General features: G+C 37.6%; 1 pseudogene across 1 annotated transcript; it reads left to right on the plus strand.

Annotated features, from left to right (window-relative positions):
* The first annotated feature begins 11,290 nt into the window (after positions 1–11,290).
* Positions 11,291–25,955, plus strand: LOC147503218 (isoleucine--tRNA ligase, cytoplasmic-like; annotated as a pseudogene). Its single transcript, XR_015221927.1, has 4 exons — positions 11,291–12,414; positions 14,603–14,668; positions 14,760–15,870; positions 24,097–25,955. The product of XR_015221927.1 is annotated as an isoleucine--tRNA ligase, cytoplasmic-like (transcript).
* Positions 25,956–72,089: the final 46,134 nt, after the last annotated feature.

Here is a 72,089-nt window from a genome sequence, read left to right on the forward strand (position 1 = left end):
ACTTTCGTCCCCAGTTCTTTGCATATTAGACTTACGTCCCCAATTTCACAGCTGACTCAACTCATTCCGTTTTATGCATATGTAAAGACACATTTACCCCTGAGCAGGCAAAATTACGAATATGCCCATTGACTCTATCAAGACCAAAAACTTGCAAATTGACACGTGGCATCATCCCTCTCATTTAATCCAACGAACCAAAATATTTTTCCTAAATGACACCCAATACCCTTGCTAACTTGAATTGACCAAACTACCCTCGATCATTTTCCCTCATATGCCACGTGTCAGCATCCTATGAAGTGAAATCAACGATTCATAATTTGGTTCAATAAGTTGGTTCATGCAGAATCAGACCGTTAGATTTTAACGTTGGGCTCTTCCCTCTATAAGTAGGAGAAGTTTTTCTTAAATGGAAATGGATGCAATTGACTCGTCCAAAGCACAAATGGGAGGTTGTGGTGAACTTGTTTCGTCCAAAGCACAAATGGAGAAGGTATTTCCTCGACTTTGTACCTTAATTCAGGTCATTCAGGTGGCAATGGAGAACTAATTAAAGTAGGAAAACTAATTGTTGAAATTTCAGGCTCGTGCTTGCTTCTCATGTGGAAAGCTTCATCATTGGTATGATAGATGCCCTTGGATTGGCTCTCCTTGCAAGAGATGCAATACAGGTCGTTTTGTGAAAACTTCACAACAACCTCATTCATGGGGTCAAAAGTTTTTAAGTTGCGCAAAATGCCAAAGTTTTCAATGGCTGAAGGATGCTCTGAAGGAGTCAATGCCCGAGTAAAAGCCTAGTCAGTTGTCTTCTCAAGTTGGGGGGAGCTCGTCTGTAGGGAGTTCTAATGGGAAGTCCAAAGTTTGTGTTCAAATTGAAGTGGATAATTTGTGTGAAGGATTTGAAGCACAAGTGACTGTGAAAAGGAAAGGGGTGGTTTGAAATGTGTGTATTTGGTTTAGTTTAATCATCAGTAGTGTAGTTTGAAGTTTGAAGTTTGAAGTTGTAAGTTTCATGTTTGAAGTTGTAAGTTTCATGTTTGAAGTCTAATTGAAAGAGTTGCAGTACTGTTGTTATTGTTGTTGTTGTTGTTCAAAACACTCTAAACAAAGAACACTTGAATCATTGAAGCAACATAGAACACATACTCTAACATATAACACATACTCTAAACAGAGACTTTAACATTCAAACTAGTTCAAACTACTTCAAACTAACACAAACATCAAACTTGGACACATAAAACAGACAATACACTAGACCATGAAATATTACACATTAGGTCCTCTTGTTCTTGTTCTTCTTATTGCTCATGCACACTCCAGCTGCTGCTAATGTTAATACAATTTTTTTAGCTTCACGTGCTGGTGATTGTGATTGACCAAGTTGTGATGGTCCTGGAAGTGGAGTGTGTAATCTTGCTGATTTCCTCAGTGAAAGAGAGGTTAATGCTGGTTGTGGTGGTGGTGGAGGGACTTGTTGTGGTTGTGGTGGTTGTGGTTGTGGTGGTGGTGGTGGAGGGACTTGATAGGGTTATATACTAAAAGCATTACTTTTGTATTAACTCTAATTCTTTATATTTTGAATGAGAATCATGTGGGCAAATGTTATGCATATTATATATGTTATTAGTTATATATATGTGTCTAATACTTTATGTTGTAGATGATATGGTGTGAACACACAGAAGATCATATCATTAGTACCTTATAAAGTATAAGTAATCGTTCACAACCTAGATGGACTTGGACAAACCATTGGTACGGTTGTAATATAATCTGGTATTAGTCTATCTTGACTATAGGATTACACTAGTACACTTTGTGTATATTGAACAGGACCAAGTGAGGTTGTTTCTCTTTATACTGACTATATAAGAGAACAAACACCTCTGTTATTATGGATGTTTGTCCTCCTAATCCGGATATAATAACAGGCACTTACGTGTATTATACATTACTTTAAATCATCAATGAGTGAGATTCATTGGTGAATCAACAAACTCGATGGATTGGGTAATGACATTGTATGTAAGGTGTGCTATTGATTATAAAAGGAATCTGTGTCCTGCAAGAAGTCGGGTTGATGATGTCCCCTTGAGGAGCTCAAAAAGATTGTCATGTAAAGCTTGTAGATGGATTTATTCCGACATGACAATGAGGTTGAGTGGTACTACTCAAGGACATAAGAAGTTGATTAATGTAGTTGTTAGTAACTTAACTTAATCAACGGACATTCGATATCTTAAACACGGGGAGATCAACGAGCATATAATATGGAGCCCATAAACGCTGACACATAATTTGGGATTAGGGCGGTAGTGCAACAATGGCTTTTAGTGGAATAAGCCATTTGTTGACGGGCTTGGGCCGTGTGTTCGGGGCGAACATGGGAAGCCCAAGCCCGTCAGGAGACCCAACCTTAATTTCTCTTCATGGTCCCTGTTGTAGCCTATAAATAGAATACTCTTTCTCTCTGGCCAAAATTCTTTTTTTTTTATTGTTCTGAAAAAGAGGCAAGAAAAGTAGATCTGAATTCGTTTTTGATCTTGAGAGAAATAAGGGGGTTGGTAGATCGTTGTCCACACAACGTCTAATCTATTCTAAAGGAATACAACAGAAGATCAAGAGGTTGATTTCGGATTTCATAAAGCTTGGATTCTCAAAGTTATCTAAACCGATTCTAAAAGGTATGTTTTCCAATCACAAATCGTGGACACCCATTAATTCTGCTGCGCGTGGTGTTCGCGGTTTGTAGAAATAGTCATTCTGAAATAACGATTCCTACAGGACTGCTGGTGGTTGTGGTGCTGGTGGAGGGACTGGTGTTGGTTGTGGTTCAGCTTTTGGAGCAAATTTCATACCGAATCCTTTTGCTGGTGGTGGAGGAGCAAAGCCTAGCTTAGGAGCAAAACCTGGTGGAGGATATGGTGATGCTGCTTCTTCTGCTGGACATTGCCCTATGGTATCAGTCAACTCTAAATAACACATATTGTTGCAGACCTTGAAAGTCATTTGGCCCTCATTTTCCATGAACTCTAAAAACATTCGCTTATCTTTCTTTTCTTTTAACAATGCTTTGATCTGCTCAAAAGAATCATCAACTTTCTTTTTATCAAGCTGAATTTTTGCTATTCTTCCTACAGCCATGACTTCCAATTGTTGCAACTTGAGATGAGAATAAAGTTGAGAGATGATAATAGAGTTAAGAGATGAGAAAAGATTGATGTGAGATATGTTCGGGGGTGTAGTCTGATTTTATAGAAAGTGAATAGGGTGTTTGGATGATTCACGAGGCATTGACTGAAATGAATCTGCCAATACAAGCCAGCCTAGTAAAATTAATCTGTCACCCTATGCATAGTCTAAAAGCTGCAAGTAAATATCTCACACTTGAATCACCAAAACTACAGACATTTTCTGATTTTCTGCCACCCTATGCATAGTCTAAAAACAGGACATAAACTGCAAGTAAATATCTTATACTTGAATCCTCAAAACTGCAAACATTTTCTTAATCAAATTTAACATAATATTTAATGCAATTTAAATATAAAATACGCCATATAAATACTGCAAAAGAAATCACTGAAAAGAAATAGAACATTCTATATACACATTGCAAAAGAAATAGTCCAACTCTGTACACATATATTCCAAAAGAAACCTTTCCAAAAGAAATCTTTCCAAATTAAACCAGTTGTATATGAATATCAAAAGCAAATTTTTTGGTGCTTTGAAAGGAGTTGTAACATATATTCATCCAAGTCTTTTTTTACTGGCTTCACAAATGTTGGTGCTTTGACAGACAGGAGCTGTAACACTTGCTTGTGCTTTATTTCTTGGTGTTCAATTCCCTTCACAACTGCTGGTGCTTTGAAAAGAGCTGTAACACTTGCAAAAGTTGCTCCTGCTCCCTTCACAACTTGTCTTGTAGCAACTAACACACTTGCACTATTCTTTTTTTCCTCTCCTTGCTTTCTAATCAAGTCACCCATAGTATGTCTGTGCTCTGGTGCTTTGAATAATGTTGGTCCATAGTTTTGGCTCTTTTTAGGGTGTTCATGTCTCACTGGTGCCACTCTTACTGGTGCATTGCTTAGTGGTTCTGATATGGACTCACTTGGAGGAGCATTGCTTGGTGGTTCTGCTATGGACTCACTTGGAGGAGCATCACTTCCACTTTGCAAACCACTCTATTTTTTGCCTTCCTAATGCCACCCTGTGTCTTTCTTACAATCTTTCTACCAAGGTTTACAAAGTATAAACTAACTAGTAAAAACATTTTAGTATAAACAAAGTAGCTGAACAAATATTAATAAACTTAACTTACTTTGCCCTATCCATGCAAGTGGACTCTCCTGTGACAGTTTTAGACCTTGTCCAAGGTTTAGGTTTCAATCTTGGTGCTTTATATTATTTGCATTGCTTGCTATTTCTGATGCAGAAAGACCCTTACATGACCTTGCATTATGCCTTTCTCCTTTACATTTGCTACAAGTCATTTTCCTCTTTTTTTGCACATGACCATTCTCATTTTCATCCTCAGCACGCATTCTCTGCTTTTTAGGCCTTCCAATACCCCTCACCAAAGGAGGTGGTTTGCCAAGTTTGGTTGGATCCTAAGAAAATTTAAGATTAATAGAAGATTAGATACTACAATTTAGTGTAAATAACATAAGCATATTAAACCAGACAAATATATAAACACTTACATGTTTAGGTCAGTCTTTGACATCTTTCATGGGCATCACATTACTCATGTAAGCTAGGTTATATTCTGAGACCCAAAAGTAAGAGCTGCAGTACCCAACCCACTCAACTCTTCTTGGTAAAAGCACTCTCACAACATGAACACACACAATTCCAATCATCTGCCATGCCCTACATTCACAAGTGTGGTCCACAATATTGACCCTCCACCTATCACTATGGTAATTTTTCACAACAAAAAGATCATCATTTGAACCTTCAACGATGTAGGATGGACATATTTCTATCATATTGGCTATGTGCTTATTCACTCTAGGGACCAATCCATTTTGATCCCATCCTTAACAAGCCTGTTTCCTCTTGTACCTCAAACTCATTAACATAAGGTGATATTGGTCTAGTAAACTGACAATTGGAAGGTCTCTGAGCTCTAAGATCCAACTATTGAAAGACTCTGAGAAATTATTGCATACCTGTTCAGCTTTAAGTTCCTCAGAAAAGTGAGATCTAGCCCATGTTTCATATCCCTCTTTTTGCAACCACTTCCATGTATCAATATTTTCTTACTTTATCACTTCCATCCACCTTTCAAAATCTTCTATTTTATATGCCTTTGATGTAGACCAAGTAAGTTGTTCCATATAGTCACTCTTGAAAAGCTTTTTGAAGTTCTTATACATGTGCCTAAAACAAAACCTATGTTGTGCTCTAGGGAATAGAGCCTTAACAGCTTGAATCAAACCCTTTTGCCTGTCAGAAATGAAGGTAACAGGCCAAGGGTGCAGTTCTAGCTTTTCAGCCATGATACTCAAAAATTTACACCATGATTGCTTACACTCAGATCTACAAATGTATATAGCCAAAGGAAATAGACCATTATTTCCATCTAAAGCAACCATGCTAAGCACCTGCCCTCCACATTTCCCTTTAAGAAAACAACCATCGAACCCCACTAATGGCCTACAACCAATTATAAAATCCTGAATACAAGCATCAAATGCAATACAGACTCCTTCAAACTGAAGTGTGTTAGCATCTTTTGAGACTTTTGCAATTGTAGAAAGACCATTACTCTCATGAATCTACAAATAACCATCAAACATGAAATCAATTTGATAGTTGAAATCACACAAAAAGATATGTAAATTATGAAAACAATTCAAAAGTGTATACCATGTTACATAGCACTGGAATCATGTTGTAGCTTTCCCCCTAATCCCCATAAATTTGTTGCAGACACTTGAATATTGCATTCCAAACTGTCCAATAACTTATATTGACATGAAAAACCCTCATGACTTATCCCTTTATGAAAACAGGAGTCCTGGTTTTGAAATGAACCTTGGACAAAACAATATAAAATTTACTACATTAGTACTATTTAAACTCTTATAGTGATACTATAAAAAAAAAAAAAAAAAACTCATTTGATCTTCAATTTTTCTAACAACCCAATTTGCATTGGCCATTCTATTGAACATATCACAATCAGTCTTACAAGTATGTACTGTCTTCAGTGTATTCAGCCTCATTATGAATCCATCATTGTCTCCTGAAATAAGCTACCCATGGACATTGTACATTCTTTTTGTCTTCCCCCAAACGTTTTAATCTAATTCTTAATAGGTCATTCTTTATTAAGTCACCAGAAAACCTATTTGTTACACAAAAATCAATTATATCTTGTCTTAACACATCAATGTTTGGCCACTTCATTCCTACCTCCCAAACTGTTGGTTTGTTTACAGACTGTTCACTTCCCTCATCTCCATATTCCATATTATCAGTGACTACAATGAAGTCAACAAAGTCCACTCTTTTTGCAATTACATGGTCCTCCTCATCCTTGGAAGAATGTGTACTCCTATACCCCTCATCATCCTCAATATCATCTATGGGTCTTGGTGCTGGTGGTTGTGGTGGAGGTGAAAACTGTGTTAGTGGAGCTGACTTGTTTGGTGATGTGGACTTTGAAATGTGTGGAGGAGATGCATTGGCTATAGGTGGTGCTGGAGGTAAAGTCTCAGGATCAGGACATGTTGCTGAAATGATAGGTGCTATTGGTGGTGGATTTGAAATATCAACTGGAGCTGAACTATTAGGTGCTATTGGTGGTAAATCATCATTCCAGTCTTCCTCTTCCTCATAATCATCTAGTGTACCAAGACACTTATTTGTATAAAAATCATCAATATCTTTGATGATTAAATTATTCTTCTTCATACTTCTTCTTATTTTATTCTTCTTCTTCTTCACATTCTTCCTAGGCTTTGGAGTTGAAACTTGTGGAGTTGGTACAATCATAGTTTCCACCAACTCAATAAGTTCCCCTTCAAATTCAACAAATACATGACTCCACCCACTTATATCTTCCTCCATGTTAGCCCACATTTGCATCAAATCACTATCATTCTTAACATATACCTTCCCACTATTACAAAAGTACAATACTTCAAACCTTGCACTAATATCAAACAAATAGTTTTCTTTAAGATCATCTACAAAGTCCATATAATTTATCATATCCCCGTCCACATTCCTCATCTTCTCTATAACACCACCTCTATAATTATTATGGGCATATAGTGAACCATCAGGTGCTTCTTGAAATGCCCCATGATAATGGAGCATTAAGTTTCTCTTAGCCAAACAATCCCTTTTCATCTGTGTTTGATACAGGTTAATTACAGTTAATTAGTTAGAACAAAACAAACAAAATGCTAAAGTTGCTCCTGGAATACAAAATGCTAAATATTTTACATTTCTTACTTAACATACTTGAAACCACCTAAAAACATATTCAAACATTAAAGGTTTGAAATTTAAGTAACTTACCTTGAGCTCAAATTTGGATCACGTGTAAGTAACTACCACCAAGCTATCTACTTGAGCTTAAAGGTATCTTCTTTGCGTTTTTCTTTTGTTAGATAGTGTAGTGTTTGTCAGCTAAACCAAAATGCAGAACATTTTGGCTACCACCAAGCTAGATAGTGTAGTGAAGAAGATAGCAAATTTGAGTAATTTTTTGGTTAAGAAAATGTGCTCTTACAGAGCTGATGAGACGTGTTCTGCATGAACCATTATGAACCGTTGATTTCACTTCATAGGATGTTGACACGTGGCACATGAGGAAAAATGATTGAGAGTAGTTTGGTCAATTCAAGTTAGCAAGGGTACGGTATTGGGTGTCATTTAGGGAAAATATTTTGGTTCGTTGGATTAAATGAGAGGGATGATGCCACGTGTCAATTTACAAGTTTTTGGTTTTGATAGAGTCAATGGGCATATTCGTAATTTTGCCTACTCAGGGGTAAATGTGTTTTTATACATGCACAAAACGGAATGAGTTGAGTCCGCTGTGAAATTGGGAACGTAAGTCTAATATGCAAAGAACTGGAACAGAAGTCTAATTCAATAAGTTGGTGGAGAAGTAAGTCTAAAAAACTGATTTTTTCATCAGTAGGTAATACACACATGTCATGCCGTATCATGGATTCATGGCGCACTGATTCAACTATTCCAAGTGTTGCTTTCACGGTACATTTTGACTTACATTTTTCGTGAATTTTCACTTAATATGGACATAAACACATAAATTTAGCCAAAAAGAAAAGGGGAAAGATGATATTTCAGGAGGCGCTATCAGTTACAGCTTACAAGTGATGGGAATCCAATTCCTTGTCGGCTTGAAACTTTGAGAGGCTTCTAAGCTCTAACCTAACACTTAAGTATGTTTTTTTTTGGTAACTTAACACTTAAGTATGTTGATGTGAACCCAGATAATTAGGTGGAATGATGTGAAAATGTGAACCAACTATACATGCTCCCTGGACTCCCTTCTGACTTATACATGTGAACATGTCTTCATTGTAGCTGAGTTACCAAAGCTGGATGTTTACATGAACGAATTGTGTAACCAAATGTGACAAAAAGAAGATTATGTAATCCATAAGAGCCAAATGCTCATGAAAATTTTTATTTTGGCCATAAGCAAATAGAGCAACTAATATTGGTCATTTGGTCCCACACTCTTCTTCATTCTTTGCTTCATTTTATTCTGCGATTTTATTTATGTAATACTGGGAATGTACAAATAGCAGCTAAGTCATGAAAGAGTAAACTATTAAGTATTAATACACGGCGGACGCTTGATACGCCATATAGAAGTGATACCATGGCCAATTCCACTAAGCTAGAAGCTAGATTTTCTCTTGCGGGTATCGGGTATGCCCCTATGTAGAATCACTAGCCTGGTCAGACCCAAGTTTGGCAAAATCATCAGCAACAAAGTGAACTTCTCTTCGTTGTACGTCCAATGAAAGTTAAACTGTGATTTCGACAAGAACATGTTATAATTTTCCAAGGCAAGAATTGTGAATTGTTCTTGATGCAACTATAAAGGTGGTGTGAAACAGTTTTAAAGATTACATAATCCAGCTATAATTGGGTAACATTCGCAAGCTAGTTTCCAATCCCAATGTCTTGGCATAGAGTGAAGAACCCCTTCAAATAGTAGTAGTAAATCCCAAAAAAAAAATTCCAAACACATCATGCAAAACGAGGGCTGAAAATGGTACTAGTTTTAACCAAATCCGACTATATCTGAATCCATTTTACCGGTATGGTTTCTACATTTTTTAGAATCGAACCCGAATATCCGGAAACCCGAACCATTTAACAAGATTCATATTTTGAAGCTCAAAAATTAATTTATATCTTATATTTATATATGAAAATCATTAAAATAGTGTATTTTTTTATGTCTTTTAATGGATATGGATAACCGAGATCCGACCCGAATCCAGATGGATCCAGATACGGTAAAGAGTTTTGAGTGAGAATCCAACCCAAACCCGTACCATTTCCTACCCTACGCAAAACACCACTACACCTTCAGAGACCTAGATCGCCGTACGAAGAACCACCCACATTAAATTTCTTAAATTTCATATAATTGAGGCAACCAAAATATGGCAATGGATGAGCAGGTACGATCGAGGATTCTTCAATTCTTCTAAAACCAGTAAACTATAAGTATGCAAGCTCTATGCTATATATGCACCGATTCTTGTAAGATTTTGCATAAAGTGGTACCTTGTACGGTCCACAATGATGGACCCCCAAAAATTTCTCTGGGACAATCTACATATTGATCTAAAGACCGATTTGAATATTGAAAAATATGAGCTAATTAATAGCGTTTTGGAACGATGTTTTTTTTTTAAAAATATTAAAACCGTTGTTGTTTAAATTAAAGTATATGAAGTTTCTAGTTTATCGATGAGGTGGTAACTCAAATGATGTAAAATTGCAGGTGCCAACTAACAAAGTTAATAAAATATTTCGGTGATGATACAAGAGGTCTGGGATTCGAACCCTTCGACATCAATGAGTTACTGATCTCGTTTAAAAACAGGCTTGCTAATAAATAAAAAAATATAAAATAATAATAAAAATAAAAATAATAATGATGTAAAATTGGCATAGGCTTATACAATTTATTATAAGCGACCTCTTTCGTATTTCATTATTTTGTGATACCTCCCCGCACTATTATAAGCCACCTCGATCATTCCTATATATATATATTCTTCACACTTTATTTTGCAAAAAAATAAAATAATAAAAATTGTCCACTTAATTTATGATGTGGAAAGAGTTTCGATAATTTAAGATTGTAAAAATTCACATGATTAGGGTTTTTCAACTCTCTCATGGTTTTTTTCAAGCAATTTCGCAGAATTAATATAATTTTTTGCAAAACCTTACAAGAACCGCTAACTGCTACGTAGTACGTACGGTCACATACTAGTATATATAGCCCACACCACCCTATCTCACCGCTTTAATGATTCCTTAACTTCCATGCGATTCATGTTTCTCCCATGTTCATTCACAATTATAATTTTCCCTATCTTTGTTTTATTTATACACGGGGGAAGTGTGGAACGCATGCAGTATATCGTCAGTTTTCTTGCTTCATTTTCTATTTGCAATGTGGTATATATATATTTCACGCATATATCCCATGATATTTATTCAAATGTGGTATGGTAAACAACTAATAAAACAAAAGAAAGTGTCAAAGGCCTAACATTATAGCCATCTTGTATGGATATATTCTACATGGTAGTTTTCTAGATTTTAGTTGCAATGGTATTAATGGTGTAGTACGTCTTCAGTTATGACTCTTTAGCGAGAGACAAATAAAAAATAAAAAATGGTTATGACTAGTCATGTTATAAAATTCAATATCCCGGCTAATATTATTGTAAGATTTTTTTTTCACAATTTGCATATAACAACCTCACTCGCTCCGGCTATCCCACACTCTCATAAATTACATAGAGAAAATCTCATTTTCAGAATAACATGTTTGGTATACGTTATCAGTCATTGACCTCGATCAAGAGCCACTTGTCACCTCTGCAAGTGTTTGAATGAGATTTTGAACGTGGGCAAGTTAGCCGAATAATTAAGCTGTCTTCGATTCTATCGATTATGCCTCTTCTTAATTTTGCCGTTATTTTTATTGAGCCAGTTTTTTTTTTTTTTTTTTTTTTTTTGTTTTTTTTTTTTTTTTTTTGTGGCTTGTGTTTTGTTGGCCCACTACAAAAAAATATGAGAGAGACCATAAAAAATGTATGAGATGAGAGAGAGAGGCACATGGTTTTATTTATTTTTGGCTTTTGTTATGTTGGCCCACCACAAACAAATATGAGAGAAATAGCATAAAAAAAATATGAGATGAGAGAGAGAAGCACGTGGTTCTATTTTTTTTTGCTTATATTATATTGGCCCACCACAAACAAATATGAGAGAGACCGCAAAAAAAGTATGAGATGATATAGAGAGAGGGGACGGGAGTTTCTACATATCTCATCAATCATCTCACTTTTCTTGTATATATCTCTTCATCATTTGGTTAACATTATTAACAATGAGATATGAAATCAAAATTCATAAATAAAATAAAACAAGCAAACATTCGAAAAAACAAACAAAAACCCAATGATTAATAATATAATTCATCTTGTTGAATTTTTTTATCTTACTCTCTTTCCTAGTATTTTTTTCAGTGTCCCCCTTTGCGGTTTTCTAGTTACTAATTTACCTAGCTACAACGGTACATTTCCATGGAACAAATTTGGGTGCAGATCCAATTGGTTGGGCCTCAAAATCATGTCCAGTCCAGTCCAGCCCAATCCCACCGCCCTAAGCTTTTATATAAGCTCAAAGAATACAAATCGCTTGCGACCCAAGCAACTAAAACAATGGAAGAAGTTTGTGAAGGAATATATTTCTCCTTCCCAAAACAAGAAGAAGAAATTCTCAAACTCTGGGACGACATCAAAGCCTTCAAAACACAGCTTAAAAAAACAGAGTCCAAACCGGAGTTCATATTCTACGATGGACCTCCCTTCGCAACTGGCTTACCACATTACGGTCACTTACTAGCTGGTACACGTTACCAAACAATGATTGGTCATCACGTAACGAGACGGTATTGAGAATTATAATGAGGAGTGTAGGGCCATTGTTACTAGGTATGTGGAAGAATGGGAAAAGACGGTGACTAGGATGGGGAGGTGGATTGATTTTAAGAATGATTACAGGACTATGGATTTGAAGTATATGGAAAGTTGTTGGTGGGTTTTTAGTCAGTTGTATCAGAAGGGGTTGGTTTATAAAGGATTTAAGGTATGGAAAATTTATTTTTGGAATTTGGTTATGTTTTGATATTTGTTTTAGAGCCATTTTTTGTTTTTCAAATATATTTTTTGTGTTTTAATTGCGTATAATGTCATGATTTGCACATTGAGATAGTTATTTATGTATTTATTTATTAATATTGAGGTAATTTTAAGTATAATGTACATGCGTAGATGCAGTATTGTTGATGTATTGACTGAACGCAGAATGATAAAGTACTTATATATATATTAATATACTGCTCACTTAGAAATATAATTGTTAATACATCTGCACTCAGAATGCATCTGTTAGACTATGTTAATATAGAATCAATACTTTGTTACTTGGTAGCGAAACACATTGTTACTTGTTTTTTTTGAAGATTAAGCTAGGGTTAGGGCCCTCACCTGTGTTTATTGAACGAAGCTAGTGTACAACCTATTAAGTTTCTCTTCTGATACAATTTTATCAAGTTCCAATCCCATAGGAGGTAAAAGTACACTACATTAACATCTAAAGAAACAGATAATAAGGCCAGATGATCAGCAATACTATTGGTTTCCGTAACCACTTTGTTAAGGTCATTGCATTCCCTCACATTCCTCGCACTTGTAGAGCGCATTAGTGACGATCCCCTTGGGTCTGCCTCTTTTTATCTTACTAGCTGGTGCTTTCTATCCATTGCGCTTCCTTAACAGGTAGCAGCATGTCATCCCTCTGTGACTTGGTCTTACTAACTGGAGAGTTTACTGGTGAGAGTTGTGTGTCTTTAACCAATGCTTCATCAACATCTACCTTTTGATCATCAGTAAAGTGGTCAGTTTCACTTCCACTATGAGCTCCTTCCTGATTCATCAGTTGAACAAACCTCTTCCATGCTTTGGTGAACCTCTTTGTCTTTGTCATACGGCAGCACATCTTGAATGTCAATGCCTTCCTCAGGGCCGGCTCAAGGCTAGATGTGGCCTTAAGCGAAGATTTAAAGTGAGGCTTTTTTTCTAAGCTAATTGATTAGACTTCCAAATACAAAAGTATTAGAGACCAATTTGTGAGAATGTGAGTTTAAGATGATCAATGGTTGGGGATGAAACATGGAGCAGTGAGAGAGAGACGTTCAGAAAGAGACGATTGATATAGAAATTGATAAATTTGTCTTTAATTAACTTGAGAAGAAATGGGAAAGGTGCTATCGAATATGGCGATTTTGCTTTAAACGTGGGATTTACCATTTTCATTTAATATTTCCAATTAAGAGATTTAATTAGATGAGGACACTCCCACAAAAAATGAGACTAGTACGTGTTTGTAGCCATTAGATTTGTCATATAGTTTTGAAATGCAAATAATGTAGTGGACTATTGGATATTATTTCCTTTAAACCAATTCAATTTTCGAAATTTAGTGCAGTAGGGAGAATTGGAGAAAACAAATTGACCACATTATCCTTTTGTGTTTTTTTTTTGCTTTTAAAAAAATGGTAACATCAAACATGTGCAAGGACAAACAAGGAAATATGAGGCCTTCCAAATTTGAGGCCTTAGGCGGCCGCCTAATTCGCCTAATGGATGAGCCGGCACTGCCCTTCCTCTTCCACTATGACTAGGGCATTTTCTGTTGGAGACAACATCAGTTACAATACCTCCAGCTTCAATATTATTATTCAAGATTGTTGAACTTCAATGGGAACATGCTAGTCCCCCTCCACAATAAAATCAGCCAGCTTGGACCTGCAACCTTTGAAAGCTCGTCACTCAAGTGCATTGCTTGTTGAATATCGATCTTCGTGCCATCTCCAATTCTCCACGTACTGATATGTACAGTTGACTTCCTGAAGAGCCCACTTAATACCAGGCCACATCAATGACCTTGCAGATTATTTGATATTTTGATTACACTGCCATCTTTAGTAATTTATTTCTCATAAACTTGGTGATGTCATCTTCTTCACTCAGTATATGCCACGCCATTTTCATCAGTAAAGCCTTGTTCATCTCTTGTAATCACTTCAAGCCTTAGTCCCTGGGATACATTTAGCTTATGTATTTATGCTTTATTGATTGATTTGAGAATCTTAATAATTATTGCATGTAGAGGCTTGCCTGATCCTACCGTTTCTGTTTCTGTTTTATTTTATATATAGATATATTGATAACTAAGTTCTGATAATTTATTATGGATTTTATTTGCTTTCCAGGTAATGCCATACAGCACTGGGTGCAAAACACCTCTTTCTAATTTTGAAGCCGGTGAGAATTACAAGGTTAGCTTCTAAGGCTCATGATGGTCCACCTTCTTTGTATAACACCTTAGTTTTTTAGTGTCTCATCACTAATCTTTCACATGGAATGTAGGATATACCTGACCCTGAAATCATGGTGTCCTTCCCAATAATTGGTCATCCTGATAATGCCTCCCTTGTGGCATGGACAACAACACCGTGGACGCTTCCCAGTAATCTCTGTTTATGCATCAATGCAAATTTTGTTTATGTAAAGGTACGGGACAAGTCTTCTGGGTCAGTCTATGTCGTCGCAGAATGTAGGTTGTCTCAGCTACCTAACAACATCAAGAAGCCAAAGGTTGATGCACTGAATGGACCCGCCCAAGATTCAACAATGTCAAAGGCCAAGACCAAGACTCCCTCCCGTGAGAAACTTGAAAATAACCCAGATACCGGATCATATGGGTTGCTGCAAAAATTCAGTGGCGCTACCCTAGTTGGAACTAAATATGTACCATTATTTGATTACTTCACAGAATTTTCTGGTGTAGCATTCAGAGTTGTCGCAGACAACTATGTCACTGATGACAGTGGTACTGGTGTTGTTCATTGTGTTCCTGCTTTTGGTGAGGAGGATTATCGAGTTTGCCTGGCAAATCACATAATTAATCGTTGAGAAAATTTAATTGTAGCAGTTGATGGCGATGGATGCTTTACAGAGAAGGTTTCCGACTTTGGTGGGTGTTATGTAAAGGACGCAGATAAGGATATTATAACTGCTATTAAGGCTAAAGGCAGGCTTGTAAACTCTCAAACACTTACGCATTCGTACCCCTTTTGTTGGAGGTCTGACACTTCACTTTATAGGGCGGTGCCAAGCTGGTTTATTGCAGTTGAAAAGTTGAAAGAACAATTGTTAGAAAATAACAAACAAACATACTGGGTTCCTGATTTTGTAAAGCAAAAGCGTTTTCACAATTGGCTTGAAAATGTTAGACACTGGGCTGTCAGTAGAAGTAGGTTTTGGGGCACACCTCTTCCTGTTTGGATTAGTGGCGATGGTGAAGAGACAATAGTCATAGATTCTGTTGAAAAACTTGAAAAGCTATCTGGTGCTAAGGTGAATGACTTGTACCGTCACAATATTGATCATATTACTATTCCATCCAGCTGTGGCCCTGATTTTGGAGTGCTTCCACGAGTGGATGATGTTTTTGATTGATGGTTCGAGAGTGGATCTATGCCTCACTACACCATTTTTTCTGATCTGGAACGGATGTAATCTGTTCCTGAACAGATTTGGAACAGATGCTACGCATTCCTGTTTACTGCGTTCCTAAAATGATTGAACACATTTGGTGCGTTCCTGTTTAAAGTCTTGGAACGGACTGCACTTGTTACAAAGTTCTCCCGGGACATACCACAGCTGTTTCAAATTTAAAGGGTGGAACACTCTTTAAGCGTTCCAAATGAAAATTTTGGAACACTTTTTATGCGTCCCAGATGGAGCATTCGAACTTAAAAAAAAAGTGCTACTGAGTGCCTGGGTGGGTTTTAGAAACGTTCCAAATTGCACTCAATGCCAAACTATGATATCTGTGTTACGCGGACAAATGTTACAAGAAAGCCCAACATTAACACAAAGCATAACCTTACCAAAAGAGATAAATTGAAAGAAAACACATAAATCCCAACTATATTGAATTATTTATCCAAAGTAATTACAAACAAAACACATGCTACAAAAGCATATTCCTGAAACAGCTTCTTCAGCAACTTTTGTGTGCTGCTTTACAACAGTTTCTTTAATAGCATCTATCTCAGAATGAGCAGAAGATAGTTTTTCATTCAAAATATCAACTTCTTCATTCAATGTCTTTACATGATCATTAAGTGTCTTGATTTCATCCGCCAATCCAATCAGATGTGCATGTCTCCACAGAAACTTGAACATAACTGGGCTTCTAGGGTTTCTCCTGACCATTGAAATGAAGCAGATGCAGAGGAAAAAACGTTAATTGATTATAACACGAGGCCGAGATATGAGTTTGATAATAAGAAAGAACTCAAATAAGTAACGCATTTTTTTGGACTTTTATAGAAAATTTTTAGCGAAAGAAAATCTGATGTCGGTTTTATTCATTTACATTGGATGTAAACTCCGATTACTTTCCTGAATTTCAGAACGTCAAAAAAGAGGAAGAGTGGTACTTTTGGACTACATTCCAATGTGAGAAATATTTTGGATCTCATTTATTTCATCAGTATAAACTACCAGGCGTCTTAAACTACCAGATTAGTTTAAATTAGATTGACAGACCTGATCCCCTTGAGATCCAACTGAAGCCAAAGAAGTCCCAGCTGAATCTGCTCCTGACGCTGCTTTCTCAGCTGTTTTATCAGAAGATTTTTTCTTCCACCATTGCCGGTCCATTTGTATGTATGTACCTGAATACATGAGTTGGAAATAAATACCAGAGCTTCGTGAAAACTTAATAATTCAGCTATCAGACAAATGCGACATGTAGTTTAAATAGGAGCCCCATTGAGAATCATTGGAAACTTGTTGAACAAGAACATGACACTAGACTGGTAGCCTCAGTTCTGACCCTGTAACTTTACGAGGCTGCAGGGCAGAGCATCGAGCCTAATTGCAACTAATAAGCTAAAGCAGTAGTTAGAACCTCTATGCTGAAACGCTCAGAGTTTATACAAAAGTATTTAGCATTTCAGTCTGAAATCTTACTCTGATAGTACATGATCGCATAAGGAATATTGTTCCACGGCTTGGCAACTCTTGGAGAAACGCCAAAAAAGGTACGTTACTAGATATGTTACCTACTTGTTTGCTACCCAAATCACACCCAGATAGGAGAATAAAATGGGTTCAAACCTACCAAAAGACACTACTGTGACTGAGAGCGGTAGACCTGACTCATGATCGGGCACACACAGACCAGAAACTAATGATGATTTTCTTTCTCCTGATGAGTACTATACAATTAGAATTTTATTCTGTGTCGCCTAACATAGAATAAAAGCTCCTTGGCATGGAATTAGAACCCGAAATAGACATAGATAACATATTGGCACAATTCTACACAAACATTGAGGCTCCCAGCAGTTGTGCTTTGAAAAAACAAATGACCAAGAACAATGACAAAGTTGGGTTTGTACAAAGACATTTACTATGTCAGGTGGCATTGAACGCAATTATAATTGTCAGCATAATGGAAAAAAACACAATTAGATTATATGCAATAGCATAGCATGTAAACACAGAGCGCGTCATGGGACAAACATGAAAGAAAACAAGCAATAAAACAATAGTCAACAAACACACAGCAAAAATAGAAATCATTTTTCAACAGCACTTACTTCCACAATTTTAAAACCATAAGCATGTAAAAAAGAAGATTGCATGAGCAAAGGAGACAAAAAGCACATTCATTATGTGAAAACTTGCCAGAAAATAAGTTGTTCTAGTCACCACAATCCATTTCGACAGTATGAGTTAGATGCAGTGTCATAACTCATAAACACCTTAAAAACTATTTTTTTCACAAAAAAAAAGAATATAAACACTAAAATGTAACATTTTAACCCTCATAACAACTTCATTGAAATTACTCAATGGAAAATGGGTATACATGCATAAGCAGTACATAGCATTACAATTTCTAATATAATATAATAGGTAGCTAAAGCAAATCACTATAAGCAAGTATGGCAACACATTATATATCAAACGACACATAACTCAAAAGCAACAGAAATTAAACAATGCAAATAAAAAAAACAAAAAGAAAACAAACTTTAACTTACCCTGATGAGCCTATACTTGGGCTCAAACTTTTTAGCACTGTCAACAGAGTCATAAATCAAACCAAAGCCAGTTGACTTTCCACCACCAAAATGAGTCCTAAACTTGAAAACAAAGATCGAATTTGGATCCTTCACTTCATATATCTTAGACAGCTTCTCCTTCAACTCCGCCTTTACACCACACAAAACCCAGACTCAAAAAAAAATAACAATAAATCTAATTAACGAATGCAAATGAATTAATAAAATAATATTATTACCTTGGAAACATTTGGTCTTCCAGGGTGAAGAACATCAATAACCTAACAAAAAAAAGCATCAATAATAATTAATTAATTAGGGTTTGATTATATAGTTAGTGGGGGGACTACTTACGAACTGCTTCCTGGAAAGAAGGCGGTTGGTCATGAACTTCCTTGTTCGGATCGTAACTGCCTTGCTGCTGTCTGCCATTTTGTAGTTGTTTTGAGATTGAAGCTCGAATTTTATTCATGCATCTTTCTAGCAGATTCTTCCTTCTGAAGTTTCTCTTTGTAATCACTCTTGCGTTGGCTCAAATGCATCTGGAATAAACGAGAAGGAAATAATAAAACACAAACAGCCAGCCAAATAGGATGTGATGATAGAAAGCACATGTATAAACAATCTTACTTCTAAAGCCTTGATCACACCCCTCAAGCTCTCCTGCTTTCCTTGACCATTCCTCAGAACTCTCTTTGTACAGCTCAACAAGCTTGGTAACCTTTGAAAAAGAAAAAATAGGAAAAAAACTGACTCAGAGAAATTGCAGTTTTTTTTTTTTTCGGTAAAAGTGATATTCTATTAATAAAAGAAAAGTAGGCTGAGAAGGTCTACATTACAAGAGAACAACCGAAAAATAAATATTTACAAGCGATGAAACAAACCATAAGAAGAAAAAACAAAGAACCCCTGACATGCACCGTCACCCCATGTCTAAAAACATAAGACGATCCCATCTAGCAACAAAAACCTCAAAGAAGCATCCTCTAAACTCTTTGAAGACTTTAGACCACCGAAATACCAAAGCTTTTATCGAGAGAATTGTCTTCTTATGCGAAATAGAGATGCCATCAAAGTGACGACGGTTTCGCTCTAGCCAAATGCCCCACATGATCGCAAAAGGTAATAAGCTCCACATGCGATTTCCAGAAGAAGAGAAAGAGCCATGACTCCAACCTTTAAGCAAATCCAATACCCGGCCCGGGCATACCCAAGTCATTCCAAACTTTAAAAGAAAGTAGACCATATTTTCCAAGAAAAAGGACACCAAAGAAGTACATGATTCATAGACTCACCATCTTTTCTACACAACTGACAATAATTGACCAAACGCATTTTCCGGCGCCTAAGGTTATCAATGGTAAGGATGCGTTCCAAAGAAACACACCATGCAAAAAAAGCAATCTTGGAGGGAATTTTGGACTTCCAAATTATAGTCCTAGGGAATTCAGGAATGGGGCTAGGACTATTAGCATTAGACAACCAAGAAACGATAGAAAAATAAAAAGACTTAACCAAGAAGATACCTTTATTGCTGGGACACCACACTCTTTTATCACCATTTTGTGCATTCGGGATAGTCACATCAAGCCTTGCCATCAGTGAAGCTAGGTCTCCAATTTCCCAATCATTTAAAGCCCTGCGCAGTCCCAGATTCCAAGATATGCCTCCCTCGGATCTAACCATACAATCAAAAATGGGTTCAAAAATGGGTTTCTCTTTGACCCTGGATAGACCAAACAACAAAGGAAAAGCAGAGGCTAAAGCCCCACCACCTGTCCAATGATCCTCTCAAAAAAGAATCTCATCTTCTGTTGCAAAACTGTATCGAATACCTCTTAAGAACAAAAGGAGCACCTTAAGAATTGCCCTCCACAATCCACACCCATAAGGTATGGACACCGGACCACTCTCCCACCCAAAATGTCTCTCCCCAAATCGAGACACAACCACCTTCCTCCAAAGATTGTTTCTCTCTTCCCCAAAACGCCATAACCACTTACCCAAAAGCGCTTGGTTGAACACTACCATACTACGCAAACCCAAACCACCAACGCTTTTGGCCAAACAAAGAATCTCCCACCTCACCAAATGATACCTATGTTGCTCCTCGGAATCATCCCATAAAAAATTTCTAATGATGCTCTCAATCCTATTAGCAACTCTCTTGGAAATGACAAAAAGAGACATAAAGTATACTGGAAGAGAGGACAAAGTACTCTTAATCAAGACCAAACGAACCCCTTTTGAGAGATACTTACACCTCCACCCTGCCATCTTATGTTGGAATCTCTCAATAACAGGATCCCAAATATATTTAGAACGTACGTCAGCCCCAAGAGGAAGACCCAAATACGTACAAGGAAACGAATCCGCTTGACAATCTAACACCGACGCAAGATGGCTCAAAAAGGGAACATTCCCCGCACCATACATCTTACTCTTGGCAAGATTCACACGAAGCCTAGAAACTGCCTCAAAATAACAAAGAATGCCCCTCAACCACCTAACCTGACCCACCTCCGCTCCAAGAAAAATCAAAGTATCATCAGCAAATTGGAGGTGAGAAATGCGAACCCTGTCACTACCCACTCTAAAACCTTCTAAGATGCCCCTCAAGTTGGCTTTCAAGATCATTCTACCGAACACTTCCACCACCAAAATAAAGAGGAGAGGGGAGAGTGGATCACCTTGCCTAATGCCTCTCGAACTCTTAAAGAAACCTGCTAGAGATCCATTTACTAGAACTGAAAAGGATACCGACGATATACACTTCCACACCCATCTTCTCCATTTCCCCCCAAACCCCATCCTCCAGACATAGTCGAGGAACCTCCAACTAACATGATCATAAGCCTTCGTTAAATCAATTTTACAAGCAATACCTGGCTCACCACTCCTCTTCTTATCATCAATAGTCTCATTAGCTATGAGGATTCCATCGAGAATCTGTCTATCGCTAATGAAAGCCCCTTGCTCTTGAGAAATAATTCTAAACAAAACTTTTTTCATCCTCAAAGACAGAACCTTAGATAAAATCTTGTAAGCACTCCTGATCAAACTAATCGGTCTCAAATCACTAATATCATCCGCGTCACTAACCTTAGGAATAAGAGCAATGAATGTGTTATTCAAATGATGAGCAAGGAAACCCGTATCAAAGAAGTCTTCCACCATGCTCATAAAATCCACACGAACAGTCTCCCAACACCTTTTGTAAAACTCAATCGGAAACCCATCTGGTCCTGGGGCTCTATCTCCCCCCAAACTAACAATAGCTGCCCACACATCATCCTCCTCAATAGGACCCTCCAGAGTGCAGTTCAAGGTTTATTTAGAAAAGAATATTGAAAATCAAGGGGTTAGTATATATATTGATGGTCTTAGGAACCTACATTCAAATAAAAATGAAAAATACACCAGAACTCACAGTTGAAATTTCAGCAGAGAAGCGTGCTTCTCTTCAAGCTCCTTCACTCTCTCTTTGTTCCACCTCAGAGATCTTGAACATTCATTAAATTGTCTGTCAACCTAAAGACCATTAGAAATGACAAATCACCAAACAGAACTTCTGCCCAGAATAAAATGTTTGGCAAAGTAAAGGAAGTCTTACATCTGCAAGTTTATTCGACAAGTCTTCCTCAACTTCAGCATGTCTTCTACGCAGTTCGATTGTCTCACTTACTTTAACCGTCAACTCTTCATTGAGCCATACGTTGTGCCTCTGGATAAGTTCCTTCTCCTGCTCAAATAAAAAGTCCAGACATATTACAAATAAAACATGAATAAACATGGAACCAAATTATCCATTGATCATTATACTTCCCATAAATCTGTGAAGCGTTAAACTAGAAAATTTTATTTCACATCAGAAAATAGAATAAACCTTCCATCTCCCTGGCTGCCACATTTCTAGTGGAGAGAAATAAAACAAAAAACAATCGAAATTTTCTATTAACTTACATACCATCAACAGAGCTTGTAAGAACTAATCTCTTATTAACGTGTCTAACCTCGGCTAGCGCCATGGAGAGAAGACAATCGTGAGTAAATGGGTTAGCGTCAGGATGTTGCAGAGCTGCACGGCCAATTTCCAAAACCAAATTCTCTTCTCCAGCCTGTAAATGCAATTGAAATATTATATTACACAACTCAGCATGAATGACTACCTCTGACTGAAGGATCTAAATCAAAAGAGAGATGACATCAAGGTGACAGAAGATATTGTTGTCTGGAGCTACATGACAAAGACAGGGTTGCATGTGCTGGTCTCGTCAAAGTGTGTTAACGATTTAATAACACGAGGAGTGTGACACAAATTAAGTCTCTATATTAGATAGAGAAAGTATAGAAAACAAAAGTGAATTTTTTTCTGTCATAATTCAGTCACAAATTTATGTACTATATAGAAGTACCTCTTGAAGAAGGCAGAGAGCAGCAGGCACCCAAGACCATGGAATACGAAGAGAAGATTTAGGTGGGACCTTTTCCCTCACATTACCAGTATATTCTGGCTCAAAAAGAAGCTTATCCCTCACATCCATCAAAAGCTCCTTCAAATTGAACATAAAAAACATGAGTAGGCTTTCAAACCAAATAAGGGGAAAAAAAAAGGTATTCTATATTATACCATGATGCAACAGGTGATAATGAACCATACCAAGAGGGATCTTCCCATGCCCATTTCTACACTTCAAACATGGACACGAGAACAAGCTTTCTGGTTCACTCTAATAGTTTGTAAACCTAATAAACAATTCTACTCTTTTTATATACTCATCACGATCCCTAGGTTTGGACATCCATGATTTGTCAAGCAGGGCTGACATTCTGAAAATGGAACTTGAAATTAGAAAGCACAAAATAATCGAAAAGACTAATTTGTAACCATAACCTATTTTTGTACCACCTAAATACAAGCATTGTTGCATTTTTTTTTTCTCTCTTTCTATATAATGAAGCACAAAGTATTCAAATATCAAGTCAAGCAAAAAATGTTTGAAGTAACTAAATATTTCAATTAACATCACATTAATTGACAACAAACACATTTTTAAGTAACCAATTCAAAGAACATTAAAACACCTCAGTTAATTTAGATTCAAAATATAGAGCAATCTTATAGAAAAATTGCTAAAAAATATTTCATCGAAACATCGAAGTTATCAATGAAGCGAACTTGAATGAATCAAACAATTTTGATTTATATGAATTGAAGAAACAATTAATTCGTGATTTGAGTTAGTTTGATTTCGAAATTAATCAAATTAATAAAGAATGAGATCGCTTGAAATATTAAGAGTGAGATTGATAGATATATTACTTGATTGACCAAGTTAAAAGTGAGATCAAGAAATGAGGATGCGTCCACGAGAAAAGTTGGAGCGATCTGGAACCCTAGTTTTAGTAAAAAAAAAATAGAAAATAAAATGAAGAGTTGGAGCTGAACGGCTGTTTGAAGTGCTCCCGCTAATGGTAAGTGTTAATTTTTAATCGTTCATTTTTGCACCATAAAATAATTTGCTGTTGGCTCCTTTAGGTATTGGAACACCTTTTAAGTGTTCCCATCCAGGAACACACTTTATCCGTTCCAAACCCAATTTATCACCGTTCCGGTGTAGTGCCTTATGCATATATCCACTATCCATTCGAAAATGTTGAACTGTTCGAGAATAATAATTTCCCTGGGAATTTTGTTGCTGAGGGGATAGATCAAACCCGTGGATGGTTCTACACTCTTATGGTTTTGTCAATGGCATTATTTGGCAAACCCGCATTTAGGAATATCATATGTAATGGTCATGTTTTGGCAGCTGATGGCAGAAAAATGTCTAAAAGTCTTAGAAACTATCCTCCACCTACAGAAATCTTGGATAATTATGGGGCTGATGCGTTGAGGTTATATCTTATTAACTCTCCTGTTGTGCGCGCTGAGCAATTACATTTCAAAGGGGAGGGAGTGTACAGTGTAGTGAAAAATGTATTTCTTCCATGGTATAATGCATACAGGTTTCTGGTTCAGAATGCCAAGAGACTTGAGGCTGAGGGTTATGCACTGTTTGTTCCCATTGATCAGGTCACTCTTCAGAGGTCAGTAAACGTGCTTGATCAGTGGATCAACTCGGCGACCGAAAGTCTGGTTCACTTTGTCCGCCAAGAAATATGCATATCGGCTATACACAGTGGTGCCATATCTTCTGAAATTTATTGACAGGCTAACAAATATATATGTAGGGCTCAACCGTAACAGACTAAGAGGCCGTACTGGAGAGGAGGACTGCAGACAAGTACTCTCCACTCTTTACCATGTACTTCTTACAACATGTGAGGTTATGGCTCCATTTACACCATTCTTCACTGAAGTTCTCTACCAAAATATGCGCAAGGTTTGCAATGGATCAGAGGAAAGCATTCACTACTGCAGTTTTCCTCAAGTAGGAGGGAAGAGAGATGAACACATTGAACAAAGTGTTTCAAGGATGATGACAGTCATCAATCTTGCACGTATTCTTCGCGAGCGCCATAACAAATCTCTCAAAACACCACTAAGGGAGATGATTATTGTCCATCCCGACAGTGGCTTTCTTGAATATATTGATGGAAAACTACGAGAGTATGTGCTCGAATTGAAGAGCTCAATTTAAAATCACTTCGTCCATGCAAAGATCCACTAAAGTATGCTTCCTTACGTGCAGAACCTGATTTTAGTGTATTAGGCAAACGGTTGGGAAAGGCCATGGGTAATGTCGCTAAGGAAGTCAAGGCCATGTCTCAGACAGATATTTTGACGTTCGAGAGAGTTGGGGAAGTGACTCTTTCTGGACACTGCTTGAAGCTCAGTGATGTTAACATTGTTTGGGAAATTGGGAGTTTAAGCGTCCTGATGACACTGAAGAGAAGGAAATACTTGATGCAGCTGGGGATGGGGATGATTTGGTCATATTGGGTTTTCGTCCAGATGAGTCATTATCTGAAGCAGGAGTTGCTCGTGAGATTGTTAGCAGAATTCAGAAATTAAGAAAGAAAGCTGGTCTGGAGCCTATGGATGTGGTGGAGGTGTACTTTGAATCATTGCGCGATGATCAGTCTATCTTGCACCAAGTTCTGAAGTCTCAGCAAAACTATATCAAGGAGGCTCTTGGATCTCCTTTGCTCCCTTCTGTCATGGCTCCATTGCAAAATGTTATTCTTTGTGAAGAAAGTTTCCATGGTATTTCTGGTCTGGCTTTTACTATCCGCTTGGCGAGACCAGCACTGACATTCAATTTAAGGAAATAAGATGCATGCTGAAGGTTTACAAACCTTCTTACCGTGACGGGATCATTCAAAACTGAAGTCAGAAATTGGAATTTGAAGCATCTGGAGAAGGTAGTTTGCATATTTCTGGAGAGGATGGGAGGACCTGGTGCTTAATCCTGTTTGGAGGTGCTTTCTGTGATAATTATTTATGGAAAGACCTGCAACTCTTTAGATTATTGATATATAGTAAATTGCATGTTAATATATATTAAATAAAGTCTCGAGTATATGGCTATAGAAGACTCATAGTATTCTTATGGGAGTACACTACGAGTTCCATTTTTATTTCTTCATCGTAATTTTGTTTTTCCAAAAATCAAACATATAAAAATTAAAAAATTAAAAACATAAACATGTATTAGTAAGTCTAGGGAATCTGACTTTAAAATACCCAAAATTTTGTAAAATACCACCTTAATGGAGTATAGGCCACACAAATTTTCAAACTTAAAAAGAGTTTTCAAATTTTGTTTGAGGAAGGCGTATTTTGGTATTTCATTTCAAAACTTTTTGCCACCATTTTGCCTATCATGTTTACTCCAGTAGAGTCTAGGTTAGTTAGTTACGTAATTTAATTGTGTAATTGAATTATTTCATGAACCCCCTTCTCCCAAATTGCTAGGGGGTGGTATATTTAATTTTAGTATATTGTACGTTCACGTATTAAAATTGTATGTATAAATATCAAAATATAGAACCCATGGGCCTTGTTGATTTAATTGGGTCATGCATAATATAATTAGGTACCTTAATTTCGTAAAATTTCCCTATTTCACAGAATTTCGAAAGCTAATCCTATGGGAGCCACGATATGCGCATGTTTGAATTGTGAACGTATGGTATTATTTTATTTCTATTAGAGTCCGCTTATGTCCCAAACGCTATTTATTATTTCATAGAACTCATATAAGAGTTGCGTATATTTTTATTTATTTATATTAGTATAGATTAACCTTCTTTTTCAGGTGCTCCCATTTACAAACACGTTTCTATGGTATTCTCTATTCTTTATTTTCATTCCATACTTTGGGGACAAAGCATGATTATGTTTGGGGGTGGTATAGAAACACATTGTAAATGTTTAAGAATATATTAGGTTGTATATTACGTATTAATTGTCGTATGAAAATTAGAAATATTAAAAATCATAAATATAGTTTATACTATGCACTTAGTGATAATGGTATTGTTCCCTTCTCCATGATGATATTAGTCTAGAAATCTCACGTAGTACTTGAATTAGGATTTAATTTTCGAAACTTAGATTAATATATATGTAATAGTGATTGCATCTTTTTATGAACATCTTGCATGAGTATCTATGATTGTACTTGACAATATTTTTCTGAGACCTAGGTTAGAGTACTTAATATATATCCTGTTAGCATCTAGCCTAAAAGCCTCATATGAGTGAAATATCTTAGTGATGACACAAAGGAGAAGTAAATTCCGAGTAGATAAATCACACATCCACTTGTTTGATCACCATACCATATCATAAGTGAGAATTTAGGCCCTCTTTGTATCGATATAACCAGAAATTCTGACCTAAGTATATTTTCCGCTAGTCGCCCTACTAAGCCTTTTCGCAAACCACAAACCTTTACCCAATAAAACAAAATAAAAACTAAAATAAGCCTACTTATCTGGATAAGTGTGAGAAATAGGATGAGTGAAGAAAAGAGAAGAGAAAAACATGTGTAAACAAAAATTAGTTAGTTGCTTCAAAAGAAAAAAGAAATAGAAAAAGAAAAGAAAGTTTCCATCCAAAGAAAAGAAAAATAGAATCAAATGAGTCAAAAGCCAAAACAAAAGGGCTAAGGATGAAAACAAAATGTAGAAGCAAAGTAAGAATAAGGTTTTCTCTAGTTACATATTTTGAAGACCCTATTATTTTAGACTTGTCTTTTTGATTATCCATTTTCTTCCTTCTTTAACCAACACCTATGCCCCATGTCACCTAATAAAGACTTCTAGCTCAATTAGGAATAGGTTGGTGTGATAGTAAGTGGTAGATGTGTTTGATCGACCTCGGCTTCCTTGGATTGTCATCAAGATTGTGAGGAAATGTGTGCCCACTACACACTGGAGTTAGCAAACTTGAGTGGAAAAATTAGAGTGTTATGTGTCTTGACACATTCCTTGTGAGAACTTAGTTAGGCATGCTACCCAAAAGTTTTAGAAACGGACCTGCTATTGCATTTTATAGCATAGTTCATTGTATAGTTGTGTATCTTAAGATAATTTGATTATTATGCATGTATTAATTTAGGAGTTAGATTGATGATCCTTGTTTAAATGCTAGTGAGATGTATAAATATCTGAGATAAAATTATGGGACAATTACTTTTATTTCTTAGTCGTTATAGTATAAATTAAGTTTGTAAGTATTTTCTCTGAAAAACTCTCACGATGCTATAACTCGTCCATTAGAGAATTCTTAGTGGTTTAAGGCCTTATTGCATATAGTTAATGCAACCGCATTCTGCGAAACGAGATTAGTTAGGACCACATTTTTTGCCACTTATCTGTTTCTATTTCTCATCTTTGCTTGAGGACAAACAAAATGCTGTTTGGGGGTGGTGTGATAAGCACCAAAAAGTGTAGTTTTGAACCCTTAATAGTATTATATTTAGGCTAATTATGTTTATGATAAATAAGAGTTAGTAATGTTATGTGTTTTTGTGTATTTTAGGTCTTCAAGCTGTTTATGTGCTTACAAACGTCATTTTGCATGGAAAACGAGTCAAGATGATTGCTAGAAGAGTTCTATGTTTAAAACCCAAGAATTAAGAAGAAAAAGCCTTTTCAAGCTTAGTTAAAGCTAGGAAGTCAAAGTCAATTCGAGTAGAAAAATGACAGAAAAGTCAATAGAACTTCAATAGGCCGCATCTTTGGACTCGGGCACTGGAATTAGGCCTACTTTATGTCAAAACGACTGGATCGGAACCAACTTTCCAATGGACCCATAATTTCCCCAATCAAAGCTGTAAAAGTAGGCAAAAAGGCTACTGAAATAATTTCTAATAGTTATGGCCTCTTTAAACTTAACCTAATAGACTTTGGGCTCACATTAGAGGCCCAAAGTCCCCCTTTTTGGCTCATGCACGAAAATGTAATCCTAACCCTCTCCTATATAAAGAGGGTTAAGGCTAAAACTAACTTGGTTACTCCCCTCTTTAGTTTAGTTATAATTTAGGGTTCTCTCTCTCTCTCTCTCTCTCCTTTTCTTTAGAATAGTTTAGTTTAGTTAAGGTTAAGTAGTTTAGTTTGTAGCCACCATTAAAATCCATTCAATAAAGCTTTAGTATTCAATTCTCTTTATTCTTATGTCTTTAATTCATTGTTTAGTTAGTATGATTTCGATGACACAAGGCTAAACCTCCATTAGAGGGGGTTTATGAAGCCACGTGAGGATGAGTAGTTATTAGAATGGGTGTTGTTTTGTAAATAGCGTTCAAGTTTAATTCTTATGATTGTTTAGAGATAAAAATCATAAGAGTTGAACTAGAGTTTAGAGCTACCACCAAAGAGATTTGTGGTGGAGCTAAACTCTCATGCTAGTGAAACCATGATCAGAGATGACTTGGTATTCACTAGGGATCAACAAGCAATTCGATAACCAACCTAATGGTCAATCGAATTGCATGGTGGATTACCCATCTCTATATCTTTCTCTCCCATTCAATCTACTATTTTAGAATCTTTATTTACTATTTTTATCATCTCATATTACTCTCTCATTAGTGCAATAGTTAGTTTAGTCTAAATTCGTGTCAAGTGCATGCAAGCAAGAGTGGAGAACATGATTACTCCTCTATATCAACATGTTTAGAGAGTATTATTATTGATTAATATGCATGTTTTAGTATTGTAAAAACATTATTTTTACAACTATCAAAACTTAGTTATCAATTGCGTTACTATCCATAACTTTCTACAACCTCTTAAGGAGCTCAACAGACTGTTGTGCCAAGAAGTCGAAAGTGTCGAAACTGAACGGAATGAAACAATGTTGGTTAGCCCTACAAACATCCTCGTGTTTCTCAATCTTCCCTGCCGCTGCTCTATTAGTTGTTTCTCCCACCTCAAAGACTTCATTCCCAAACCCTACCAACGGAGATGCTCCAGTTACATCAACTCGTGTATGCTTCCCCTCAGACCAACTGTAGATCAATACATCCGCAGGTTGAAATGTCGATTTACTATCATTCGTATCAGTGAGAAAATTGACAAGAACCTCCTTCTTTACTTAAGGGGACAGTAGCATTCATAGCTAGAGAATTGAGGTCAAAATCGGGTAGATAGAGACTCAATTCACTGTTAAAAACATCAAATATGACATAAATTGTGATCCAATGGTATGTGATAAGTATCCAAAATTGTAGTTTAAACCCCTTAATAGTATTATATTTATGTCAATCATATTTATAATAAATAAGAGTTAGTATTGTTTACGTATTTTTGTGTATTTTAGGTCTTGAAGCTGTTTATGTGCTTAAAGATGCCATTTTGTGTGGAAAACGAGTCAAGATGATTGATAGAAGAGTTCTATGTTTAAAGCCCAAGAATCAAGAAGAAAAAGCATTTTCAAACCCAGTCAAAGTCAATTCGGGTAGAAAAAGAACATAAAAATCAATAGAACTTCAAATGGGCGTATATTTGGACTTGGGCCTCGAAATTGGGCCTACTTTATGCCAAAATGACCAGTTCAGAATAAGATTTCCAATGAATCCAGTTTTGCCCCAATCAAAGCTATAAAAGTGGATGAAAAAGGCACTAAAATAATTTCCAACAGTTGTGGTCTCTTTAGACTTAACCTAATAGACTTTGGGCTTACTTTAGAGGCCCAAAGTGCCCCTTTTTGGTCCATGCACAAAAATGTAACTCTAACCCTCTCCTATATAAAGAGGGTTAAGACTAAACAAAACTTGGCTACTCCCCTATTTAGTTTAGTTGCAAATTAGGGTTCTCTCTCTCTCTATCTCTCTTTAGTTTAGTTTAGGTTTAGTTAACTAATTAGTTTATAGTGTAGCCTCCAATAATTTCCCATCAATAAAAGCTTAGTTTTTTAATATTCTATTCTTCTTTACATTATGTCTCTAATTCATTGTGTAGTCAGTATGATTCCAATGACATAAGACTAAACCTCCATTAGGAGGGGTTTATGAAGCTATGTGAGGATGATTAGTTCTTAGTTGTTATTGTTTTTGCATTAGAACTTCAAGTTCTTCGTTGTGAGTGTGATGTGAGGACACATGATGATTAACATGTGCCACACACATGCTTACATATTTCTATTATTTAGACTAGTTGTTTCTTTTTAGGAATAGAGTTTGGTTTCCTATTTGGTTTCTAATTAGGAATTAGGAATAAGAATAAGATGGTTTTCAATTAGGTTTAGTAGTTGTTTTCTTATATAAAGGCATCTAGGCCTTCATTGTTAGATGGCTGTTATTAATTATTAATTATTAATTCTTTGTGAATTGTTCTTCATATTTGAAGGTTTAAACCCTAGATTTAGGTGTTTGTTTTATTAAATCTTATTGCTGTTCATCCATTGTTAAAGCTTCCGCCAACAAGATACATCAAATTTGGTATCAAGAGCCAATCAATTTTTGGGATTTTTTTTTTAAAGGAAACACTGTTCATCGTGGTATTGTTCATCGGAACACTGTTCATTGAGGGTTATTGTTCACCGAACACTGTTCACTGCAGAGGAAAATAAAAAAAAACTTTCTTCACTTTTAGCAACTTTCTTGGTTATTTTGCTATGGCAAATCAAAAACAAGGTCGTGGTGGACCTCCTGGAGTTAATACAAGTCTGAATCGAGTAGAAGACGCGATTTTGGATATACAATAGATGATGCAGAATCAGAAAGGCAAAGCAAAAGCAATTGACGTTGAGCAGACTTTCGAGATTGAGAAGGTAGCAGATGACAGCTTACTTACCCTAGAATCCAATCTTGATATTGACTCCGCCAATTCATCAAGCTCCTCACTTCCTCCACTTTCGCATCATCACTATTATGCACCCTCGCTCCATAACTCCTCAGCTTCAACTTCCAATTCTAAAGTTGTCAATTTGGGTGTTTCTCATAACCCCAAACAGCAACAAATAGACATTCCCAATAGAGAGGAATCACCTATTCGAAAAGATCGGCGTCATCTTTCTCCCATTAATCCTTTTCACAGCAAGGCCTTGAAAACTCAGATCTACTATCAAAAAAGAAGTGGTGATAAACTTCCTCTCTCACCACTTCGACTTCGTCAACAACAACAAAGAGATGATTCCCAACTACAGAATAATCATCTACCTCACTGTCAAGGTAGAAATCAGCAAGGTGGTGGCCAAAATCAGCAAGGGAGACAAGGAAGACAACACGCAGAAGAGAAACTAGGAAGAGATGTTCGATGGGAAAAAGATGAACTCCTTCCTTGTCGTGCACTTCCCCATCGGGCCCAAAAACAAAATACTAATGGGCCAGCAAGTCAAGCCCATGTTTTTAATAACAGGTCATACCACCAGCCCCATCGACGTCCCAACCATGGTCCAACCCAAGACCATGATTCGTCTGATTCTCTACCACGTATACACTGCGACAAAATCGCTGCCAACCACGCCGTAGCTCTCCAGATTTTGATCCGCCAGATCCTTCAGATTCTTCATTTGGTCCTTCTCCACCGCATCATGGTAACCGCAATAATCAAAACCAAAGGTGTGGGCAACACCACAATTGGCAAAATAATGCAGGTAATTTTGATATTAATCATCTTTTGCGAATTTTGGAGAAAACTCAAATGGGTGATATTTTTAGATGTGCCTGAATTTGATGGCAAATTAAAGCCTGATGGCTTTTGGATTAGTTGAATAAGATTGAGAACGTCTTTGATTATAAGAACACGACGGATCCCAAGTGTGTTAAATTGGTGGCTACTAAATTAACGGGTTATGCACTTGTTTGGTAGGATGAATTACAATTAACTCGTGAACAGGCAGGCCGTCACAAAATTACTACATGGAACAAGATGCATCGTGAGTTAAAGAAAGAATTTATTCCTTATGACTATGAAAGGGATTTGTTCATGCGTCTTCAGAACTTGAAACAGAGACTGCATATACTGAGGAGTTTCTTTTGTTGTGTACTCGAGCTAACTTGTCTGAGTCCGTGGATCAAAAAGTTGGGAGATATTTGAATGGTTTACGGAACTCAATTCGAGAGGAATTAGCTTTCAAGGATATTTATGATATGTCTAACGCCATTAAATATGCCATCAAAGTTGAAGAATTGGTCTGCTCTTCTCATTCCATTACTGCTAGTGCCACTCCTGTTGCCTCTTCTTCTAAACCACCCCCTCCTACTACACTGGGTCCTACTACATGCTACGAGTGCAAGGAGATTAGACATGTTCGTAGCGATTGCCCTAAACGCAAGCGCGTTGGTTTAACACAGGATGAGGAACATCTCACTCTTCTTGAGGTAGAACCCACTGAGATTTTGGAACTTTGACTCCCGCAGATTCCGGTTGTCCCATGTTGATTGTTCTTCGTTCTTTAATAACTCCAGTTGTTAAGCAGCATCTTATGGCATGGCTTTGTCATAATATTTTCCGTACACGTTGCACATCAAATGGCAAGTTGTGTAATGTTATCATTGATAATGGTTCTAGTGACAATATTGTCTCCACAGATATGGTGGACAAATTGAAACTTAAAGATGAACCACACCCTGAACCTTATACCCTTTCTTGGTTACAGGATGGTGTTACGGTCAAAGTTACTCGCCGATGCTTGGTTCCTTTCTTTATCGGTCCTACGTATAAGGATGAAGTATGGTGTTAAGTTGCGCCTATGGATGCTTGTCATTTGCTATTTGCTCCACCATGGCAATATGACCTCATTGCCTTTCATAATGGGCGCGATAACACTTATACATTCACTTCTCATGGTCAGACGATTGTTTTAACACCATTAGCTCCAGTGCGGCCTATCTCTTATCCCCGCCCACCAGTTAAGCCGGGTTTTCTAGCAGCAGGGTGTGACTGTGGTATGTTTGTTGCAATTATTGAATCATTTGTTTCATGTCCTACTACTATCCCACATGTGTTACAGTCATTATTAGACTCCTTTTCTGATGTCTGTAATGAGCCTACTGATGGAGGTTTGCCTCATTTACGTCCAACATGCAATTGATTTGATTTCTGGAGCACCTCTTCCTAATTTGCCACATTACCGCATGGCTCCTTCTGAGCATGCCGAATTACAGAGGCAAGTTTCCAAGTTATTGACTAAGGGATTCATATGCGAGAGTATGCCCCTTTGTGTTGTACCAGCTTTACTCACTCCTAAGAAAGATGGGAGTTGGAGGATGTGTGTTGATAGCAGGGCTATTAACAAGATTACTATGAAATATCGTTTTCCTATTCCACGCCTTGAGTATATGCTAAGGTGTTTTCCAAGCTTGATTTGAGATCTGGATTTCATCATATTCGGATCTGCCTTGGAGATGAATGGAAAATTGCCTTTAAAACGAAGGATGGTTTATATGAGTGGTTGGTCATGCCCTTCGGTCTTTCTAATGCTCGTTCTACTTTCATGCGTCTTATGACTCAAGTTTTGTGGCCTTATTTGAATAAGTTTTGTATTGTCTACTTTGATGATATTCTGATGTACAGTTCTTCTGAGTCTGAACATCTACAACATATTGAGCTTCTTTTGAGTGTTTTGCGTACTGAAAAGCATTATTTGCAGCTTAAGAAATGTTCTTTCATGGTTGACTCTGTGGTCTTCTTGGGTTTTGTAGTTTCGGCTAATGGTATTCGTGTCGATGACTCCAAAGTCTAAGCTATTATCGAGTGGCCTATTCCTACTATAGTGACTCAGGTACTGATAAACGTAAAAATATTAATTTTACTAATGAATAAAGCGATGAAACTCAAAACGTAAGTAAAACTAAACTAGATTACGTGCCTAATATATCAAAGTTTTCTACTCTCAATCCTATTGAGATATAGTGGAGTAGATGATTCGTTCCACTCCTAGTTCTTTCACAAAGTAATGTTCTCTATGTATAAATAAAGTCTAGTGAGAGATTTACGAATTATATTTCAGACTACGATGCAACTACCCACAAGATGCAACTAGTCAACTAAATAAACAGTTATGGAAATACTATGTCGATTCTATGATAAGGAATTAGGGGGGGTTGATTCCACCTTAACTCAACTTAACTTACTAACGATGAATCATCGTAATCCGAATTGAACTGCTACGCAGAACAATTGGTTCTTCCTAATCCCTAATTACACATGACATTTCTACCAATTCATAACTAGCATGTGAACGATTAAACCCATTCTCATGGTGAACTAATCGTTTCTAGAGTGGAATAGAAATTACGACTATCCTATGCTAACACAAATCAAGCTTTCATCAAGGCTTCTCAACCCCTTCTAATGGAGGTTTAGCCGATAATCATTACGCAATCATTTCCGATGCAACTAGTCAACTAAATAAACAGTTATGGAAATACTACATCGATTCTATGATAAGGAATTAGGGGGGGTTGATTCCACCTTAACTCAACTTAACTTACTAACGCATTTAATCGTCGTAATCGAATGAATCGCTACGCGAGAACAATTGGTTCTTCCTAATCCCTAATTACACATGGTATTTCTACCAATTCATAACTAGCATGTGAACGATTAAACCCATTCTCATGGTGAACTAATCGTTTCTAGAGTGGAATAGAAATTACGACTATCCTACGCTAACACAAATCAAGCTTTCATCAAGGCTTCTCAACCCCCTCTAATGGAGGTTTAGCCGAGAATCATTACACAATCATTTCTGATTAAATTAAAACTAAACATACTATAAAGAATTGAAATTTACTAATATAAATTAAACAATAATTAAAATCTAATTAATAATTAAGAAATGATATCAACAAGAATTTAAACTAGATCTATAAATGTAATGACAGAAAACGAATTGAATAATAATAAACTATTTTATTAATCTAATCAAATGAATAACAATATTTTAAAGGTTTAATCTAAAACAAGGAATGAAAATGAAACTAAACTTAATTAAAAACAATTAAAACTAGATCTAGAAGCTATTCTAATGGCTACTTTCTATTCTAAGTTACTTTTATTTTCTAACCTAACTATCTATCTTTACAAAGAGTCAAGCTTTTGTTTTTATACTTTCAGATCCAAAAATCGTGCATGGGCTTGGAGCCATGTTTTGGGCCGGAAAATCGGGCCCAAAACCCAATTATTTCAGTCCGAAAAGGGCTCTTCAGCTAGATTTGGCTTCAATAGATTTTTTGTCAACTTTTGCTCCTCTTATTGGGTCAAGGCTTAGACCATTGGAAAGCTCTTTCCGAGCCGGTTGTTTTGACATAAGGTAGGCCCAATTCCGAGGTCTGAGTCCAAAGATATGGTCTTCGGAAATTCTGTTGACTTGTGCACTATTTCTGCCCGTGTTGACTTTTCAGCTTTTGACCGGGCTTTACAAAGACTTTGTCTCCTTGAATCTTGGCCTTTATTCACAGAACTCCTTAGCAACCGACCTTTGCTCCTTTATCTCGCTAAAGTGGCACATTTCTGCACATAATGGACTTTGAAGCCTGAAATGCATAAAAACACGTAATCAGTATTAACTCTTACTTATTATTTACATAATTGGTCTAAAAGTACGATTGTTAAGGGGTTAAAACTACAGTTTTTGGCTCTTATCAAACCACCCCCAAACAGCATTTTGCTTGTCCTCAAGCAAATATGAGAAATTAGAATAAGTGACCAAAAATGGAGTTCTAACTACTCTCGTTTCACTGAGTGCGATTGCATTGACCATATGCAACAAGGCCTTAAACCACTAGGAATTCCCTAGTGGACGAGTTATAGCCTTGTGGGAGTTTTCCAGTGAAGGTACTCACAAACTTCATCTATACTACAACGACTAAGAAATAAAACTATTGTTTCCTTATTCATACTCTAAATTAACTATACATCTCACTAGCAAATGAATAAGAATAACCAAGTCAAAAAACCTAAGCTAATATATGCATAATAATCAATCATCTATGATACAAATATATATACTATGAGTAATACTATGAAATGCCTAGCGGGTTAGTTTACGAAACTTCGAATAAGCGCCCTTAAGTAGATTCTCACAATAATAGTCAAGATATAACACTCTAATTTTTCCACTCAAGTTTATTTACATCGATTAATGCGTGGGCCCACTTTACCTTACAATCTCAATGACACACAAGGGAAGCCGGAGTCGATCAAACACAATTGCCACTTACTATCACACTAACCTATTCCAAATTGAGCTAGAGGTCTTTATTAGGTGTTGCGGGGATTAGGAGATGGTTTAAGAAGGAAGGAAATCGATATTCAAAAGGACAAATCTGAGATAATAGAGTCTTTATATTATGTAATTTAGAGAAAACCTTGTTATTTTCTTTTGCTTCTATACTTTTTTTCCATCCTTAGCCATATTTTTCTTTTTCTTTTCTTTGGCTTTTGACTCCCTTTTATTCTATTTTTGGAGTTTTTATTTTTATTTTTATTTTTCTTTTCTTTGGATGTAAACTTCTTTTCTTTTTCTGAAGCAACTAACTAATTTTTGTTTACACAGGTTTTTCTCTTCTTCTTTCTTCAATCATTCTATTCTCAGACTTATTCTAGATTGGGTAAGTTGAATTTTTTATTTTGTTTTGTTTTTGTAACAGGGTAAAGGAATTGTGGTTTATGGAAGGCTAAAGAAAGGCTCGGAGGGGGCTTACTAGTGGAAAATAATTCATAGGTTTGAATTTCTGGCTATATCGATCCAAAGAGGGCCTAAATTCTCGCTTAGGATATGGCATAGTGATCAAGCAAGTGGGACGTGTGATTTTCTATCCGGATTTTACTTCTCCCTTGTGTCATTTCTCAAATGTTTTGGCTCATATAAGGCTTTAGGCTATATTCTCACAAGATTTGTAGAATAAGTACTCTAACCTAGATTTTTAAACTTATCGCTAACAATCATAGATACTCATGTAATATATTTATAGATAGATGCAAAGATTATTACCTACATATTAACCTAAGTTTCTAACAATTATTCTGATGCAAAAGCTACGTGAGACTTCTCGATTGTTAAGAACATAGAGAAAGAAAACAATACCAATATTCCTAAGTGTATAGCATAAACTTATTTATTTATATTTTTGAAAATTTTAACTTGAAAACAAATGCATATTATACATATCTATATCCTAATAGATGCCTTAATTACACGTGTTTCTATGCCCCCCCCCAAACAAGAAGCATGCTTTGTCCTCAAAGCATTTAAATAAATAGGGTAGGAAAAATACCAAGGAAATACGTGAAGTTCTGGAACATCTGCAAAACAAGGTTAGAACATACTAATATAGGAAATAAAAATAAAAAAAAATAAATAAAAAAAAAAAAAAAACTGAAGCAATTCTATAAGAGTTCCACCCATTATGGGGTTAACATAACAGTTCCTATGTTCATGGACAGGCTACCAAAGGCGACGTTATATTCCCCTTGGTCCTCGATACGGAAAATGCCTGCCCCATACAACTCATGCATAAACTTATAAGTGTAGACATGCATATTATCTACCCAATAACACCATGGGTCTTGTATTTCAGCGGGCATAGCAAGTCCAAGAACAAATGCTAGCAAGAACCTGGTAATTTCTATTGGTTCATCATTAATGTTGATGGAGAACACATCCAGTCTCTCAAAGAAAATACAATTATCATAAAAATAAGATGCAAGTGCTGGAGAATAAAGTTCATCAGGTTTTACCATAAGCGGTTCCCAGCCTACGTATGTGATCGCCTCGCGAAACCAAGCACCATAAGTAGTGATTTGGAACAAATCTTTGAAAGACTGTTCTGGTATTATTATAGGACATGTCATCTCAAAACGATGCTCTGGAATAGCTGCAAATGATCCGGGAACAACCCGCAGAAAACTGGAAATTTTTGTGTTTACGGAGGTCGGCGCAGTCGCTCCACTTGAAGAGCGCAGCGCCTCGATGATTTTCGAGTTCCAGTGTTTGGGCGCAAGTCGCGCTCACTTTGGGCGCAGGTGCGCTCAGTGCAAAATTTCGACGAGAGACTAGGCGGAGCGCTGCGCTTCCATCTTGCAGCGCTTCGAGAGGTGTTGATTTGTGAAAATGGCGAAGAACAACCGGAAACGTGGGAGTGAAAGGTGAGTGATGGAAGTTAGGTGTAGTGTGGGTTGTGAGTGTAGAATGAATGAAGTTTTTGTAGGTTTTAAGTTGCTAAAACGGATCGGGAAGTTGCCAAAAAGTTTTTACGGCAATTTCCATAAATACTAAAATTTTCAAACCCGAAATGGAAACAACTCATATTCTTGATTCTAAAACAACTCTAGTATCTTTTAGGTTGAATTTAGGATAAAACTACCTAACTTATCGAGATTTCATCCTAACCAATATTTATTTATAGATATGCCCATATCGGCAATATTCTCACCCTAACTCCGAAATAACTTCTAAAAACGAGGGTTATATAGAAATTATGATGGAATAGATAATACCACCCCCAAACAATTTGGGAAGGTGGGATCAATATTAAACAACCACGCACAATGAAAATAACCGCATTATATTAAATTTTTCATTCAAAGTACATTTCACTACAAAATTCAAATTACAGAATTAAAACTGACATTCAAATAACTAACAATAATCAAACTACAAATAAAAATCATCAAGCTATACTATCCCTAAACACTTCGGTACTGGTAGCGAGAGGGCACACGCTTAGGAGATGGCTCCTGAGCTCCCGATGGGCCAGCACCATTCGTCTTTCGGCGACGACGCTCGTGCCTCGATGATGTATCCTCAGAAGGAGAATCCCCGTGAGGTGGAAAGCGTGCAAGCATATCGGCTCGGAACTGGCGCTGAGCTTCTAGCTCAGCCCTCATCTGTTCCCACCGCTCATCCTCTCGCTGGGTACGAATCTCGAAGTTATGGTGGATAGTAGCCTGTCGAGTCCGGAGGTCTTCGCAGATAGTATTGAGTGAACGCATGCCACGATGAATCACAGCCATGCGTTCTGCATCTGACCAACACCTCTCCAAGGCATCAGCATCAAAACATGTCAAGTCCTCCTCGTCCTCCGAGTCATTCTCATTTCCGACGTCCTCCTCATCGACTACCCTATCCTCAGGCAACCTCCAAACTTGTTGGATACACTCCTTATAAATTCGAGGATTTTGGTGTAGTATGAGGTAAATCCTATCAGACGTCGGAGTCACTCTCAACTTCAGCATGATCTTGGTTATCAAAGCAGGGAGAGGTGCAATAGACTTCCCTACTCCCCTAATCATGTTAAGCAAAAACTCTAAGATCTGAGAACTCATACTTCGCTCCACGGAGTATCCATAGAATGTGAAGGCAGTTCAGACCGATGTCGCTGACCTTCTCCTTCCCTATGACATTCCTACCAATCCACTAAGCTGCAGCCAGCTGGTTGGTTCTGAGGGATGCCTGGCGAACACAATGCGAGCTCACATTGTAGTTCCCTTTGGTAACAGTCGCGTTCATCAACGGCTCGACGCGAGTATATTGGGACTCCTGTAACGTGGCATCACGATGGATTCTAGGTGGAATGCCTAGAATCTCAGCCAACAACCCAGTAGTTACTTCCTTCCTCCTCTTTGCCACCGTAATGAAAATTCTATTCCCCTCCAACTCCCTCGTGTTGTAAAACCGTCGGACTAACTCTTCATGGTAAAAGGCGTCGGTCGAGTACCACAAGCTATTCCAATCTCTACTAATCATTTCGTCACCGTAAAACGGCGCAAAGTGGTCGCCAGGAAATGCTTGCTCTGGCAAAATCCGGCGTTGTTGAGCCATTAGAAGTTTTGATAAGGTTAGGGGGTTTGAATAAGGTAGGGGGAAGCAATGAGGGACAACCTCACTAAAAAAAACGATGGTGGTGGTGGTGTGGTGGCGCGGCAGCTCCAAGATTTGGATTTTTCTGTGGTTTTTGGTTTTGTAAATTGATGGAGGTGGTGGTGGAAAGGTTTTTGAGAAGATTTGAAATTGATTTGGATGTTTGGTGTGGGTGTAGTTAGGTTTCTTTTTAATTTTATTGTTTGTTAGGGTTTGAAGCTTGGAAGTTTGTCAATGGCGGTTTGGAAGATGAAAATGCACGACTGTTGGTGGAAACATAGAGCGGAGTGCGCCGCGCGGTCTGAAGAGTGAAGTTGGGCCCAAGCCCAATTCGAATTTTCCGAATTTTTGTCGATTTTTAGCGCGATTTCAAACTAACATTGCCGCTTCGTTACCGGTCTGATTTTTGCGAATGAGATATGGAAATGATCACGAGAGAATTCCCAATCCAATGATCTATAAAACACTCTATTCCGACCGTAAATGACATATAAGATAGTGGAAAATGCCTCGAAGTGCGTGCATGACGTAAGTTATGCGAACGAATGAACTCTCAATTCATAGATTATGTCAACCCAAATCGGAATACAATTAAACGGCCTAAGCAACTCTAATGGGACATAAAATATTTTAGGACGGAAACACGAACACCCCACCCCCAAACAAATTTTTTACAACAAAGTTTGGAAAATTTGTTTTTTTTTTTTTTTTTTTTTTTTTTTTAAATGGGTCTTTTAAAGTCAAATTCCCGAGAATTCCTAGATTACTATTGTTTATTATTTAATATTTTTTTATTTTTATAAGGAAAAATAAGCAATAAGGACATAATTCACCCCATAGAGAAACATGACTCAAAAATCCGAGAAAACATGTAAGAGTGGAAAACGTGAATTATGTTAAACGTGGACTTAGGATCCGGTACTTACAGCCACACACTCCCTAGGGAGGGCCCGCTTATCTTAATGGTGCACTCACCAATATATGGAAATGAAAGAAAACGCACCAAAACATAAAATTGAGTTGTTTATAGTCAGATACTCTAGACTTTATCTAAACATATGTATGAACATACATTTTATCATATATCAACAACCGAAATAGTTGTGGATTATTCCATAAATAAATATCACAAAAAACATACCCAAACACAATCAAGCACCAAGATTTCCTATGACGCAACCTAGTGAAATGAAAACGAAGTCGGATAGACCTATATCGTAACCTAGCATGCACCTTCTTTTTCATCTTTGAACGAGAGGGTGTCCTAGTGAATAAGTGTGGAAAAGTGAATGGTTGTGGAAGATATGGTGGATATGGATAAGTTGTAGAAGGAAAGCATGGAAAAATTGAGGATGTGGGTTTAGCACAAAACTTATTCATGGTGTAGGTAGGGACTGTCTCAATTCTGAAAATGAAGGTGTCAAATGGTTTGTCCTTCTGAAGTATTTGTTTGCTAGGAGGATTTAAAAAATTATGAAGCATAGGAGAAACAAAAGGATCGAGTGCAAACTCGAGATTCCTTTGAAAGGGTGGAAGGAGGGGAGTCGAGGCGGATGTTGTGCAAAGTAGTTCTTGATAGGGTGACTCATCACCTGCTCTAAGAAACTCATCGAATTCCTCATCTAGCTTGGTCATATCCACAGTACTATGGTATTCCTCTATATCTTTGAGAAAGTCATCTATCTCATCCTCATCCATAATATGTGTATCGACTAGTGTAGGGATGAAAATGTTAGAGTCTGAACCTTCAAAGGAAAGAAATTTGGGCATCTGATTATCAGGGAACGTGTTGTTAAAATAATCTCGAGCGAAGCTCTCGATCATGCTAACCTCTCCATCCATAAACGAATCGGGTAACTGTGTCTTTGGTTTAAACACATTTACTTCAACAGAAAGATGGCCAAAAGACATGGACATCGAACCATCGTGGCAATTTATGAGCGCATTGGCAGTTGCCAGGAAAGGGTGCCCTAAAATTATCGGGACAGAGTCGTTAGCGACTTTTGTATCGAGGATGACAAAATCAGCTGGATAGTAGAAATCCTGAACCTTTACCAGGACGTTTTCAACCACACCCTTAGGATACTTAATAGACCGATCAGCTAATTGCAACGTCATTTTAATGGGTTGCATCTCCTCTAGACCTATTTGTCTATACAAATAAAACGGGAGTAAGTTAACACTAGCCCCCAGGTCTAATAACGCGATCGTCGTATAGGAATCTCCTAAGGTGCATTATCTGAAGAGGATCGACCGGGGGTCCTTGTACTTAACAATTTCATTATGTTCGGATAGAGTTGGGAATTGTTCCGTTAAAAAGGCGTCTTTTGGTATATTGGTCTTACGCCTAGTAGTACACAACTCCTTAAGAAACTTAGCATGGTGTGGTAGCTTTTTAATAGCTTCGAGGAAGGGAAGGTTTATAGTTAGATTCTTGAAAATGTCCCTAATCTCCTCATAATTTGTATCCCTAGTTAACATGGCTAATTTTTGTGGAAACGGTGGTTTCTCTCTATATTTAGCATATGTATCACCTGGATGTTTAACTTTGGCTTTATGTTTCTTAGGTTGTGTTGTAACTGGTACCTCTATAGTGGTAGGCTCTTCAGTTTCTATTTCGGTATCTAGTAAGGTAGCATGTGTAGGGGCTACTGATGGGGTAACTATAGGCATAGCTACTTTGTTATCAACCACTCTACCAGAACGAAGAGTGGTGATGGCATTTAGCTCACCTACCTTTTCATTTTCATTACTAGTATTACCGGATACCTCAAAGGCCGTGTTTGTTATTTTATGATTAGGTATCGCGTGACCTGGAAACACACCTTTGGGTTGGGCTTTATCTTGGGCCAACTGTTGGCTTAAATTATTAACGGATTGTAGAAGTTGTTGGTTAGATTGAGCCATGGTTTGGAAGAGTTGTTGGCTGACCTGTATGAAGGTGTCAAGACGATCCGGTTGGGTGGGTGTAGTGGTCACGGGTGGTATGACTGTAACTATCTCGCGTTGATTATTTATGGGCGGATTGTGATAGTTATTATTTACCAGAGCGATACCTCTATTAACATTATAATTATTATAATTACCTTGACCTTGTGCTTGACCTTGTCGAGGTTGCGCTTGGTTGTTATAATTATTATAATTACCCCCGACAATCGCCCTTGTCATGGTGGAGCTTGGTTATAACTGGGCGTTGGCCTAACATATTGATTATTGTACCTTGGAGGTGTGACTTGTTGGTTATTTCTCCAACCGAAGTTGGGATTTTGTCTCCAAGGGGCGTTAGGTTCACTATTAATGGAACAAGCATATTCATAGGCTATATAGGGACGATTGAGTCGGGATGCTCGAGGGACTCCAATGAAACTACATGGATTGGAATTTACATTCATGACAGGGGATAGGCTTTTGTTGTACAGAAATGGCCTCTACCTTTTTAGTGAGTGATTCGATTAGAGTTTTAAGCTCGGGATCGTGTTTCATCTCAAACATACCGGCGGCCTTAACTGTATTAGAAGAACTAGCGGAGCGGTGGATATCGTCACTACCCCCGGTTGTTATTTAAGCTTTAGTTTGATCCTCTAAAAATTTATAAGCCTCCGAGGCTCCTTTACTTAGGAAACTACCCCCATTCATTATGTCAAGGACTTCTTTATGGTGGTGTAGAAGTCCTTTGAAAAAGGCACGAATTAACGTGTCTTTCGCGAGGTTATGATGTGGACACTCTATAAGGAGATCGGTGAAACGATTCCAAGCCTCTAAAAATGATTCATGAGGATTTTGTCGAAAGAAATGAATCTTGGAAAGCATCTCATCCGTCTTTAGGGGTGGGTAAAAATGTTCTATAAATAGGTGAACAAGTTTAGCCCACGAGTCCAATGAGAATTAGCACTAGGCTTGGGCAGTTAACCAAGACGCCGCCTTATCGGCTAAAGTGAAGGGAAATACCCTGAGTTTAATTTGTTCAGCACTCACCATAAGATGGTGAAATGTTGTAAGAACTTGTTCAATCCTACGATGTGTCGATAAAGGTTTTCATGGTCTAAACCATGGAAAGCGGGTAACAAATTAAAATATTTGGGGATTCGAAATCCCCAATCGGGTCTGCAAGAACGATGCAAGATTTGGGGCTATCGCTCAAGGCTTTATAAAAGTCCGAGAGAGGAGTCTCTCCTTCGTCGGGCATTGTGTCAGGTAGAGTATGTGGAATAGTAGCTAGAGGTGCAATGAGTGGTATACTAGATAGGCGTGCTTGTTGATGTTGTTGTGTAATTACGTTAGGTGTTTTTGTTCGACCAGACCTTAATCTCATACAAGGTTAAGACCAAACTTAACTAAACACGACAACCTCCAAACAATCCTGATATTCTAATATAAACCTCTAATAGAAGATGCGAGGTGTAGAAGAAAGGAATACCTGATTGCGTCCTTGCTTCGCTTATGAATAGCGTCTTGTTTATGCGTGTTCAGTGTATATAACAAGTTAGAACACTTAAAAACTTGAAAAATCGAAGTTCAAAACAAACCTGTGAAAATCCGGCAAAATCAGCTGAGGGCGCAGGTGCGCTCACTTTGGGCGCAGGTGCGCTCCGTGTAAGTTCAAGTTCTGATGTTTGGCCTTGGTCACACTTTCGGTTCGGTTTAATGCGCAGTCGCTCAACTTCCAGTACTTTAGCGCAGGTCGCGCTCCTTTGGGGCGCAGGTGCGCTCCGTGCAATTTTTGCGAGGAAGTTTAATGCTGAAAAAGACAACCACAGTTAGAATCGAACAAGGATAGGTGGGTGAAATGGGACTTTCAAAAGAGTACTTATACTACGAAAACAATGCGAAAGTGAAACTAAGGTGGCAACGGCGCCATTTGATAAACGTAAAAAGATTAATTTTACTAATGAATAAAGCGATGAAACTCAAAACGTAAGTAAAACTAAACTAGATTACGTGCCTAATATATCAAAGTTTTCTACTCTCAATCCTATTGAGATATAGTGGAGTAGATGATTCGTTCCACTCCTAGTTCTTTCACAAAGTAATGTTCTCTACGTATAAATAATCTTAACTAAAGTCTAGTGAGAGATTTACGAATTATATTTCAGACTACGATGCAACTACCCACAAGATGCAACTAGTCAACTAAATAAACAGTTATGGAAATACTACGTCGATTCTATGATAAGGAATTAGGGGGGGTTGATTCCACCTTAACTCAACTTAACTTACTAACGACGAATCGTCGTAATCCGAATTGAATTGCTACGCAGAACAATTGGTTCTTCCTAATCCCTAATTACACATGGCATTTTTACCAATTCATAACTAGCATGTGAACGATTAAACCCATTCTCATGGTGAACTAATCGTTTCTAGAGTGGAATAGAAATTACGACTATCCTACGCAAACACAAATCAAGCTTTCATCAAGACTTCTCAACCCCCTCTAATGGAGGTTTAGCCGAGAATCATTACGCAATCATTACGCAATCATTTCCGATTAAATTAAAACTAAACATACTATAAAGAATTGAAATTTATTAATCTAAATGAAACAATAATTAAAATCTAAGTAATAATTAAGAAATGATATTAACAAGAATTTAAACTAGATCTATAAATGTAATAACAGAAAATGAATTGAATAATAATAAACTATTTTATTAATCTAATCAAATAAATAACAATATTTTAAAGGTTTAATCTAAAATAAGGAATGAAAATGAAACTAAACTTAATTAAAAACAATTAAAACTAGATCTAGAAGCTATTCTAATGGCTACTTTCTATTCTAAGCTACTTTTATTTTCTAACCTAACTATCTATCTTTACAAAGAGTCAAGCTTTTGTTTTTATACTTTCAGATCCAAAAATCGTGCATGGGCTTGGAGCCATGTTTTGGGCCGGAAAATCGGGCCCAAAACCCAATTCTTTCAGGCCGGAAAGGGCTCTTTAGCTAGATTTGGCTTCAGTAGACTTTTCGTCCACTTTTTCTCCTCTGATTGGGTTAAGGATTGGACCATTGGAAAGCTCTTTCCGAGACGGTCGTTTTGACATAAGGTAGGCCCAATTCCGAGCTCAAAGTCCAAAGATATGGTCTTCGGAAATTCTGCTGACTTATGCACTGTTTCTGCCCGTGTTGACTTTTCAGCTTTTGACCGGGCTTTACAAAGGCTTTGTCTCCTTGAATCTTGACCTTTATTCACAGAACTCCTTAGCAACCGACCTTTGCTCCTTTATCTCGCTAAAGTGGCGCATTTCTGCCCATAATGGACTTTGAAGCCTGAAATGCATAAAAACACGTAATCAGTATTAACTCTTACTTATTATTCACATAATTGGTCTAAAAGTACGATTGTTAAGGGGTTAAAACTACATTTTTGGGCTCTTTTCAGGTACGTAGTTTTCACGGGCTAGCTTCTTTTTATAGGAGGTTCATTTATAATTTCAGCAGTATTATGACTCTTCTTACTGCTTTGACAACTGAGAGCGTTTTCAAATGGACTACTGAAGCTAATGATGCATTTGACTTAATTAAGAAGAAAATGACTTATGCTCTTGTTTTAGCCTTGCCAGATTTCACCCAACTCTTTGAGGTGACATGTGATGCTTGTAAGCATGGCATTGGTGCTGTTTTAAGCCAAAATGGCAAGCCAGTTACTTTCTACAGTGAGAAACTTACTGGTGCTAAACTGAATTATTCTACATATGACTAGGAATACTATGCAGTTGTACAAGCAGTACGACATTGGCATCATTATCTTATTCATCGTGAGTTTATCATCAAGTCTGACCATGAAGCTTTTCGCTATCTTAATACCTAGAAGGATGTCAGTGCTAGACATATTAAGTGGAACTCTTTTTTATAGAAGTATAATTTCCACTTACAGTTTCAGGCTGTAAAGGATAATCAAGTTGTTGATGCTTTGAGTCGTCGTTCTCATCTCTTGGTTACTCTCCATTCATCTTTGTTTGGCTTTGATGAGTTATGTAACTTATATGCCCAGGATGCCTATTTTGGTCCTATCCATGTAGATTGTTTGATACATCACGGTGTCTCTGGTGAGTTTTTCCTCCATGATGATTTCATAAATCGGGGGTCACAACTTTGTATTCCTATTTCTTCCCTCCGTGATCAGATTATGACTGAAATGCATGCTGGGGGGTTGAGTGGTCACTTTGGGATCATAAAGACCATTGCCTCTATCAAAGAGAAGTACTTTTGGCCTACTATGTGTAGAGATATTAACCGGTTTATTGCGCGATGTTATGTGTGCCAGACAGTGAAAGGTAAGCACACTAATGCTGGTTTGTATACCCTACTTCCAATTCCTGACAAACCTTGGGTTGATGTCTCCATGGACTTTGTGATGGGCTTACCTCGTTCTACGCATGGCAAGGATGCTCATTTCATTCCTTACACACGTACTACAGATGCTACACAGGTTGCTCATTTATACTTTTGTGAGATAGTGCGTTTGCATGGTTTACCTCGCACTATCACTTCTGACAGAGATGTCAAGTTTACTAGCTATTTTTGGAAAATATTATGGAAGCTTTTTAAGAGTAAGCTCCAGTTTTCTACAGCTTTTCAACCACAAACTGATGGGCAGACCGAGGTTGTCAATCGTAGTTTAGGTGATCTACTGAGGTATTTGATTGGTGATAATCCCAAATCTTGGGAGTTTGTTTTAGCACAAGCAGAGTTTGCCTATAATAACTCTATCAATCGTTCTACAGGCCTTTCTCCATTCATGATTGTTACTTGCATGACTCCTCTTACCGTTCTTGATCTTGCTCCTATTCCATCGATTGTTCCAGTTTGCGCTTCAGTAGAGGAATTTGCTTCTCGGATTAAATTTATTCATGAGGATGTCAAGAAGCGTTTAGAAAAATCATATGCCATGTACAAGACTAATGCAGACAAACACAAGCATTTAGTGACTTTTCAAGTTGGTGATTTGGTCATGGTTTATTTGAGAAAAAAACGTCAGCCTTCATCTCACAAGTTAATGATGCGACGTTTTGGCCCATTTCCTATTGTTGCCCGTCATGGAGATAACGCTTATGAGGTAGACCTCCCTCCTAAGATGCGTATATCTCGCACTCATAATGTGGCTGATCTCACTCCTTTTCTTGGCAATAGTGTTCCACCTATTCCCTTGCCTATCGATAATACTGTGGTTCCTGCTGCTGCTACAGATAGAATTGAAACTGTCCTTGAAGTCTCTTCTACTACGACTCACCAGGGTACTTATAATCGTTATTTGGTAAAGTGGTGTAACCGTCCATCTTCAGAAAAATGCATGGACTTCTGATGTTGCATTTCAACATATGGATCCTACTTTCTACCTTAAGTATAAAGACTTAAACTCGAGGCCGAGCTCTTCCTAAGCTGGGGGGACTGATGTGAGGACACATGATGATTAGCATGTGCCACGCACATGCTTGCATATTTCTATTATTTAGACTAGTTGTTTATTTTTAGGAATAGAGTTTGGTTTCCAATTTGGTTTCTAATTAGGAATTAGTAATAAGAATAAAATGGTTTCCAATTATGTTTAGTAGTTGTTTTCTTATATAAAGGCATCTAGGCCTTCATTGTTAGATGGTTATTATTGATTATTAATTCTTTGTGAATTGTTCTTCATGTTTGAAGGTTTAAACCCTAGATTTAGGTGTTTGTTTTATTAAATCTTATTGATGTTCATCCATTGTTGAAGCTTCCGCTAATAAGATACATCAGAGTGTCTAGAGATAGAGCTCATAACGGAGAAATAGAGTTTAGAGCCACCATCAAAGAGATTTGTGGTGGAGCTAAACTCTCATGCTAGTGAAGCCTTGATCCGAGCGACTTGGTGTTCATTAGGGATCAAATAAGGGATTCGATGACTAACTAATAGCCAATTGAGTCGCATGGTGGAATTACCCCTCTTTAATCCCTTCTCTCATTCATCAATTTACTATTTTTGTATCTTATATTTATTGTTTTCTTAGCCTCATATTACTCTCTCATTAGTGCAATAGTTGTTTGGTCTAAACTCGTGTCAAATACGTACAAGCAAGAGTGGTTCAAACATGACTACTCTTTTCTTCAACACACGTTTAGAGAGTATAATATATTGATTGATATGCATGATTTAGTACTGTTTTAACTACTGTCTTTTCACTCTATCAACATTTAGTTATCAGTACGTCAAAACACTAACTCGCCAGTATAAGTTTACCTATCTATACCGCCAGTTTTAACGATATAGCGTATGGTCTGCACGCCAGTAGAAACGACAGCTAGAAAATTTGTTTGACCAGATTTATTTTCAAAATGTTTAGTTTTGGTGAATTACATTTGTATCCTTATTATTTTATTTGTATACTTAAGAAAAAGGGCAAAATGGGAAAGAAGGAAAAAAAATTTTCCATATGCCTTTACGAGTGGCGGTTAGGGAGTTTTTTGTTTTTTGTTTTTTTTTGGTTTGTTTAACATGCCATTGTCAAAGGCGGTTAGGGAGGTGTTTTTGGGTTTTTTTTTTTTGTAAAAATCATTGGGTTTGGTGCGATGGCACCCCAAACCATTGGACTTAGCCTAAGAATGTGGTTCTGAAGCTCAGAAGCCTGATAACGGGAGGCCACAAAAGCAAAAGTAGAGACATCAGTAGCACAATAAATACCTAACCCACCAAGACATAATGGGAGTGTCGATAAACACCACTACAAATCACTGAAGGCAGGACCATTAGAAACCACGATACCCTGGAGAACACTACAGTGATGCCGATCAAAAGTCTTAGCTGCCTCTCTGAAAAGGGATGACAGACAAGTACGAATCGCGAAAACCTACTTAGAGAGCCCAATACAAGCTCATAAGAGCAGTAACTCACACTATGGATCTTCCAATACAACTAAATAGTCCATAAAAGTCATAGTCTTTTCAACACGGTTACGAGCAAGAACCATGACAAATGATGAATAAGTGCTGACCGCACCTCCAAGTAACTTGACCCCTTGTTGAGGATGGGACAAATCTGAAGGAAATAAACTAGGAGTGGAGTGACGTGGATCCTGTGATGGCCAAAATATCTCAGTTTTGGCCACATTAAGAACCAGCCCATAAAAAGATCATTCTTCCTGAATCATACCCAAAGTTGTCGCCACCTGTTTTGTATCTCCGATCAGAGTTCTATCATCTAGGTACCAAGCCTGTAGTAATAACTGACAACTAGACTGGATCTATAGAATCACGGGATGCAATAATAGTGCAAAGAGAAGGGGACCCAAATGGTTGCCTTGCTGGACCCCAGTAGCATACCATATGTAGCCATCCCCCAAATATAACCTCGCAGGTTGACAATACAAGCACTAGACCCAAGGGGCAATAGCTAGGCAATGGATACGATCTGCTCTGAACATGGTAGTCCGATTAACCATGTTAAAAACATTCTGAAAATCTACAAACAATATCGAAAGAGAGGTACTGTTACTGTTAGCACACACCATACGATTGACAACATGCAAAATCGCCGCTGCTCCACCAGAAACACCAACTCTATACTGAAAATCCTATAAGTACCCTACCACATCTTCGGAAACTCCTTTCGTTGTAATCTTGGAGACCATACAACACCAATCGATGCCCACAACTATAGAACGAATACTATTATCCGGCTTAAGAAGTGGAGTAAGCAGAGCACTCACTCTGAATTCCGCTAACGGTTGTGGACATCGTCCCTGTAACCAATGATTCACCACAGGGGTCAATGCATCTAGCAAATCAAATGATATAGTTGTTGTAGCACTACTCATGACATCCAACAAGTGCTGAGCTCGGAAACCATCACAGCCACAAGAAGTACCTTTCAAAAACAACCTAATGCATGACAATATGGTGTCTCTCTACCACTAAAGGGGGCTCAACATAAAGAATGGTTGGTTTTATAGGTGGTTGTCGCATCGGGTGCTTCTCCTCTAATGCACATATGGTCTCCGCAGTATTGGAGGCAACCCTTGATGATGACAACATTTTTACCGTTGCAACAAAATGTCACCAAATTTCTACAAGCATCAACGCACATTCTGAGTGGGGACGTCGACGGATCTCTGGGGTGGCTAGATTGAAGGAGGCTCTAGTGCAGATTCTAAGAGGTGAAACAGTCCACCAAGCTAATTCCATACATTAAAGCATGGAGAATTTGTTTTTGCCAAAGGTTTTTCCCAGTACTAGACCACCGTTCCTGACGATTCTGTGGTTGAAAAACCTGTAGAGTGCAACATAGAAGGAGGAGACGAACCCATGACATAACTAAACTAGGATCATCCGTAACATCTCAGAGAGCAGATTTTAATGCACCAGGAAAGGCCAAATGACAAGCGCATGGTATACTTTCTACAGTACGAAAATATATACATAATGCCCTATCAAGTAGTGTCTTATCAAGATAGGGAACAACAACAAGAGGCTTAGGGTAAAACTAGTGTCCCCGTGTGATATAATTGCATGGTCTTAGGGATGGTGGTGGTTCTGGTAATTATTAGTTATCTCCGGTGGTTTTATGATCCCTCCTGAATGACGACATGGTATGATAGTGGGTGTATACTGAAACAATTACCACATATCCATTTGTTTACCGTTTTCAAGAAGTTAAGAATTGATAGATATAAACATATATCTTCTTTGATCCTATCCCATAGTCGATCTATATCTCTCTGGCTACTCAAGTGCTACTTCTTAATATGAGTTTCAATATACGAAACCGTGAAGCTGCCACCACCATTAGCCCCATTTTTGCATTTGTCAAAATCACGAAAAGCAAGGGCAATGCACATGCTCTTCCTGATAGGGTATAGCGATAACACCTTATGCTCTAACGAACCCAAAATCAGACGAAACAAAATCTAAACCACAGCAAACAAAAACACTACATCAAATCAAACCCAATCAACATACCCAACATTGAACCAAACCCAACTCAGTTAAATCCAACAAACAACCATAAGTAGCTAATCTAAAAACTAAACCAAAACCATTAAACTTGTTTCACCGTGACCAACAATTCAATGGAATCCACAACCCAATCAAATCATATTAAACCAAGTAATAAATCAAACTCAAACCTACAGTGATTAAGCCCAGAAAGAACCGACTAATCAAACAAAACCGTCAAACCAAATAACCAATCCATCACAAGCCAAAAAACAAGTCTAACACAAGCACAATTGATCAAGGCAAAATCAGCCCATTCAAAAACCCTTCACACATGTATAATTGAACAAAGTTAAATCCAGTCTAATAGTGCTGCGACAATATCGGGGTGGTGCTGCAGTAAGGTTCTTTAATGGAGGCTACGGTGTTATGTGATGGAGGTGGCGAGATTGAGGTGGCAGTGGATGGTAGTCGGGTTTTTTGGGAAAGATGGTGGTTGGGGGTTTTGGGTGGTCTAGTTTTTTTGGGGAGGATGATGGTCGGGCTTTTAGGAAAGGTGGTGGTCAGGGGTTTTTGGAAGGATGGTGGTCGGGGGTATTTTAATGGCATGGTGGTGGGGTTTTTTGAACTACTTTAAAGCTAGGTTTTTTTATCAACTTGCTTGCTAACACTTTTGTTTTATGAGAGCATCTCTAGGTGGTAGTATAACCTGCCATTTTCTTCATATTTGAAGGAAAAGTTTGAAATATCTCGAAATTCCATCTCTAGGTGGTAGCAAATCCGGTCGCATCACCTGCTTGTTCGCATTCTTGTTCGCAAATTTGGAAATTTGGATGCGGATGCTGAGCGACATTAGTAATGCCGCGCGCCATTGCAAATGTCGCCCCACTTTTTTTTTTTGACTTTGACCAAAGACCCGATGAAAATGCTATGTCGCGCCACTCTTAATGTCGCGTGGGGTTTTGTTTTTACTTTTGGAATGGTTACGCGCCACTCCTAATGTCGCGTGGGTTGTTTTGGAATTGTACTTGGGCGACACTCCAACTGTCGCATGACAGTGGTAATGTCGCGTGGGTTGACCTTTGCTTATCGAATTTGCGACCACCTAGAGTTGGTCGAAATTTGCGACCAGCTTCTTCAAACTTTTTCTTCAAATATGACGAGTATACTACCAGCACCTAGAGATGCTCTGATATTCTCTAGGTATCAAAGATTATTACCAAATTAAGTGGATTTTAAAAACCTTTCATTTTGCAGTTTCTAGTTTATGCTTAGCTTTTAAAGTTAGTTTTATTTATTTTATTCGATAATTATAAGACCAGACTATAGAATTGGCGTATGAATTCATAGGTTTTGAAACGTTCAACTTCTTATTCGTATTATACTAAAAATCGTTTAGAACGTGTATAAAACAGCTATGAAATGCCAAATTATTAGCAATGTGTATAATCTTACTGTATTGAAATGTGTTCATGGATCAACATGTAGTGAATAAAAAAAAGCAAATCTAAGAGCCAGTTTATTGTAGCCATTGGATCATGTACCTAAGAAATATGATGTGATAGGCAAATCTCAACTGCATCGTATAAATCTTGCAGGTGCATCTACTTATCGACTTTATTGTTAAACAAAAGAGTTCCAATCGTTATTTACCACACCCCTTTTAACAACAAAGTTAATTATTTTACTTTAATTTTTACGCATTAAGAAGAAATGTGTTTTTTAATTGCTCTTCTATTTTTCAAGAAAGAGAGAGAGAGAGAGATGTCAATGGCCTCTCTCTATTTGGGCATCTCTTCAAGCTCCAACTTATTTATTAACTTGGACAAAAAAAATAGTGTTTCACAAATTTGACATAATTTTGTTATCTATACGTATTCTGAGTCGGCTATTGCAACACACATTTGACAAAAAAATTCATGAAAAACCAACTCCACGTGCATCCTTGTTCAGAAACAGGTCTTGTCGGATCCCATTTGTGGATTTCATCCCAGCCGCTATCCAAAGTTTAGAAACCAAGAAGCAACGGGTTGATGCTAGAAGATTTCTAGACAAGGTAATTTATTACCTTAAATAACAGCCCATACCATTTATGTGAACAAGTTGGTCGTTAAATAGTTTCTTTTTAATTATATTAGTTGTGTTCCCGCATACTACTTCATATAGGTCATCGTATTGAACACTTGTATCAATGACATTCTTGTTCTCAAATTTGTGAATAAGGATGTGGACACAACATGACACTCAAAATGGTTATTGGTTTTTGTTTCCAACTAAACACATCACTTCAACTGTCGCAAGACTTTTTTTTTCCTCACCAACTATCGCCACTTTTTGTGGATTTTTTTTAATACTAGCTAGAAAACTGTTAAGCGGTGATGGAGACCGTCGTTAACCAAAGAAGAGGTTGCAAAAATGAAGGAGACCGTCGTTAACCAAAGAAGAGGTTGCAAAAATGAAGAAGAAAAGACAAAAGAATAAGAAGAAGAAGATAAGATTATGGGATGTAGAGGAAGAAGAAGAAGATGAAGATGAGGAGAAAAGAAAGAAAAAGAGTAAAATATTATGGGATGGTAAATAAAATGAAGAAAAAAAGATTAATAGGTTTATTGTGAAATTTGGGGGTAGGGGGGATAGAGTGTAATAGTAGCATCCGTCAACAAAGGGATCACCCTAAGATGATCACCTCATGGCTATTGAGAACGAATCAAATTAGATGGTCGCACAAGTATTTAAGTTGTGACACACACATTTTTGTGGCGGACACCCAAACAGTTTTTAGCTCATAATATTCTAATAATCCCAAAATACCTACTAATGCCGGTTAATTAAAAAACTAGAAATGAAGACTCACTTTAACCAAAAGGGTCCTGTATTGGGCGCCACCAAAATTGGATTGGGCAGCCTCCAGCCCAAGCCCAAATCGCGAAGCCCAACAAAAAACCACTACACCCCCGACTTCCATCACGAAACCGGAAAAACCTCCCCTAGTCGGTCATCTCTCTCGCGCACTTGGCCAAAAACCCTTCGAACCCTAACCAAAAAAACCCAAAAACAATCATGCAATCCAATCCAATTCTCGCCCAACCCAAACTTGCCCAATCCAATTAGAATCGGCTTAACTACAATTGTAATTGAGAATCGCCCAATCCAATTGAGAATCACCCAATCTAACCGTAAGTTTTCTTTCTTCTTTTACTGTCTTTAACAACCAACTTCATATATTCTTTTCTTGATATCTAAATTTTCTTGTTTCTTGAATCCATGGCTAGTGAAGCTATTACAACTAATACTGTTGTTGTTCCTGATCAAACTACTACTGTTGAGGTGAATGATCCCACCCCCATCTTCTTTGTTTTTGATATAGTCATGTTTGTTTTTGTGTTTTGTGTGTGTTTTTTTTAGATTAGTGATAAATGTAAAAAGATAGTTTTACTCACAAATAAAGCTATGAAATTCTAAACGCAAGTAAAACTATAAACTTGACTGTTACTATACTTATCAAAGATATTTGTTTTCTACTCTCGAATCTATTGACGTAGAGTTGGAATAGAAGATTCGTTCCACTCCTAGTCCTTTAGCATTAAAGTTTTCTACAATTGACGAGTCTATCCAAAGTCTAATGAGAGTAATTGTGGAATTTATACTACGATGTGAATTCAAATAACAAGATACGAATAAGCGAAATGACAGGATGCTAAGGGTTTGAATCTAGATAAAGAATTAAAGGGAATTGAATCCACCTTAACTCGACTTAATCAACTAACAAAGACTCGTCGTGATCCAAATTGCAATGATTCGCATATCAAAATGGTAGTTCTAATCCCTAATTATACATGGCATCTCTACCAATTAATAACTAGCATGTGAGGTCGTCCACCCATTCGCATGGTGAATCAACGACTTTCTAGAGTGGAATAAACTCTCACGATGATTTCTAAGTTAACAAAGATCAAGTTTCATCAAGGCTTCTTCAACCCCTCTAATGGAGGTTTAGTCTTGATTCATCAAGCTATCATTTCCCATTGAATTAACACTAGACATAATATAAAGATTTGAACTTTACTAATTTTGATTAAACAATACTTCAAATCTAATTAATAACTAAGAATTGAATAACAACTAGAATTGAAATTAGATCTACAAATTTAAATGACAAAATCGAAATTAATAAGAATAAACTATTTTATTTATCTAATCAATGAAGAATAATGATTCAAAAAATTAATCTAAAACAAGGAATGAAACTAATTAATTTAACTAATTGAATTCAAAAACTAGATCTACAAGCTATTTTAATGGCTACTTTTTATTCTAAGCTATCTAACTATATCTTTCTTAAGAGCTAAGTCTTGTTTTATGTAAAGGAGGAGACCAGATCCACAATTTCGTGCATGGGCTAAGGTCTCATGTTTTGGGCTGGAAAATCGAGCCCAAAGCCCAATTTCTTCAGTCCACAGAGCCTATTTCAGTTGGCTTTGACTTCAGTAGACTTTTCGTCTACTTTTTCTTCTCTGATTGAGTCAAGGCTTAGACCATTGGAAAGCTCTTTTCGAGCCGGTCGTTTTGACTTAAGGTAGGCCCAAATCCAAGGCCTGAGTCCAAAGATATAGTTTTCGGAAGTTCTGCTGATTTGTGCACTGTTTCTGCCCGTGTTGACTTTTTAGCTTTTGACCGGGCATCATAAAGGCTTGTCTCCTTGAATCTTGGCCTTTATCACAGAACTTCTTAGCAACCAACCCTTTTCTCCTTTATATCACCAAAGTGGCACATTTCTGCACATAATCGAGTTCCATACCTGAAATACATAAAAACACGTAATTAGCATTAACTCTTATTTATTACTCACATAATTGGTCTAAAAGTAGTATTATTAAGGGGTTAAAACTACAGTTTTGGGCTTTTATCAAACCACCCCCAAACAGCATTTTGTTTGTCCTCAAGCAAATATGAGAAATTAGCATAAGTGACCAAAAATGGAGTTCTAACTAATCTCGTTTCGCCGAGTGCGATTGCAGTGACCATATGCAACAAGGCCTTAAACCACTAGGAATTCCCTAGTGGACGAGTTGTAGCCTCGTGAGAGTTTTCCAGTGAAGGTACTCACAAACTTCATCTATACTACAATGACTCAGAAATAAAACTATTCTTTCCTTATCTATGTCTCAATTATCTATACATTTCACTAGCAATGAATACAGAATAATCAAGTCGAAACCTAAGCTAATATATGCATAATAATCTATCATCTACAAATAAACATATTTACAATGAGTAATACTATGAGGTGAACTAGTAGGTCCGTTTATGAAAACTCGGAATAGCGTCCTTAAGTAGGTCCTCACATAAATGTCAAGACAAAACCACTCGATTTTTTTACGCTCAAGTTTAAGCTACTCCGATTAATGCGGTGGGCACACTTTACCTTACAAACTCAATGACACACAAGGAAGCCAGAGTCGATCAAACACATCTGCCACTTACTATCACACTAATCTATTCCTAATTGAGCTAGAAGTCTTTATTAGGTGTTACGGGGATTAAGAGATGGTTTAAGAAGGAAGGAAATGGATATTCAAAGAGAACAAGTCTGAGATAATAGAGTCTTCATATTATGTAACTAGAGAAAACTTTATTCTTTACCTTTTGCTTCTACCTTTTGTTTCCATCCTTAGCCATATATATTTTTTTTCTTTGGCTTTTGACTCCTTGATTCTATTTTTGGAGTTCAAACTCTTTATTTCCTTTTATATTTTTTTTTCATTTTATTTTATTTATTTGGATGGAAACTTACTTTTCTCTTATGAAGCGACTAACGAATTCTTGATTTCAAAGGTTCTTCTCTTCCCTATTCTTCATCCCTATTCTCAAACTTATTCAAAGAATTGGGTAGGTTGATTTTTTTTATTTTGTTTTGTTTTGTAACAGGGTAAATGATTTGAGATTTATGAAAGGCTAAAGAAAGGCTCAGAGGGGCGACTAGCGGAAAATAATTCATAGGTTGGAATTTCTGGCTATATCGATCCAAAGAGGGCCTAAATTCTCACTTAGGATATGGTATAGTGATCAAGCAAGTGGACGTGTGATTTCTCTATCCGGATTTTACTTCTCCCTTGTGTCATTTCTCAAATGTTCACTCATATAAGGCTTTAGGCTATATTCTCACAGGATTTGTAGAATAAGTACTCTAGCCTAGATTTTGAAACTTATTGCCAACAATCTTAGATACTCATGTAACATATTTATAGACAGATGCAAGGATTATTACCTACATATTAGCCTAAATTTCTAAAAACTATTCTAATGCAAAAGCTACGTGAGACTTCTAGATTATTGAGAGTATAGAAAAAAAAAACAATACCAATGTTCCTAAGTGTATAACATACTTTTTATTTATATTTTTAAAATTTTTGAATTTTTTAGCTAGAAAACAAGTGCATATTATACATATCTATATCCTAACGGATGCCTTAATTACCGTGTTTCTATGCCCCCAAACAACAAAGCATGCTTTGTCCTCAAAGTATTTTAAATAAAGAGGGTAGGCAAATACCATTGAAATCGTGAAATTTTAGAACATCCGCAAAACAAGGTTATAACATACTAATATAGAAAACAAAACCGACTTAACTCTATAAGAGTTCCACCCGTAATGGGGTTAATGAGAAACAAATTTGCTTGGGACATAGCGGACACTAATTAACTGAAATAAAACTTACCTGCACTCCGTTTAAACATTGTCCTCCTCATTTCCCTCTTCAAAGAGTTGAGGTTCCTTTGCATCTGCCATGCCATGACAACAACTTGCCAAGCTGCCGTGTGTGTCGTCAACTTGTGCTAACTTTGTCTAGTGTTACTATGTCCGATGGGGTGTAAGGAGCAACCAAATGAGGTTGCACCTGCCATCCCGGCCAAGTCATTACTCGGAATGAGCGAACCACCCAATTGGTGGGTCTCATGACTTCAACCCTTTTCCAATCCGTGAACTGGGTACATAATTCTGGTAGACAACTGAGCAGGATGCGGCAAACCAAAACAGGCATAAGAAAATACTTATGGTGCATGCTTTGGGCTATCTTAAGACTAGCCACTAATACTCGGGGAATGTCATATCGGTGACATCCCTTAGCTAAAGCAAGGAAAACATCACCAGCGGTACTATTTGCAGAAGTAAACTGCCACTCTCCTAGAATATTCATGAGGATGAATAACATGGTGGTGCGTACATTTAGGGATAGGCTACCAAGGGCTATGTTGTAACGCCCTTGGTCCATTATACGAAATACCCCTCCTCCATGATACTCATGGAAATATGTATAGTCATAGAGGTATGAATTATCGGTCATATATCCCCACGTGTGAATAGGATCAGGTATTGGTATTCCCGAAACTAATGCTACCACATACTTATTGAATTCTAGCGGTATGTCATCAACCGTGACGGAGAATTCTTGTTCTCCATCCTGGTTACAATAGAACTTAACATTATTTTAGAAAAATTCAGTAAGCTTAAGTGAATACGAGTCGTCTTCACTTACCAGAAGATGCCTCCATCCGAACTGCATGATCCTCTCGTGGAACCAATGTCCATAAGACTTGCTCCCCAACAAGTGTTAGATAGACTGCTCCGGTATTACTATAGGAGAAGTCATAAAAAAACTACTCTCCAGAACAGCTACAACTATCCTAGAACAACCCTCGGAAAACTGGAAATTTTTGGTGCCTACAGGGGTCAGGGCGCAAGTGCGCTCAAGGTATGCCTGGGATGGGCGCAGGTACGCTCTGTTGAGTTTCGAATTCTAGGCACTTGGGCACAGGGTGCACTCACTTTTAGCCTAGGATGGGTGCGGGGTGCGCTCATCTTGAAAACTGGAAATCCAGTGTTTTGGGCCAGAGATGGGGTTTCGGGTTTGTCTTTGGAGAGGGCGCAGTCGCTTCGAGGGTAGAATTTCTCGGCGATCTTTGAGGGCATAGGTGGCGCTCCATTGGGGCGCAAGTGCGCTCGGGGAGCTGTGAGGCCAAAGTGCGAATGAAAAATAAGGTAAAGTGGGAATGAAACGTGAGAGATGAATGTGAGATGTAGTTGGGGTTGTGAGTGTAGAATGAATGCAGTTTTTATAAGATTTAAGTTGCTAAAATGAATCGGGAAGTTACCAAAAGTTTTAAGGCAATTTAGGAAATAATAAAATTTCCAAAACCGAAAACGGAAACAACCCATATTCTCTATTCCAAAACAAACCTAATATCTTTTAGGTTGAATTTAGGTTAGATACTGCCTAATTTATCGAGATTTCATCCTAACACAATATCTATTTATAGCGATGCCCATATCAGCAATATTCTCAACCCCTACTCCAAAATAACTTCTTAACATAGATGATCATATAACGAATTATGCTCGGCTAAATAATACCACCCCCAAACAATTCGGGAAGGTGGGATTAATGATAAAAACAACGCATAATTCGAAATTAACCAACTTATATTAAAATTGAATTTAAATAACATACGACAACCAAATTCAAATTTAATTACTGAACTAATCTTTTTACATCAGTACTAAATAAAAACAAATCAACTCATTAGATCCCTAAACCACTCGCTACTAGTAGTGGAATGCACTCGAGAAGCAGATGGCCCTTGGGCTTCCGATGGGCCAGAGCCATCCGTCTTGCGTCGACGACGCTCGTGCCTCACAGACTGCTCCTCCGAAGAAGAACCCCCCTGGGGTGGGAAGCGTGCAAGCATGTCATCTCAGAATTGGTGTTGAGCTTCCATCTCAGCCCTCGTCTGTTCCCACCGCTCGTCCTCGCACCGGGCACGAGTCTCAAAGTTATGATGTATGGTAGCCTGCCGAGTTCGGAGGTCTTCACAAATAGTATTGAGAGAACGCATGCCACGGTGAATCACAGCCATGCGTTCTACATCCGACCTACACCTTGTCAAGGCATCGGCATCAAAACATGCCGTGTCATCCTCATCCTCTGAGTCAGTCTCCTCGACTACCCTCTCTTCAGGCAACCTCCAAACTCTTTGGATACACTCCGTATAAATATGATGATTTCGGTGCTCCTTCAGGCAAATCCTATCAGACCTCGGAGTCGCTCTCAAGGTTATCATGATCTTTGTTATCAAAACAGGGAGAGGTGCAATACTCTTTCCAACTCCCATAATCATGTTATGCAAAAACTCGAAAATACAGAACTCATACTTCTGTTCCTGGAGTATCCATAGAACGTGAAGGCAGTTCAGACTGATATCGCTGACTTTCTCCTTCCCTATGACATTCCTACCAATCCATTGAGCTACAGCCAGCTGGTTGGTTCGGAGAGACGACTAGCGAACACAATGCGAGCTCGCATTGTAGTTCTCTTCTGCACCAGTTGCGTTCATCAAAGGTTCTACACTAGTAAACTGGGAATCCTGTAATGTGGTATCGAGATGGTGTCTCGGTGGAATGACTAAAATCTCAGCCAACAACCCAGTAGTAACCTCTCTCCTCCTCCTAGCCACCTTAACAAAAATTCGATTCCCATTCAACTCCCTCGTCCTATAAAACTCTCGGACCAAATCTTTGTGGTAAAAATTGTCTGTCGAATACCACAAACCACCCCAGTCTCTCCTAACAATCTCATCACTGTAAAACAGCGCGAAGTGGTCGGCAGTAAAAGCGTGCTCTGGCAATATCCGACGTCTTTGAGCCATTGGAGTTTTTATAAGATGTGTCGGTTTGAATAAGGTAGGGGACTTGTTTTGAAACACCCTAACTAAAAATAATGGTAGGAGGTGCGGTGGTGGTGGTGGCAGTCGAAATTTTTGAATTTTTGGTGGTGTTTGGTTGTTTAAGTTGGTGGAGGTGGTGGTGGTTGTAGTTAGGGTGAGATTTGGGGTGGGTTTTAACTTTGGGCGTGGGTGTATTTAGGTTAGGTTAGGTGTTTGAAGCTTTGTTGTTTGTTAATGGTGGTTTGGAGAAGATGAAATCGCGACTGTTGGTGTGAAGGAAAGAGACGCATGTGCGCTGCACGTGCGCGTGAGGTTGGGCCCAAGCCCACTTGATTTTTCGATTTTTGTTTTTCGATATTTTGCATAACTTCAAACTTAATTTGCCGCTTTGTTACCGGGCCGATTTTTGTGAATGAGGTATGGAAATGATCAGGAGAGAATTTACAATCCAATGATCCATAAAACACTCTAGTCCGACCGTTGGTGACATGTAAAAAGATGGAAAATGCCTCAAAGTGCGTGCATGACGTCAGTTATGCAAACGAATGAAATCTAATTTCATAGATAATGACAACCCGGATCAAAATACGATTAAACAGACTAAACAACACCAATGGACAGTTGAACAATCCAGGACGGAACCCGGACACCCCACCCCCAAACAAATTTTTGACAACAGAGTTTAGAAAATTTGTTTTTAAAAGTGGGTCTTTTAAAGTCAGATTCATGAGACTTCCTAACTTACTATTTTGATGATTTTAACAATTTTTTTTTATTTATTATTATTTTTTTATGAATAAAATTTAATATAAGAAAAATAAGAAGGCAATAAATGCATAATTCACATAATAGAGGAACATGACTAAAAAACCGAGAAAACATGCAAAAGTGGAAAAGGTGAATTATGTTAACCATGGACTTAGGATCCTGTACTTATAGCCACACACTCCATAGGGAGGGCCCGGTTACCTGAGTGGTGCACTTACCAATATATGGAAATGAAAGGAAGTACACCAATGAAAAAGGTCAGTCCTCATAGACAGGGTCCTGTAAAAGGACTTCCTCTACATCAGGGGACAATAGCTCGTAAAAATGTTTTAACCGTTGGCCATTAACTTGAAAGGTACTGTTATTCTTGGGATTTACCAAGGTGATTGCCCCGTAAGGGGTGACTTCAGTAACCAGAAAAGGACCAGACCAACGGGTTTTTAATTTCCCTGGAAAAATATGTAGACGGGAATTGTACAGTAAGACCTTTTGACCTACCACAAACTCTTTGCGCAAGATTTGCTTATCATGAACACGTTTCATGTTAGCTTTATAATCCTTTGCGAGATCATAAGAGTCGCTACGGATTTCTTCAAGCTCATTCAATTGCAACTTGCGCTTGACACCCGCCTCATCAAAATTGAAGTTAAGGCTTTTTATAGCCCACATAGCACGGTGCTCCAATTTAATGGGCAAATGACAAGGCTTCCCAAATACAAGTCTAAAGGGAGACATACCTATAGGAGTTTTGAAAGCAGTCTTATATGCCCATAAGGCATCAGATAAACGCTTCGACCAGTCTTTCCTATCAGGATTTACAGTTGTTTCTAAGATCTTTTTTATTTCCCTATTAGAAACTTCTACTTGTCCGCTAGTTTGTGGATGATATGGAGTTGCAACCTTATCTGTAACTCCATACTTCTTTACTAGTGATGCAACAACTCTGTTGCAAAAATGTGTTCCTCCATCACTAATGATGGCCTTGGGAATGCCAAATCGACAGAAAATATACTCTTTTACGAAAAACACAACTGTCTTATGGTCATTGCTACGACAAGCCATGGCCTCTATCCATTTAGACACGTAGTGCATGACAACTAGAATATAAATGAAACCGTGGGAAACTGGAAAATAACCCATGAAATCAATGCCCCATATGTCAAAAATTTCTACCACCATGATTGGATTCAATGGCATCATATTACGCTTTGTGATTCGCCTAAGTTGTTGGCAACGAATGCACGCCTTGCAATGCACTTGGGCATCTTTAAAGAGAGTAGGCCAATAAAACCCACATTGTAGAATTTTAGCAGCTATTTTCATACCACTGAAATGGCCATCACACTCTTTTTCATGGCAGAATGAGAGTACCTTATTATATTTCCACTGGGGAATACAACGACGAATAATCTGATCCGCACAATACTTAAAAAGGTAGGGCTCATCCCAGTAGTATAGATTAACTCTGGCCAAAAACTTCTTACGTTCATTTCTTGACCAGTCATAAGGAATAATATCAGACGCTAAATAATTCACGATGTCAGCATACCATGGTGCAGAAAATATAGCATACAGATGCTCATCCGGAAAAGAGTCCGGTATGGAGTCAGAATCACTATCATCGTCATTTGTAAGTCTAGATAAGTGGTCGGCAACTACGTTTTCGACCCCTCGTTTGTCCTTTATTTCTAATGTGAATTCTTGCAGGAGAAGAATCCATCGGATCAACCTCTACTTAGCATCCTTCTTTGCGAGAAGGTACCTAAGTGCTGCATGGTCCGTGTAAACTAGAGTCTTAGAACCAACCAAATAAGGACAAAACTTATCTAAAGCATAAACGACAGCTAAGAATTCTTTTTCAGTAGTTGTATAATTCCTTTGAGCAACGTTTAGAGTTTTACTAGTATAATAAATAACGGTGGATTTATTATCTAGTTTCTGTCCCAAGACAGCACCAACTGTATAATCACTAGCATCACACATGAGTTCGGAAGGTTTAGACCAATCAGGAGGTTGTATAATGGGTGCAGAAGTTAAGGCGACTTTCAAAGTTTCAAAAGCCTGTTTACAGTTAAAATTAAAATCAAAGATGGCCTCCTTTAAAAGCAGTTTAGTTAAGGGTCTAGCTATTTTCGAAAAATCTTTGATAAAACGTCTATAAAAACCTGCATGGCCTAGAAAGGCTCTAATATCACGGACAGTCCGTGGTATAGGTAGAGTCGCTATCTTATCTAGTTTGGCCTTATCTACTTCGATGCCATCACTAGATACGACATGACCTAGTACTATGCCTTTTTTAACCATGAAGTGACATTTTTCCCAATTTAAAATGAGACTTTTCTCTTCACATCGCGTTAAAACTTTAGATAGGTTAGACAGGCATTCAGTGAAAGAGTCTCCATAGATAGAAAAATCGTCCATGAACACTTCTATGAAACGCTCTACCATGTCACTAAATATATGAAACATACACCGCTGGAAGGTACCAGGAGGATTATAAAGGCCAAAAGGCATTCATTTATAGGCGTATGTTCCAAAGGGACATGTGAAGGTAGTCTTTTATTGGTCATCAATATCAATAATAATTTGGAAATAGCCAGAGTAGCCATCCAAAAAGCAATAAAAAGCATTACCAGCTAGACGTTCAAGCATCTGATCTATAAAGGGTAAAGGAAAATGATCCTTTCGTGTCATGGCATTTAAGCGTCTGTAATCAATATAGAACCTCCATTTCATAGGACCATGCGTGGTAACATATTCACCCTTGGCATTACGTACCATGGTAATCCCTGATTTCTTTGGAACTACATGAATGGGATTGACCCATTCACTATCAGAGATTGGGTATATGATACCCGCATCAAGTAACCATAAGACTTCTTCCCAGACCACTTCTTTCATGGCAGGGTTTAAACGATGCTGAGGTTCGTGGGAAGTCTTTGCGTTATCCTCTAAATGGATATGATGAGTGCACACATTAGAGTCAATTCCCTTAATGTCGGCTAGGGACCAACCAATCACAGAACGATGTTCCCTAATCACCCTGATCAACCGTGTCTCTTCCTCCTTAGATAACAGAGAAGATATAATTATCAGATGACTACCATCCGGATCAAGTTGAATATACTTTAACTCAGGAGGAAGAGGTTTAAGCACCGGGGTGGGAGGAATATTGATAACTGCTTCTGGAGGGTCCTCATTTTGAGTAATGAATACTTGCTTAGGCAGCATGTCTTCAAACTCTGTATATGGAGCAACCGAAGGGTCTACGATTTGTGTAGACTCGAAGATGGTGTTGACTTCCTCTATGTAGAAGTCATCGACAAAATCTGAACTTCCAAAAGAAAGGAATTTATGCATATGGTTTTCTGGAAACGTGTTATTAAAGTAATCTTGAGCTAAGCTCCCGATCATGCTAACCTCTCCATCTATAGACGAATCTGGTAACTATTTCATTAGTTTAAAACATTTACCTCAACCGAAAGATAGCCAAAAGACAAAAACATCGACCCATCACAGCAGTTTATAAGCGCATTGGCAGTCGCCAAGAAGGGGCACCCTAAAATGATCAGAACAGAGTCGTTAGCGACTTCTGTATCGAGGATAACAAAATCAGCAGGATAGTAGAAATCCTAGACCTTAACAAGCACATTTTCAACCACACCCTTAGGGTACTTAATTGATCGATCCGCTAATTGCAACGTCATTTTAGTAGGTTGCATCTCTTGTAGACCTATTTATTTGTATAGATAATACGGGAGTAAGTTAACACTCGCCCCTAGATCTAGTAAAGCGGTCGTCGTGTGGGAATCTCTTAAGGTGCATTGTACAGTAGGACGACCAGGGTTTTTGTACTTAACAATTCCATTATGTTCCGTTAAAGTTGGAAATTGTTCAGTTAAAAAGGCGTCTTTAGGAATATTTGTCTTACGCCTAGTAGTGAGGTAATTTTTTTATTGCTTTAAGAAAAGGAAGGTTTATCGTTAGATTTTTGAAAACTTCCCTAATCTCATCGAAATTCGTATCCTTAGTTAACATTGCTAATCTCTGGGGAAACGGTGGTTTCTCTCTATATTTAGCGTAATGATTAACAGGATGTTTAACTTTGGCTTTTTGTTTCTTAGGTTATGGTTTAACTGGTACCTCTACAGGGGTAGGCTCTTCATTTTCTATTACGGTATCTAGTACAATCTGCGGTGTAGGGACAACTGGTGGGGTAACTATAGGCATAGTTACTTTGTTATCGACCACTCTCCCAGAACGGAGAGTGGAGATGACATTTAGCTCACCTACGTTTTCATTTTCCGTACTAGTATTACCATTTACCTCAAAGGCAGTGTTTGTTGTTTTAGGATTAGCTATTGCTTGTCCTGGAAACATACCTTTGGATTGTACTTTTTCTTGAGCTAACTGCTATAAGGAAAGTTGGATGGCTTGTAAAATCTGTTGTTGAGATTGCATAAAGGTATCAAACCGATCCGGTTGTGGAAGAGTGTTAGCTTTAGGTTGTGTGACAGGAACTATGTCACGTTGATTATTAATGGGTGGATTTTGGTAGTTATTATTTACCGGAACGATACCTCTATTAGCATTATAATTATTATTATAATTATTATAATTACCCTGACCTTGTGCTTGACCTTGTAGTAGTTGAGCTTGGTTGTTATAATTATAATTACCCTGACTTTGTCTTTGTCGTGGTTGAGCTTGGTTGTTATAATTATTTGCTTGCCTAACATTTTGATTATTAAATCCTGGAGGTGTTACTTGTTGATTATTTCTCCAACTGAAGTTGGGATGTTGTCTCCAAGGGGCGTTAGGAATAGGAAAACTATTAATCGAGCAAACATTATCTTGTTATAACTGTTGTTGCTCATAGGCGAAAGGACAATAGGAGTCGGGATGCTCTGGACTCAAACAGAAATTACATGGATTGGAGTTGACATTCATGACGGGGATAGGCATTTGTTGAACAAAAATAGCCTTTACTTTTTTAGTTAGAGATTCGATTAAATTTTTAAGTTCCGGATCGGGTTTCATCTCAAACATACCGGCGGCCTTTACTGTTGTAGAAGAACTAGTGTTGCGGGAGATATCGTCACTACCCCAGTTATTATTACGCTTAGTCTGATCTTCTAAAAATTTATAAGCCTCTGAGGCACCTTTACTTAAGAAACTACCCCCATTCATTATGTCAAGGAATTCTTTATGCTGGTGTAGAAGTCCCTTGAAAAAGGCACGAACTAACGTGTCTTCCGTGAGGTTATAATGTGGACACTCTATAAGTAGATCGGTGAAACGATTCCAAGCCTCTGAAAATAATTCATGAGGATTCTGTTGAAAGAAATGAATCTTGGGAAGCATTTCATCGGTCTTCAGTGGTGGGTAAAAATGTTCCATGAATAGTTGAACAAGTTTAGCCCACGAGTCCACAGAATTAGGCGCTTGGGCAGTTAACCAAGACGCCTCCTTATTGGCTAAGGTGAAGGGAAATACCCTCAATTTAATTTGTTTAGCACCTACCATAGGATGGTGGAATGTAGTAAGGACTTGGTCAATCCTACGCATGTGCTGATAGGGCTTTTCATGGTCTAACCCATGAAAAACGGGTAACAAATTAAAAATATTTGGGGGATTCGGAAATCCCCCACTGGGGAATGATGCAAGATTTTGGGCTATCGTTTAAGGCTTTGTAAAAGTCAGAGAGAGAAGACTCTCTTTCTTCAGCAATTACTTAAGGTGGTGTGTGTGGTATGCTAGCTAGCGGTGTAGTGAGTGGTATACTAGAAAGACTTGTTTGTTGCCTTTATCGGTTAATTACGTTAGGCGTTTTTCTTCGGTCTGACCTTAATCTCATGCAAGGCTAAGACCAATCTTAATGAAACACAACAACACTCCAAACAATCCTGATATGCTAGTATGAACTTCTAACAGAAGACGCGAGGTGTGGAAGAAAAGAGTACCTGAAAGCCTCCTTGCTTCGCTTATGAATAGCGTCTTGTTTACGCGTGCTTAGTGTATATAACAAGTTAGAACACTGAAAACTTTGAAGAAATGGAAGTTCGAAACAAACCTGTGGAAATCGGGCAATTTCAGCAGAGGGCGCGGGTGCGCTCAGAATAGGCCTAGGCAGGGCGCAAGTCGCGCTCAGGCAAAAGTTAGGATTCCAGGCGTGTGGGCACAGGTGGCACTCCAAGTTGGCCTTGGTAGGGCGTAGGTTGCGCTCAGGCAAAAGTTGGAATTCCAGGCGTGTGAGCGCGGGGTGCACTCGTGTTTTGCCTTTGCAGGGCGTAGGTGGCGCTCAGCCAAAAGATGGAATTCCAGGCGGTTGGGCGCAGGGTGCGCTCCAATTTGCTTTTGCCTAGGTGCGCGGCGCGCTCGAGTAATTTTTTCCGAGGAAAATTTAAGTGCTGAAACAGACAACCACAGTGAGAATCAAACAAGGGTGGGTGGGTTATGGGACTTTGAAAAACTATCAATTCTAAAGAAAACAATACTAAAGAGTACTAGATGGCAGCGACGCCATTTGATAAACGTAAAAAGATAGTTTTACTCACAAATAAAGCTATGAAACTCTAAACGCAAGTAAACCTATAAACTTGACTGTTACTATACTTATCAAAGATATTTGTTTTCTACTCTCGAATCTATTGACGTAGAGTTGGAATAGAAGATTCGTTCCACTCCTACTCCTTTAACATTAAAGTTTTCTACAATTGACGAGTCTATCCAAAGTCTAATGAGAGTAATGGTGGAATTTATACTACGATGTGAATTCAAATAACAAGATACGAATAAGCGAAATGACAGGATGCTAAGGGTTTGAATCTAGATAAAGAATTAAAGGGAATTGAATCCACTTTAACTCGACTTAATCAACTAACAAAGACTCGTCGTGATCCAAATTGCAATACTTCGCATATCAAAATGATACATGGCATCTCTACCAATTAATAACTAGCATGTGACATCGTCCACCCATTCTCATGTCGAATCAACGACCTTCTAGAGTGGAATAAACTCTCACGACGATTTCTAAGTTAACAAAGATCAAGTTTCATCAAGGCTTCTTCAACCCCTCTAATGGAGGTTTAGCCTTGATTCATCAAGCTATTATTTCCCATTGAATTAACACTAGACATAATATAAAGATTTGAACTTTACTAATTTTGATTAAACAATACTTCAAATTTAATTAATAACTAAGAATTGAATAACAACAAGAATTGAAATTAGATCTACAAATTTAACTGACAAAATCGAAATGAACAAGAATAAAGTATTTTATTTATCTAATCAATGAGGAATAATGATTCAAAGAATTAATCTAAAACAAGGAATGAAACTAATTAATTTAAATAATTGAATTCAAAAACTAGATCTACAAGCTATTTTAATGGCTACTTTTTATTCTAAGCTATCTAACTATATCTTTCTTAAGAGCTAAGTCTTGTTTTATGTAAAGGAGGAGACTAGATCCACCATTTCATGCATGGGCTGAGGTCTCATGTTTTGGGCCGAAAAATCCAGCCCAAAGCCCAATTTCTTCAGTCCACAGAGCCCGTTTCAGCTGGCTTTGACTTTAGCAGACTTTTCATCCACTTTTTCTCCTCTGATTGGGTCAATTCTTGGACCATTGGAAAGCTCTTTCCGAGTCGGTCGTTTTGACGTAAGGCAGGCCCAAATCCGAGGCATGAGTCCAAAGATATGGTCTTCGGAAGTTTTGCTGACTTGTGCATTGTTTCTGCTCGTGTTGACTTTTCAACTTTTGATCGGGCTTCATAAAGGCTTGTCTCCTTTAATCTTGGCCTTTATCACAGAACTTCTTAGCAACCAACCCTTTGCTCCTTTATATCGCCAAAGTGGCACATTTCTACACATAATCGAGTTCCATGCCTGAAATACATAAAAGCACGTAATTAGTATTAACTCTTATTTATTACTCGCATAATTGGTCTAAAAGTAGTATTATTAAGGGGTTAAAACTACAGTTTTGGACTCTTATCAATTAGTATGTTTGGAACTATCAAAAAATCTTGAGTTCTTAGTCTGTTAAGTTCTTGGTATATATCTTGAGTTGTTCATGTTCATGTTCTTAGTTGAAAATGCACTTGTGAGTATGTATTGCTAGTTGTGGGTGTGTATGCAAGTTGCGAGTTGCGAGTATGTATTGCGAGTCGCAATACATATCGCAAGAAATTAACAATATTTTCTAACAGTTCACATCAGAACCGTCATGAAATGCCCATTGACTACTGTAGAACCGTCATGAAATGCCCATTGACTATTGTAGAACCGTCATGAAATGCCTATCAACTACTACAAAACCGTCATTTTATGGAAGAAAAATACGTCAACAAATAGTTTACATTGTGACAGTTCTTCTACAACCGTCATCTATTTTTTTTTCTAATTTATATTATATATATTATTATTATATTTTTCCAGTAAAAAATACTGTATAATAACCTGTAATTCAATTCCTACCTAATAACCTGTAATTCAATTCCTAATCTGTAAACTTATTTCGCCAATAAAACAGCTATAAAATTCTCAAAAATAAATTAAAACATCCATAATAACTTCAACCTATATATTTTCAAACCATTCAAAAACACTTATTCCTTACATCAATTTATCATTTATCCAACATCATTGAAAAATGCTAGATACATTTATTTGATAGCACATTCAACCAAACTAAAAGTCATTCTAATAAACTCCATCATCAACAAATTAAGTATTATCCATCGATCGATCGAACGTTGTCAAACCTAAGAAACAAATAAAGTAAAGAAACATTATTAGTAAATTTGGCACTGACCAAAAGCAGACTATTTTATATAAGCATGACGATAACAATGCGATGAGACCTAGTTCTCACAACGGAAAAATAAATAAATAAAAGTACCTACAATGTAAATGGGATGTGCTTCAAGATATACACTACT

Source organism: Coptis chinensis, chromosome 4, assembly GCF_015680905.1.
Source record: "Coptis chinensis isolate HL-2020 chromosome 4, ASM1568090v1, whole genome shotgun sequence".
Taxonomy (NCBI): domain Eukaryota; kingdom Viridiplantae; phylum Streptophyta; class Magnoliopsida; order Ranunculales; family Ranunculaceae; genus Coptis; species Coptis chinensis.